The sequence below is a fragment of the Phalangium opilio genome, unplaced genomic scaffold (genome assembly GCF_054372755.1).
Source record: "Phalangium opilio isolate 3A_F unplaced genomic scaffold, DU_Popi_V2 ptg000352l_1, whole genome shotgun sequence".
Taxonomy (NCBI): Eukaryota; Metazoa; Arthropoda; class Arachnida; order Opiliones; family Phalangiidae; genus Phalangium; species Phalangium opilio.
In genome coordinates this window covers 679050-751138 of record NW_028324228.1, presented here as the reverse complement: position 1 = coordinate 751138, position 72089 = coordinate 679050, and the positions used below count along the sequence as shown (strand labels likewise).

The 72089-nt window shown below is 35.7% G+C and overlaps 3 protein-coding genes and 1 long non-coding RNA gene across 5 annotated transcripts; 3 read left to right on the top strand and 1 right to left on the bottom strand.

Moving 5' to 3' along the window:
- The first annotated feature begins 17218 nt into the window (after positions 1 to 17218).
- On the top strand, positions 17219 to 29467 carry LOC149602734 (uncharacterized). The gene is made up of 2 exons (XM_089860294.1): positions 17219 to 17444; positions 29277 to 29467. Exons 1-2 carry the CDS (start codon positions 17222 to 17224, stop codon positions 29450 to 29452), a joined length of 399 nt encoding a protein of 132 aa, XP_089716420.1. The 5' UTR covers positions 17219 to 17221; the 3' UTR covers positions 29453 to 29467.
- A 317-nt stretch (positions 29468 to 29784) lies between these two features.
- LOC149602733 (monocarboxylate transporter 12-like) lies at positions 29785 to 34877 on the top strand. The gene is made up of 4 exons (XM_089860233.1): positions 29785 to 29842; positions 29959 to 30719; positions 32418 to 32532; positions 34822 to 34877. Exons 1-4 carry the CDS (start codon positions 29785 to 29787, stop codon positions 34875 to 34877), a joined length of 990 nt encoding a protein of 329 aa, XP_089716359.1.
- Positions 34878 to 43602: 8725 nt separating this feature from the next.
- On the bottom strand, positions 43603 to 44617 carry LOC149602732 (uncharacterized). Its single transcript, XR_016376956.1, has 2 exons — positions 44284 to 44617; positions 43603 to 44211 (listed from the first exon to the last, which is right to left on the bottom strand). It is a non-coding gene; the product is annotated as an uncharacterized LOC149602732 (long non-coding RNA).
- A 21939-nt stretch (positions 44618 to 66556) lies between these two features.
- LOC149602731 (uncharacterized) lies at positions 66557 to 70632 on the top strand. 2 transcript variants are annotated; one of them, XM_089860283.1, is made up of 10 exons: positions 66557 to 67041; positions 67120 to 67164; positions 67251 to 67327; positions 68136 to 68241; positions 68303 to 68374; positions 68437 to 68566; positions 68666 to 68878; positions 68986 to 69140; positions 69255 to 69686; positions 70275 to 70632. In XM_089860283.1, the coding sequence occupies exons 1-9, from the start codon at positions 66896 to 66898 to the stop codon at positions 69649 to 69651; spliced, it is 1341 nt and encodes a 446-aa protein (XP_089716409.1). In that variant the 5' UTR covers positions 66557 to 66895; the 3' UTR covers positions 69652 to 69686; positions 70275 to 70632. The 2 variants fall into 2 exon arrangements, with proteins under 2 accessions (XP_089716409.1, XP_089716410.1); XM_089860284.1 differs by lacking the exons at positions 67120 to 67164; positions 70275 to 70632 and having other exon boundaries at positions 69255 to 69965.
- The last annotated feature ends 1457 nt before the right edge of the window (positions 70633 to 72089 follow it).

The following is a 72089-nucleotide window of genomic DNA, read 5'->3' as shown; positions in this document are numbered from 1 at the left end:
CTGTTGGGTAAAAATCGAAACATCTTTGCACGCCAGTCGGCTATAAACTGTAGCAGAAGACAGTCAAAAATCATGGATTAAATCAATTTCAGGGCAGATGGTGCTGCAGTACGTGTTACAAGTTCCGGTTCAACCCGCTTTTCCCCTACTCGCTCACATAGGAGGCCTCACTGAAGAGACGAGCGGATTGTATACGCAAAGCTAGAGGTGAAATGTCCTCCTAGTTTAGTGGCCCGTGGAGTCCCAAACGAGTTTCTGACAAAAATTGGTTAGAAATTGCCCCAGACCAAATTTATAAGAATCAAAAATTGCAAAACTCATCGAAAGACGATTATAATCCCTAGCTTCTTTTTCTAAGACTACGGTTTGTTCATAATCTTGCCTTCAAGAATGTTTCGGCAAGCGTCCCTTTCAGTGAAGTCACCACATAATTTTCATACAAAACTGCGTCCAACATATTTTGAACGGTGTCTATTGGCTTTGTTACTGGAGCTATGCTTGCAGTGGAAGTAATCATGCTTTCATAGAGTTTGGCAGTCACTCCACACAAAAATTATTTTAATCAACATCAATTTGCTCAGATTCGACTTGTCAATCATATTCAAAGAAATATCTGAATGAAAAGATTTTTGTTAATCAATTTCAGTAAGTTTTAACAATAAGAATCCATTTGCCGTAGCCCTGGTAATTTCAATGTCAAAAAGAGGTTGGTCTTAAGGCCACAAGTTAATGTAAAATTCGCTCTCGAGTAAATGGCGGGATTTACGGTCCAAACTCTGTCTTGACACCGACGGTAGCAGTGCTAGAGCAGTTCGTTATCAATGGGTGTCAATGGGTTATCAATTCATGCATTATAACGACCTCCGCCCGTATAGAGTTACCTTGTCGGAGTGTTATGGCCAGAATTGTTTTCAACTTTGGAATCACTGCGTCCAACAACTTTAAACTCCTTAATAGTTTCCCAAGAAAATACGAAAATACGAGAAATTCAAACAAAGCTATCCAAGCCTGTTAAGAAAATATAGCAAAACATGGTTCGTGTTTCGTTCAAAACTTTTTACTACGTAGCTATGTTCTATCGAAGCTAACCAAAGATGAAACAAAGTATGAGATGGAATTGTTGTTCATTTCAACTCACATGGACACATAAAGGATCAATAATAAAAAATGCATTGGCCAATTTTTGAGAATCCGGTGCTTTGGTAATTAAACATATACTATCCTGAGTGTAAGGATATGAAAAATCAACGTATTGAGCACGAGATGGTGATATAGACAATGTTGAAACACCAAGATCACATTCCTGAAAAAAAACACCAAAACCTTTGTTTGAAAGTGTTTCAGGAGCAGAACTGCATGCACTCGAAAAATCCTTGAAACCTATGCCTATCGATTGCTAAGCCTAATGTTTATGAGCAGCTTGAATTTTGTCAGTCTCATACGTTCAAGGATGACCAACATAGTGAGACCATTTTTCCCATTACTCCTCAGTACGTAGGAAAATGAACCTAACGAAACCAATCTAAAGCCGTCAACTTTGAAGCTAACAACTGCTGTTAATGAATCTGTGCTTATGATTATTTACCATTTCAAGATACAAATGGCTATTGACTGGAGAATTATTAAGTAATGCGTACATTTCGGGCGACCATTCCTACAAGTCCATTGCATTTCCCATGATCGTCGCAATTGCCCCATCTCCCAAATTTCGGCCTTAAAATCGTGAAACTGTAGATAAGAAGAGATTAGAAATAAAACTCCATTTTATTCGTAAATAAAATGACTTCGTTACTTGAATTTCACCTTTGTGGCTAATGCTTTCAATATTTCGAAATCACTGCCTTGGTATCGCAATTTATTTTCACCATCGTTTATAGTACGAAATAATTGATGCTACGAAACAGGTAAATATTAAAAATTTCCACTTTCCAAAGATAAATAAGAAATTGACGCTCACGTTCACGGCCAATGACAAGTTTCGGTAAATATTCATTTTCTGAATACTCTAAGCTCTTATTTGAAAGATTTGATTCGAATGAACATTGCGATACGGAAATCCCATAAAGAACACTGCCGTTACAAAGCGCCTCGTAAAACACATTTTTATTTTCGGAATATGCATAAAATAAGCGTTTCTAGGGTACTCGCATACCTGTAAAGATTTTCTCTGATTGAAAATTAAATAAAACCACTAGTCGGAGTTTCCAGGCGTGGTTCAGTAGCAGTTGGATCAACAACAAAAATGTGCTGATCTCTGATTCGTGAGCTACGTATTAAAACTAGTGCTGGCTTTTATTTCACGCTCCAGTTACACATTTAAAAGCCTTTCCAATTATCAGGCGAGTTTAAAGCTATTATTTTAGGTTGAATTCCAATTGCGTACAGTAATCTTTCTCAACTAATATCATAAACTTATGATCTACTATTAAGTTCCTATATCTGAATAGGATCTAAAGAAATCTAGTCTGTCCCCTGCAGCTCATAATCTGTCTCACAATAACATTGTATTATATGAGACACTAACGCAATGAAAGCCATACCTTTAGTGCACTCTCAATATGACACTCGAGACTTGAATATAAAAACTACTCGATTGACGGCGAGGTATACATTAGGTACTTTTCTCCCCGAAAATGTCTATACAAGAGCATGCTCTTTGTAAAAAACATGCTAAAAACGTGTTCCTCTTAGCCCTGTTTTAATTTTCAAACGTAAAACCATCAGTAGCGTAAGGAGTAAAAAAGTACCGCTTGATCCGCGTAATAAACACAGGTCGAAGATAGCGGAGGAATACTCAGTGAAGAAACTTAAAATTACCCCAAGAGAGTCAGGCTACACCATATATTCTTCTCATTAGCCGCTTGTGACTTTGCTGCGCCACTAAGGAAATAAAAATATCTCTGTTATTTTTGGGTCCCGATCTTTATTAGGCGCTGACGTAAAAGAATGGGGCAGGAAACGTTTCACCAAAGATCTAATGATGGATACTTAAAGGGGATTATTAGCTTACGCGAATATCAAGTAACTAGCTCAATTAAAGTCCAAGAACCGGAACAAAACTCGCATTAGGCGAGCTTTAATAACTTTTGTAAAGTAATACGGCGGTATTAACGGACCTTTTCCGTTCTTGTGTGTGTTTAAAGAGCTTATTAAATGTACGGTCGACTCAAATACAATTTTATCGAGCTTGACTCGTTGAAACCAAATTTTGTTAATTAAACTCATCTTTTAACAGCAAGAGAGGTTAAGTTTGCTACAATCTTAAATTATCAAATCCAGATACCTTTTGGGCTAGCCTAGAATTATTCGGTTGATAACTAATTGTTCGAAATTTGCCTAAATTTCATGTAACGTTCCATAACAATATGAAAGATGTTTTCCAACAACACCAAAATGATGCAAAGTAGCCATCCTCTTAAAACACTGAAAAGGCAAACGAAAGATCGTCGAATCTCAAGTAACCGACCCGACCATTAAGTAACCATTATTGCTTTTATGGCGAAAACTCATATCATATAGGCTCCATTTTGAGCCGAACTAAACTTAAACTTAACTAATACTCTTTTATAGAGTCTAACATGTGCTCCGTTAGGGAGCGTACCTATTTTGACTCCTCTCCATTACCGTCCGATTTTAGGAAATTAGGAGTGAACTTTACTTTTCAAAGTGAGAATCTCTTAAAATTCTCCCCGAACGGCAATTAACACAGAAAAAAAAACTTTTCATATTTTTGGGGATTTACAAACTGTCCATTTTGATTTATTGTTATGGTACCAGTCCGCGCATTTTACCTATTCATTTCTATCTTTTCAAAACTATTTTTCGTGGCATTTCTTGCTTTTACTATAGTTAAAAATTTTAATTTTAATTTTCTGTATTATATTTTCGTTTTTAATTCGTACTCAAATTCAACAGAGATTCATTTGTTTTTCAGCAGACATTGCTTGTTTAGTATTTTACCACCTTAAAACGTTTATTTTTTTTAAATTAACTGTAACACTTTCTATCAAATACTTCGTTATCAGGTTGAGATTTGTTGAAAACAAGTTGGAAAAACCAAAATTTTACCTCTCCGAGTCAAGAAGACGACTTTACTACAAACTTATAAACCTAGATATAGAATTATTTCTCTTTTTTCGAAGTAAAACTTTACTTAATATTAAAGCAGAATTCCAAGCATAACGAATATACAGTAAAGCAGACGACATTTTACATTCAATAAAGATATGTCTTGGACACATGGAAATCAGTCAATGAAAAAAAAATGAAATGAAGTGTATAAATTTTGGAGAGATATAATCTTTATGTGTTTCAAAAGGCCCAATTGTATACGCCTCAACTGTTAAATCCTGTATTCTCATAGCTACATTCACAACTGGTTTGCAGTATAAATCCTATATTCTCACAGCTACATTAACAACTGGTTTAAAGTATAAACACCATGGTCTCGTTTCACCTCAATGATATTCTTAGTTTGCCAACATGAGCGTTAACTTAAATATCACCAAAGCTCACTTGAGGTTAGACGCAATGAAAGTCAATGCGCACCATAACAAGAATGAAAACTCCGAAGCTATAACCCGATAACGATTAGTCCTTTCATTGATCTGATTGCCACCATGATGCTTTCTTCTATTATAAAATCTAAACCTGATTATTTTAACGTGTATTTAACTTTCGGCTCACTCTGAGCCGTTAAAGTCCCTTCATTACAGACACGAAAATCAAAACCCAAAGTTTACATCACCTCTGGTCTCAATTATATACTCTTTGGTTCACTAAGCCTATTGCGGACACTGCTTGATTTACCAGACAGAGTCCACGCCTTACCTTTCTTCATGAAATTACTAAATCAAGGATTATTCTATATACAGATGTAGTATAGCTTAAGTAATATATAAACAGCCATTTCAAAAAAAATCTTGGAATATCAAAATGAAACAGCTTTAAAGCTAAAAAAAAAATACTAAATGCATCGTAATTACGAAAAATATTTCCACATATTCACTTTATATTATGGAAAAAGTGAATATTAAGATTCTGTAGGATTTCTTTACACATCAAAATAAAGGGAACTGCTAACGCAGCGAACTAGTGTAACAACGGACGGACACACACAGACAAAAACAGACTGCTTTTCAACTATTTCCGTATTAATTTTGAATTGAGAAACAAGATTATCTTAAATATAAAAATAAATATAATTAATATTTAATATTTTCTTCGTTAGTTGTTCGCCTTATTCACTGTTAGAAAAAAAGGTGTTTCATGGGTGTTCGGAAATACCTTGAGGTGTTTATACACTCTTTTTGGAGTGTTTTTTAACTGACATGGTGTTTTCTCCGTAAAACGGTGCTAGTTGACTCTTTTAAGGTATTTTTTAAGGAAATGATGATTCACTGGTACGTAGACACACCTTTAGGTGTTAATTGACCCTTATTAAATTGTTTTTTAAACGGAAATAGTGTTTTTAATATAAATCTGTTCGAATGGTGCGAATAAACACCTTTGGGCTTTACTTTACACATTTTTAGCTGATATGGTGTTTTTTTTTAAGTGAAAGGTTATTGATATGAGCTTAGAGGGAAATAATCTACTAATTCTACCTGCATAGTGAAGCATCCTTAAAATAACCCAAAGATTTTAAAAATCTAAATTATTTAACATTTCTTAGGACTAGCTTATTCTAATATTTGAAGGAATTTATACTTATTTTGATTTTTCAATCATTGGAAAATAATTCTCGAAGAGTTCAATATGCTGGAATGTCTTGGAATTAGAGTAATTAATAAAATTATCACTTGAATTTCCCCTTGACACAGGTTTTAATCTCTCCGAGTGACGATGACATCACGGAGAGGTATAACACTGGACGTATCTGTGTGTCTGAGATAATCAAAGCTTTATAGCTACACAACTACTAAAAGAATCGTAATGCCGAAAAATATTTAAAATATTTCCATTTAATATTCTGCAAAAAGAAAATGTTATCGTTTTGTAAGAGATCTTATCATCCTACTCGCTTTATATTTACTTTGATATGCGTGTTGTGTCTCGATTCAGATGCAATCTTCATTACTCGTTCTATATAAACTCTCACTTGTGTCATTACATAGAAAGAAGTTTATCTTAAATAATTAAATAAATATAAGTGCTATGAATTATTATAATTGTCAGTATTTTACGTTAATTATAGTTAGGTCGGTTTAAGAAATTTAATCCTAAAATAATTTTAAACATAGCTATCTATAAAGTTATACTTCTAGGAAGCACTATATCAGAACTTTTGTAAATTTTGGGTATATAAGGTGATTGATTCATACTAAGAGATAAGAAATGCGCAATTGCGTGAACCTTTGGTGGAAGCTCTGCCATTAGGAGGCTAGACGTTTCTCATGTCTCACGTGTGGCGTATGTGGTGTACACGAAAGACTAGTGCATGGTTTTGTTGTTAGAAACCATTAAATACCGGTTAGCATTGGGTGAAACAATTGGTTGTTAGACAGCAGATGAAGGTTTAACGAATAGTTAGTGATTGACGTTAAATAAAATGGATATAGCAACGAAGTAACATTTTCCGAATTTCTGTATACTGCGAACGCGTTCCGGAAATTACGAACACGTTTGCTTCGATTTGCCAACTGCGAACGCGGTGACAGATAGACACACAGAAACGTCCAGTGCAATACCTCTCCGTGTCGTCATCGTCACTACTACTTCATTACGCTATCGCCACACTTGTTTTTCTAAAGGTATATACCACATACACGCTAATCTGTACTTATTGTCTTCTGACAACGCCATCATATAGTCTTCTGTGTATAACACATTCACGCCAATCTGAAACATTGGCTTCTACTCCATTATCATCGTTGGGATTAAGATGTACGCGCTATCGGCTTAAGTTACGAGAAACGACCAGCCTCCCAATGGCAGGGCTTCGACCAAAGGTTCACGCAATAGCGCTTATTCCTACCATTTGTGATTCAATCGCCTTATATACCCTAAATTTCCAAAAATTGTGAAAACGGTTTACGCTAGAAGTCAATCGTCAACAATAGGTATGTTTAAAATCATTTTAAGAATAACGGTTCTTAAAACCACTTAACTAGAATTAAGGTAAAATACTGACGATTAAAAAAATTAATATCATTTATTTTTATTTAAATATTTAAGATAATTTTCCTTCTTCGGAACAACACAAGTGAAAGTTTATATAGAACGAGGAATGAAGATTGCATCTGAGTCGAAACACTACATGCATATCACGAGTAGGATAAAATTATCTCTTACAAAACCATAACATTTTCTTATTGTAGAATATTAAATGAAAATATGTTAAGTATGTTTCGGCATTACGATTCTTTAAGTAGTTTTGTAGCTATAAAGCTCTTTTTCATTTCAATATTCTAAGAAGATCTTTTATATTAATATATCAAATTTGGTGTTTACTTTTTAATCCAGCTTTACTACATTTATATACAGTGTAAACATGAATTGTAACATTCCTAGTTTCACTAAATGTTACTTCTAAATATTTTGGTAAGCGTTGTTCGGATTGGTTCCTTGAATTCGTGTGTCTTTGAGGAGGTCTTGACGGTTCACAGTGAGCCGAAAATTAAATACACATTTGAATGATGTAAATCAGGTCCTTCAATAGAACTATTGAGGATATACAGTAAAGGTTAAACGTAACCATTTCACACGCATATCAATTCTTACACGGTTGAATAAGGCTTACAGCAGAAAAAACGTTTACCCTTAATCCACTGGATTTGAGCAGCAGATTTTGAGCAGCTATTTTGAAAAACTAATCTATGGTCTCTCATGTGTTTTGAAAAAAATAATTTCAAAAAACACCTTTTACAGAGTTGATAGACACCTTTCTGGTATAATTATAATCCTCTATTAAGGGTGATGGTTTAAACCTAACAAGAATTAAAAAGCACCAACGTCAATGGAATTTAAAAACACCAAATTGGTCTCAAAAAGACCTTTTTTTAAAGGGTTTATTAACACTTTTTCTGGTATTAATATACACCTCAATTCAAAGTGATTAAAACACCTGACAGGATATAAAAAGCACCTTCAGAGAAGGTATTATTTCGCACCGTTTTGAAAGGTGCGTATTGACATCCTCTCGAATGGTGCTTTTAAACACCAATAGGGGTGCTGCTGGGGATGCATTAGGAAACACCTCTAAAGGTGTCAAACAGTTCCATTTTTTTTAACAGTGTTGAGCGTTACATCGTTTTAAAAAAGAACAATTAAACATTCTTGAGAGACTTGACTAATATCGACGTTTGAAATGAAGCATACTCCTGTTGCTTTGCCTTACTCAAATAGGTAGTATATAAAGGATTCGAATCGCAGCTGTAGATAAAAACAGCGCAATTGCGTGAACCTTTGGTGGAAGCCCCGCCATTGGGAGGCCGGACGTTTCTCGTAACCCTGGCCGATCGCCGCGTATGTCTTAACCTTAAGGATGATGATGGAGTAGAAGCCAGGTGTGCAGACTGGTGACCATGTGGGATGGACAAAAACAGTAACCAGAAGATGGTGGTGTAGAAGCCAGGTGTACAGACTGGTGTCCATGTGGGATAGGCAATGATCAGAAGATGGTGGTGATTAGAAGCTAGTGTGTACAGGCTGGTGTCCATGTGGGATGGACAAAGACCAGAGGCTGGTGGTGTTAGACAGGCAATGGAGTGGAATACAATTTTCGAAATTTCCGGGAAATGCGGTCCGCAAATTGAGAACACGTTTTTTAAGATTTGCAAACTGCGAACGCGGTCACGAGGGTGTAACAACAGACAGACAGACACACACACACACAGACAGACACGTCGAAATTAGAACCTCTCCTTGACACACGTAACTCGGAGATATAACAAGTTGGGAAACCAAAATAAACCTCTCCGAGTCGAGACGAATTTACTCTCCAAACACAGGTCCACCATGGACGAAAAAAATACTGAAGGACGGATGGCAGAGGCAAAAATTTTAAAAATACTTGTTAATTCGCCTTTTAGAGGCAGATAGTAGCAAACCAGATAGTGGGGGAATCAACGTTCTAACGAGGAAAGCAGCTAAAGTCTTATTTTGTCTAGATGGCGCTAGCGTTTTCCGGGATTTGACTCCGCATTTTCATAACCCCCTCCAGGCTGAAAAGGGGGAAGTAAGCTTTACATTGGTTGTTTCGTCGCTTAGTAATGGGGGCAGTAATGGGCTGCCATTGGTTCTTCAGTATTACTTCGTCTATGGGTCCACCAGCCAATGAAAAAAACCGGAAATACGTAGCTCAAATTGGCGAGATATTGCGATAGGTTTAATCGTTTAACAATTCCCTGTGTATTCTCATAATTCTAATGAGCACCTTAGATCTATCACTTAAGTGTGTATTTAACTTTCGGCTCACTCCGAACCGTTAACACCTCTTGTAAGAGGACACGAAACAAGGTCAATTCTGGCTTAAATCTAGGGTATCTTATTTTATAGACCCAATCTCTTCAACACTTATAGAGAGACGAAGTATTAAAAGCCATATTATGTAGTGAAATTAGAAGTTGCGTTTACACTATATATAAATGTAGTAAAGCTAAAATAAAAAGTAAACACCAAATTTGAAATGTTAATATCAAAAGATGTTCTTGGAATATTGAGATGAAACAGAGCTTTATAGCTACACAACTACTAAAAGAATCGTAATGCCGAAAAATATTTAAAATATTTCCATTTAATATTCTGCAAAAAGGAAATGTTATCGTTTTGTAAGAGATCTTATCATCCTACTCGCTTTATATTAACTTTGATATGCGTGTAGTGTTTCGATTCGGATGCAATCTTCATTAATCGTTCTATATAAACTCTCACTTGTGTCATTACATAGAAATAAGTTTATCTTAAATAATTAATTAAATATAAATGATATTAATTATTTTAATCGCCAGTAAATAACTTTAAAAATAGTTAAATCGTTTAAAATAAAGTTGTTCCTATTATCTTTCGAAACTTTGCTAATATTGACGTTTAAAGTGAAGGGTACCCCTCTTGCCCGCTTTCTTCAAATTTTGGGGTATATATACAATTCGTTTCCATTTTTATAATAGATAAAAACGCATTCGCGTGAACCCCCGTTGGGAGGCTAGACGTTTCTCGTAACCCTAGCCGCTCGCCGCGTATATCTTAAAACCAAACGATAAAAACGCATTCGCGTGAACCGATGGTGGAAGCCCTGCCATTGGGAGGCTAGACGTTTCTCGTAACCCTAGCCGATCGCCGCGTATATCTTAAAACCAAACGATAAAAACGCATTCGCGTGAACCGATGGTGGAAGCCCTGCCATTGGGAGGCTAGACGTTTCTCGTAACCCTAGCCGATCGCCGCGTATATCTTAAAACCAAACGATAAAAACTCATTCGCGTGAACCGATGGTGGAAGCCCTGCCATTGGGAGGCTAGACGTTTCTCGTAACCCTAGCCGATCGCCGCCAACCAAACGATGACGAAGGAAAAGAAGCCAGAATGTACTGACTGCCGTCCATGTGGAATGGACAAAGAACAGAAGATGGTGTTGCTTGGAAGCCAGCAAGTACAGACTAGTGTCCATGTGGAGTGGACGAAAACTAAAACTCATGGTGTGGGAACTCAAGTAAAATAGCCTGCGGAGACAAACACAATTTTCCAAATTTCCGTGAACTGTCAATGCAGTCCGGAAATTGGGAACACGTTTGCTCCGATACGCAAACTGCGAACGCGGTCACGTGGGGTGTGACAGACACACACACACACACCCACAGACACACACACACACCCACACGTCCAGTGCAATACCTCTCCGTGACGTCATCGTCACTCGGAGAGGTAAAAAGCCAAAAAGCTATTTTTACCTCTCCCAGTGACGTATGTCACGGAAAGGTTCTAATTTCGACGTGTCTGTGTGTCTGTCTGTTGTTACACCCACGTGACCGCGTTCGCAGTTTGCAAATCGGAGCAAAGGTGTTTTCAATTTCCGGACCGCATGTACAGTTCCCGGAAATTGTATTCCACTTCTTTACCTGTCTAACACCACAAGCCTCTGGTTTTTGTCCATCCCACATGGACACCAGTCTGTACACACTGGTTTCTAAACACCTCTATCTTCTGGTCATTGTCCATCCCACATGGACACCAGTCTGTACATACTGGCTTCTAAACACCACCATCTTCTGGTCTTTTGTCCATCCCACATGGACACCAGTCTACTCCATCTTCATTAAGGTTAAGACGTACGCGGCGATCAGCTAGGGTTACGAGAAACGTCTAGCCTTCCAATGGCGGGGTCTTCCTCCATGGTTCACGCACTTGCGATGTTCTTATCTACAGCTGCGATTCGAATCCTTTTTATACTACCTATTTGAGTAAGGCGAAGCAACAGGAGTATGCTTCATTTCAAACGTCAATATTAGTCAAGTCACTCAAGAATGTTTAATTGTCCTTTTTTTAAAACGATGTAACGCTCAATAAGGCGAACAAATAACGAAGAATATATTAAATATTAATTATATCATAAGCATATCAAACCACGCGTAAGCGTGAATCGGCGGTAAATTAGCCACAGGCATTATCTAGGTAAAACTGGGGAGACAAGTCTTCCTGGTGGCACAAAAGGGAAACTTGATTCAAATCGCGCAAGGGATGCTACCGGAAGCTTGGGAATAAATACAAGGATTAATATATATCTTATTCTTACCTATTATAAGATCTACCTCTATTTACACTTGTAATCATAACAAACATTGTCGTCTGCTAGTGGGGCTAAAACGTGGATTTTGAAGTTCGCGTAATAAAGGCATGCGGCAACCTACTCTCTTTAGTAGTTATCCTATTCATATGAAACCAGTTGTACTGTGTACACTTATCACTAAGAGTTTTTCCCATTTTCTTTTAAAATTCGAGATAATTTGCTGTTCCTAATCTTAAACAAACAACTTGAGTCTTAAAAGCCCGTACTAAACCGATTACCGCTGCCATTTATTGCAGAAGCAGACGACTGCTTAGATTTCCGGGTTATAAGGTGGTAGGGGGAATCGGGAATTAGAGAAATGCTTCGTTTTCCCTCTAGGTGGCGTAGAACCTCAAATTTCTCTCTGGCTCCCTTGTACAATGGTGATTACCCGTGGTCTTATTGTGAATTCACGCTTACGGGTGGTTTGATATGCTTATGATTATATTTATTTTAATATTTAAAATAAACTTGTTTCTCAATTCAAAATTAATACTGAAAGCAGCCTATGTTTTAGTCTGTGTGTGTCCGTCCGTTGTTACTCTAGTGCGCTGCGTTAGCAGTTCGCTTTGTTTTGATGTGTAAAGAAATCCTACCGAACCTTAATATTCACTTTTTCCATAATATCAGGAGTTCATAATAACCCGAAGTACGAAACTAGTTAAAAAGCCCGTAACAACAAAGTTTCACCGTAAAGCTCAGCGGATTCATACACCGCTTAACTCCCAAAGAAATAGTTACCCCATTTTTTAGCGCCCACGCGCATTAACTTACACACTTCCGGTATAGCACTATTTTTATCTTGTGATTTTGGGAGCGAAAATGGCTCACGTCTGCTTCTGTCGGGACGGTGTAAATTAAGCCTTGGCTAAGAAGTTGGCTTTTAGTCGGGGTTTCTAGTTTTCTACAAAACATTAAAACGATCGTCAATAATGTTTTGTTTTGATATGTGTGAGTGAGAATTCCGTGGTTAAATTAAAACGGTTGGGACAAATTTATTCGCAGTATTTTTAATATAAGAATTGCAACGTGTTTCTACGTCCACCATATCGCCATTTTTCTTTTCGACGGAGATCCCAGCCAACGGAAGTTTTGGAACGAAAACCAAGGAGCATAGATACCACTAGTATGATATACTGTAAGGTTGTATGTCCATAAACAGGCTAATCCTTTCTATGCGCAACGACAGAATCTTGTTGTTCGCGATTTTTACCATTAGCTCTATGGCCAGTTTCATACTTCCCCCCCCATGGTGGCAATTAGATCAGTGAAAGGGTTAATCGTTATCGGGTTATAGCTTCGAAGTTTTATTCTTCTTATGGTGCGCATTGACTTTCAGTGCGTTTAACCACAAGTCAGCTTTGGTGATATTTAACGTTAACACTCATGTTGGCAAATTAAGAAAATCGTTGAAGTCAAATGAGACAGTAGTGTCTATACTGCTAACCAGTTGTGAATGTAGCTATAAGAATATAGGGTTAACAGTTGAGGCGTAGACAATTGGGCCTTTTCAAACACATAAAGGTTATATCTCTCCAAAATGTATACACTTCATTTCCTGTTTTTTCCACACTTATTTAAATGTGTCCAAGACATATCTTTATTGGATGTAAATCTCGTCTGCTTTACTGTATATTCGCAAATTTTTATTCAAAAAAGAGAAATAATTCTATATCTAGGTTAATAAGTTTGTAGTGGTAGTCCTCCTCTTGACTCGGAGAGGTAATATTTTGGTTTTTCCAACTTTTTTGCTTCTAATATCCACATATTCCATAATTTTAGAATCCACTACCCGTTTTTCATACGTCAACTAAACCTCTAACGCCTTATTGCAGAATTAAACAAGATGGTCTAGCCCATAATTAAGCCACATCGTTTACGTATTCTCGCTGGTATCAGGTCAAAATATCGAAAATAAAATGTCGAATGCTAAAATAGCGGGTTGATTTCGTCGAAACAAACAATAGCGAAATGCAATAATAGCGAAAACAACAACAGTGAAATGCAATAATAGCGATAGCAAGGTTAGCGAAGTGCAACAATATCGAGAACAAAAACAACGAAATGAAATATTGGAGAGAACAACAATAGCGAATTTCTTACGGTACCTTAAAATATTTTTAACAATGCATACGTACTCCATACTAAAAGATAAAACACCGAATAATCCCCCGTAACAGGAAATGCAAAAAAGATGGTATACGGACTAAATACCCCCAAGACAAAAGAACCCCGGTCATAATCCCCCATCCATTTTTGAAAACTTACAAAATCGCCGCTCTCTCATGACAAAATCCCCCTATCCGAGGAAAGAGTACAAAATTCCCCCACGCTCTAGACAAAATCCTCCGGTCATAATCCTCCGACAGTGTTTAATAAAAAGGTCGTAAAAAATACAATATCAAAATTATCTAAAACACTAGCAGAGTCAGCGTTCTGGTGGCATAGTGGATAAGGCGTTGAACAGCGGAGTGAAGGATGGTGGGTTCGTTTCCCCGAAGGTAAATAAATATTATTAAAATAAAATTTGACTTATTTCCAATTAATTTGTGACTTTCATTCAGTTCTAGGGCAAAAATAGGTGTACGTAAAAGTTATTAGCGTAAATATGGTGAAAATTTGCAAATACGAAACATTTTTTGCTTTGGATTGGTTAATTGGTGGTGTCAATGACATGAAATATTTACGTTCAGTTTGTCAATATTTTAATTTTATTCGGGTTGGGTTGGGTTTGTTTAGTTTAGGTTGGGTTAGGTTAGGTTCGATTGGATTAGGTTAGGTTTGGTTAGGTTAGGTTAGGTTAGGTTCGGTTAGGTTAGGTTTTGTTCGGTTAGGTTAGGTTAGGTTAGGTTTGGTTAGGTTAGGTTAGGTTAGGTTGGGTTGGGTTGGGTTGGGTTTGGTTGGTTAGGTTAGTAGTATTTTACAAATAACTTTAATATTTTACGCCTTTTCCAAAATGTTGTATTTTATTTTCATTGACTTCCCAAAATAGTATGCCTTTTCCAAAACATTTTTGTTTATCTCCAATGACTTTCCAAAATAATATGCCATTTCCAATATATTGTTGTTTATCTTCATTGACTTCCCAAAATAATATGCTTTTTCCAATATATTGTTGTTTATCTTCATTGACTTCCCAAAATAATATGCTTTTTCCAAAATATTCTTGATTATCTTCATACACTTTCCAAAATAATATGCCTTTCCAAAATATTGTTCTTTATCTTCATTCACTTCCCAAAATAATATGCTTTTTTCAAAATATTGTTGATTATTTTCATTCACTTCCCAAAATATTATGCTTATTCCAAAATATTGTTGTGAATCTTCATTGACTTCCCAAAATACTATGCCTTTTCCAAAATATTGTTGTTTATCTTCATTCACTTCCCAAAATAATATGCTTTTTCCAAAATATTGCTGATTATTTTCATTCACATCCCAAAATATTAAGCCTTTTCCAAAATATTGTTGATTATTTTCATTCACTTCCCAAAATATTATGCTTATTCCAAAATATTGTTGTGAATCTTCATTGACTTCCCAAAATAATATGCCTTTTCCAAAATATTGTTGTTTATCTTCATTCACTTCCCAAAATAATATGCTTTTTCCAAAATATTGCTGATTAATTTCATTCACATCCCAAAATATTAAGCCTTTTCCAAAATATTGTTGATTATTTTCATTCACTTCCTAAAATATTATGCCTATTCCAAAATATTGTTTTTTATCTTCATTGACTTCCAAAAAATTGCATTTTATATTTCCTTGCGATATAACATTACTCCTTTTTGCATAATAATGTTCTTTATTTTATATACTTAATATAATAGAGATTTCCCTCCCTGTCAATCACAGTTTGGTGGGAATTTGTCCTGGGGCTGGGGGGAATTTGAAGTGGGGCCTGGGGGGGGGAATTGTCCAGGGGATTTTGTCGCCTACGAGAGGGGATTATGTCCATTTTTTCTCTGATGGTGGGATTTATCTCTGAAGTAGCTTTCGACAGTCTTTAAGCTATGATTTCAAAAGGTTCTCGAAACAGTCTAGACCTTTAATGGCGGGCTGCATTATAGTTTGAGGATTACTCGACCAATGCTTTGATTATGTTATAATAACGATGCTATCTTCATCGCATGTGCATTCAATTTGGTAGTTTTCGAATCTTTACTACTTTATATTAGGTTTCGTTGTAAAGGTATTTAGCTGTTATTAATTTCGCTAATAATGTATTTAGCGTTTAATGATTTCGAGGTAATTGTAATTCGCTAACTTTGCTATCGCTATAAAGATATTTCGCTATTATTGCATTTCGCTGTTTTTGTTTTCACTATTTTGACCGTCGATATTGTTCCTTCGACATTTTGGATTTCGCTATTTTGACCTACAAGCATTCTCGCTATCCCTACTACAATAAATATACTTCTAGTGAAATACCCCTAGTTTACCGGTAAGTGGGAATAATTTTTCTATAGCTGTTTGGCAACGTGAGCCAAATGTCGCCAACGCCCGTTACTAATTTAATTACTACCACTTCTACTCGAGTAAAACTATTAGTCCCATCGATACCTTGTAGCTAAGAAGAAACCAAAAGATCTACCGGACCGCTCGTAGCACTTCTATATCCTATACCTCTCTCTCTCTCTCTCTCTGCAATCTCTGCAACCCTTTATCAACAAGCAATTGTGGACGAAGCGGGCTAGCTAACCGATGGTCCCGGGTTCGATTCCCGGTGGTGGTGGAGAATAAATCAAATATTATAAATTTAAAAGTCGTTTATAAAAGAATTATGGAGCCAGCGCCACCTAGAAGTGGTTCCGCGAAGTACTATTTAAAAATAACAAACGAAACATCTACATCTTCTTCTACAAACCAGGTCAAACTAATACCCCATATACGATCTGGCTAAAAAACCGTAGTTTATAGGAATTGGTTTCAATGCTGCTGAAAAATAAACTTTTCATAGAATGAAAGACTAACAATAGCTTAACGGCCTTCTGTTGGTTTCAGGAATCATTTTCAAGAATTACGGGATATTTCCTTAAGCAGTTCCTCCCAAACTTCACTTTTGTGAATGCGATCTGAACAAACAAATACCAAAGGACCTTTCAAAATTTTGTTCTTATAAGCTTCGTGTTATATAATAAAACGTTGCTAATATCTATGAAGTTTTAAATTTATAGCGTTTTAGTGCTATTTATTTGCTGTTTCAACTCTGTCAAATAACCTATCTTACTTGTCGTACTCGTTTCTTTGATAAAGCATTCGATAAAGTTCAACGGGATTTTTTGTGGCCCCTAAATCCCCCTATCTCAATTCGAGACGCAGATCGAAGTTCTGCGGCTACAATATTTAATTAATTAGGTTGTGTGGGAGGTTCCATCGCTATCATAGCTTCCTCTAAGTTAATTACTAGCCACAGTGTACATTCTTCTTAGCGCGCTATAACAGTTTGAAAATGAATATTTTGCGAGAGCTTGAAATGCTTTGGAACAACCCTGGTTATGACAGTGGCTGGAGCTGGATTATTTGCTTTAGTTTCTTTGTTTATAACTTTTCATATTATGGATTTTTACGTTCTTCCGGAGTCATTTACAATACCCTGCTACAGACATACAGTTTCACACCTGCGGACGCTTCGTGGCCATTCAGCGTCAGTCAAGGAGTATCTCTTTTCGCTGGTATTTAAAAATATTTATAATATATCCGTAGTTTATATTTTTATGCACGCATTAAGTATTATTAAATTGGTCGGTTTCAAACACCGTGCATTTTTCAAGAGTCTGGTGTTTTGTTTTTAAACGAACGGTATACTGTATGGGATAAATGTTACGACCTCACATTTAAAATCAGTTGCTCACAGGGTTGTTGATTTTTTTTTTTTATTTTTTCAAAAAATCTAATTTTTTGATTTTTATTGAACTACTAGTTAATAAATTACCAACATGAAAACTTTTGAGTCAAAACTAACAAAAAGCAAAATAATCAGGACATTTAAGCAGCTATTGGATATTTTCTACAAAGTTATTCTTATTGTTACTATTCAAATGCTAGCTTGACCACTATTTCGAATCTTACTCCAGTTAAAATTGACCACGAGTGGCAAGTCAAACTGGAGTTCTTGGAAAAACGAAACTGAAAAATGCCAAAACCATGATTGTTTTTAATTATAGGTCTTTTCTAGTTAAGTTTCTTAAACTATTTCTTGGAAACTTAGAAAAGATTTTTTTTTAAATAAATAATAAATGATTTTTTAAAAAATCGCTTGATTTAAATCCGTGATTTAAATCCAACTGATTTTAATCAAACAACCCTGGTTCCTCACAAATGTAATATTATAACCATTTCTAGAATAAAATAGGCATTTTAAACCCAGAGAAATAAAAGATTTTTACTAGCCCTATCTCGCTTTCTTCTCGCCCATGTAAACTAGTTTATACCAAGAACTGTATTATTTTAAAAATATTATCTATAAATATAAAATCAAGTCGTTCTCCTTCCAATGCTTTTTTTCCTAGTGAGGTAGAAAGCTGGAATTCGTTAAATGGAGGGTGAAGAGGAAAATCAATTTATTTTTTATCGATTCTTCCACTAATTATAAGACCAGTCTGCATAGTGAAATATCCAGGAAATAGCTTCGAATGATTTTAAAAGGATAATTTGAAATAAGGACCTCTGACCAATCGCATATCGCGCTGCCTTCCTGTTACCAAAAAATTCCAGTTGAACGCTCTACATCTCACGCCACGATCACACGCAATCAAATCTCGCAATAAATTTCATTTGGCGTGGAGCGTGCCACGAGAATTTTGTTAACAAGAAGGCATGGCGTTATACGATTGGTCAGAGGTCCTTATTTCAAATTATCCATAAAATCTGAACCTAATTTGAATTTTAAAATCATTCAGAGATATTTCCTGGATGTTTTACTACGCAGACTGGTCTTAAAATATGTAGAAGAATCGATAAAATATCACTTGATTTTCCACTTTACAATCCCTTTAAGCGGTTTCCTGACACCCTGACAATGATGTGAAAAATCCTAAAGCCCCAAACCTTTTCCTATAACTTTCTCTGGCCTGTAAGAAGGAAATACGTCAACTAAAAAAAGTCCCAAAATATTTCTTCCGTCGTGATTCTTGCCTTTCCTTCACTACAACCCTTATCTGCCGAAGTTAGGCCGTGGAAACATATTCTATACCAAAAGTACTGCGAAAGTGATATTAAAATACTTTGAAGTAGAATAACGTTTGGTTAAATTGTGTGCTAGAGGTTTTTACTTCAATTATATACATAGTTTGTGCTCAAACGAATTATAAGTGCATCTTTATTAGTTTGCTTTGTAATTATTACACTAGAGATTAAAGTTGGTTTAAGTGCTTATATTTATTAAGTACGTCGAAAAAGAGATTTTATTGAAACTTATTGAATTATTTTAGTTTTGTGATTACCATAACTAATTTGAATTTTAGGCCCCACTTCCACTGAATATTATTATTAGTTAAAAGTTATTTCAGAAACCATTGAAAATTCCAAAAATGATGACGTTACCCTTGACTCCATTAAAAGAGGCCAAATTATATCATTCATTTGCATTTCTATCGTCGGATCTATGGCTAAATACTCCGTATTCATCCTTGATTAAATGGAATATACGACCATCTCTGATTGCGCTTGCAAAAAACAGGAACTTTTAAATAATAATCTCAAATAAAACCCTTATACCAAGGTTGAAGATACGTCTTTTAAATATCCATCCATTTGTAATTAGCCTATTATCAAATCATATCAGACACAGCTGTAACGCGCTGACTTTCGTGTGGCCATAAAGAACTAATTTATTTACTTAATTACTCGGGTTACAATCATGATATTTATTACGATAACAAAAAGGTTAAGTAACGCTTCAATTTTTTACTAATAAACTTAGGAAATGACAGGTTAATAAAAACTTATAAAAACAAATAATTAATGAGAGACTATATTATGGGACAAATAGCTCCAGCTAACTACTGCATCTCGATGTAGGAGAGTTACTGACTGAATTATAGTAGCAGTCAGCCATTTCATAGTGAATGCGGGGTCTAAGAAAATACTGCGTGAATCAGGTGACCGTGACTTAATGGTCTTAGTGGTGACTAACACTAAACTACCATGGATGAAAGCTCGGAAAAGACTAATAAAAATGGTTGAGGATTACATCCACTCGGACTTGGATTTCATCTCATCATGGCATAAGAAAATGATTATACAAGTTCTAGATTGAAATGATTACTAATATTTACTATGAATTTATATATTTAAATTATTATATAAGATCATCACGAGGGCTTAGCCACTCAAGAACTCGGGTGTATATTTTCCCTACAATCAATAATTATAATCAAAAAGAAAATTAAATAATCATAAAATTAATATATCTTGTAAAATCATTTAAACAATTACGAAATGATTTTACGAGATTTTTTATTAGGTCTCTTGATTATTCGATTTTAAATTAACATTTTTTTTTATAATCACGAAAATCATTCTTACCGAGGTGAAAATGATAATCAAATAAAACTGAAGAAAAATAAACACAAGATCTTGAAAGATAATGAAAATTTAAAAATTAAAAATCAAGTAAATGTAAAAAAAAAAGAAAAAACAACTTTAACTCTGCCGCAGCCGTATTCTGCAGGCTTAGCCTTCCTCGCCCATCTTGATTATACTCTCTCATTCGTCCGTAGAGAAATGGATTATGGTTTCTGAGTGGCAATGACGCTTTAGTGCCTGTATTTGATTATGGGCTGTAATTAGATGTTTGCGCGAGCAACGAAAGATAGTGGTTAAGTTTGCTTTTCAATTGACACTGAACATTGGTTGTAACGTCAGTAAAATCATCTTCAAAGGTTAGTGCGCTCTCAGACCACTTAACCCATGGACAGGCAAAGCCATATTAAACCCGCGTTAACAAATGGCAGTGCGTAGCACGCACCTTCACGCGTCTACCGACCGCAATTTATCGCCAGATATCCCGTAAAGAAAAGTTCGTCTGTAATGGTTCGCGATATATTTAAACCATTGCTTAATGTTAAACAGACTTAATAAACAATACCAGAGTGATATTTACAAAAACTAACTTGACAGATCGTTTATGAATCTTTGATGAGAGAGAGGCTAAAATAAATTATGAAATTCATCTCACTTTAAAAATTTAGTAAGATTTTTTCCCCATATCGGTGACTGTAGACCTCTACTTCTCAAAAATACCAAATGGCGCGAATTTTACTAGTGTTTGGTGAACAACTTCCAACATTCGCCGCCATAGCGCTAGTGTCAGGCGTTACTCTAAGCAAACTAGCTCTCTATTCAGTTGCCTGTCCATGGATTAGGTGGCCTGAGGTGCACTAAGCGTTAACCTTTATTTTAAAGAACTTTACGCCATCTATCTCGAGAACCTTCAATTAGACTATTTTCCCACATGGTTAGGGTCAGTGTACTGTATCACGGGATCCTGACCTTGGAATGGAAGTTTTTAAGTTATTTAATATGTAACATTGTGTATATTATAGTAGCCATATTTAAATAATGTATTCGACACTTTACAGTGTATACTAATATATAGCGCTGTAACGGGCGTTAATTCTGGTCATCAATACATTTCGTAGCAGAGGTGGTGCGTAGCCGCTCTTGACCATAGCCATAGTATGCACTGCTACTAGAGGGATATTGTGCACAAGACTAGTTAGGCTTTCAAAAGCCTAGGTGCCTCTATGAAACAGAGATTCGAAAAGATTGATGACGTAAATGCCCGTACAAAAATTTTAAGCTGTAATTCATCTGCATACGCGCTTTTTTATCGCTACCACGGTGTAATATGTATACATTCAGGCTACATTTTCTGCAGCTCGAAAAACGCGAAAATTTCACAGAAATTCCAGAACTGCAAATTGTCTGCCGTTTCTACATTTTCTGTTTATTAACTGTTAATTGTCTGTACTGGCAGAAATATGCAGCGCGATTCTGCAAACGCGATGCAAAAGTACCCGTACAAAAACTTTAAGCTGTAATTCATCTGCATACGCGCTTTTTTATCGCTACCACGCTGTAATATGTATACATTAAGGCTACATTTTCTGCAGCTCGAAAAACGCGAAAATTTCACAGCAATTCCAGAACTGCAAATTGTCTGCCGTTTCTACATTTTCTGTTTATTAACTGTTAATTGTCTGTACTGGCAGAAATATGCAGCGCGATTCTGCAAACGCGATGCAAAAGTAGAAAAAACAGCAGCTAGTTTAAAACTGAAATTTGACCACAGTTATAGAGGTTGTACCTCGTATGAGCAGTTCCCGGTAGAGCAGTTCTCGAAATAGCAGCCGCGATTCCAAAAAAACAGCAGCGTTGTTCAAAACTGCTGTTTTAGAAATAGCGGCTGTTGTATTAGAAATAGCGGCCGCTGTTTTAGAAATAGCGGCCGCTATTTTGGGAAATAGCAGTGTTTGTCTTCAGTTTCGAGTATTTCTTAACAATACAGTTATATTCGTTGTTTTCGAAAACTACCTTTTTCTGTGATAATTTAGTCAGTAATGTGACCTACTAACGGATCGTGTTATTAAAGTACACTTAAATATTGCACTATTCTTCAGGCTGTATCAGTTTACAATTCTAATACCAGGATAGAAAATATTTCAAGATAGCTTATTTTATTTCGGAAGTAAATGAAGATAAACAACAATACTTTGGAAAAGGCGTAACATTGTTACACCATTTCCAAAATATTACTTACCTAAGTCTAACCAATGAAAACAAAACCTAAAAAACCCAACCCAACCCCACCCAACCCAACCTAACCTGACCTAACCTAATACAATTTAATTGAAATAATCAACTTTAACCTAACCTAACCAAACCTAACCTAACCTAACCTAACCTGACCTGACATAATACTATTTAATTGAAATAATCAACTTTAACCTAACCAAACCAAACCCAACCTAACCTAACCTTACCTAATACTATTTAATTGAAATAATCAACTTTAACCTTACCTAACCTAATACTATTTAATTGAAATAATCAACTTTAACCTAACCTAACCTAATACTATTTAATTGAAATAATCAACTTTAACCTAACCTAACCTAACCTAACACTATTGGGGGTTTAAATAATCAACTTGAAGCTAACCATATCTGACCTAGTTCTATTTAAGTTCTTATAACACAGCGTACACCATAACAAACAAGTCGTTTTTCGCATTCCTGTTTTTCTGCTCTTTAGAGAACTGCTGTAATGGTACGCCGCGTTTACGAGAACCGCTGTATCGGTAACTGTTGTAACGGGTAAACTGCCATTTCGGCAAACAGCTATTTAGGGAACTGCTGATATGAGGACCGCTATTATGGAATCCGCTCATACGGGAACCGCTCATCTAAGGGCTTCCCGTTATAGACATGCTACAGATCTGCAAAAGTGATGGAAAAGTAGAAATGCAGCTGCCAATTTAAAACTGTAATTTGACCATATTTATAGACATGTAACAGGTCTGCAAAAGTGATGGAAAAGTAAAAATCCAGCTGCCAATTTAAAACTGTAATTTGACCATATTTATAGACATGTAACAGGTCTGCAAAACTTATGGAAAAGTAGAAATACCAGATGCTAGCTTAAAACTGTAAATGGACTACATTTATAGACATGTTACAAGTCTGAAAAAGTGATGGAAAAGTAGAAATCCAGCTGCCAATTTAAAACTGTAATTTGAACATTTTTATAGACATGTTACAAGTCTGAAAAAGTGATGGAAAAGTAGAAATCCAGCTGCCAATTTAAAACTGTAATTTGACCATTTTTATAGACATGTTACAAGTCTGAATAAGTGATGCAAAAGTAGAATTCCAGCTGCCAATTTAAAACTGTAATTTGACCATTTTTATAGACATGTTACAAGTCTGAAAAAGTAGAAATCCAGCTGCCAATTTAAAACTATAATTTGACCATTTTTATAGACATGTTACTAGTCTGAAAAAGTGGTGGAAAAGTAGAAATCCAGCTGCCAATTTTAAACTGTAATTTGACCATTTTTATAGACATGTTACAGGTCTGCAAAAGTGATGGAAAAGTTGAAATCTAGCTTAGAATTTAAAACTGTAATTTGACCAATTTTATAGACATATTGCAGGTATTCAATTCAAGTAAATTGTCCCACTTTTGAATACCTGCAATATGGCTCTAAATATGGTCAAATTACAGTTTTAAATTGGCAGCTGAATTTCTACTTTTCCATCACTTTTGCTGACCTGTAAATTATCTATAAATGTAGTCAAATTGCTTTTAAATTAGCAGCTGCATTTCTACTTTTCCATCACTTTTGCAGACCTGTAACATGTCTTTAAATGTTGTCAAATTGCAGTTTTGAATTAGCAGCTGGATTTCTACTTTTCCATCACTCTTTCAGACCTGTAACATGTCTATAAATGTGGTCAATTTTCAGTTTTAAATTAGCAGCTGGATTTCTACTGTTCCATCACTCTTTCAGACCTATAACATGTCTATAAATGTGGTCAAATTGCAGTTTTTAATTAGCAGCTGGATTTCTACTTTTCTATCACTTTTGCAGACTTGTAACATGTCTATATAAATGGTCAAATTGCAGTTTTTAATTAGCAGCTGGATTTCTACTTTTCTATCACTTTTGCAGACCTGTAACATGTCTATAAAAATGGTCAAATTGCAGTTTTAAATTAGCAGCTGGATTTCTACTTTTCTATCACGTTTGCAGACCTGTAACATGTCTATTAAAATGGTCCAATTACAGTTCTAAATTAGCAGCTGGATTTCTACATTTCCATCACTTTTGCAGACCTGTAACATGTCTATAAAAACGGACAAATTACAGTTTTAAACTAGCAGCTGGTATTTCTACTTTTGCATAGCGTTTGCAGAATTGCGCGGCATATTTCTGCCAGGCTACACAGTTAACAGTTAACAAACAGAAAATTTAAAAACGGCAGTCAATTTGCAGTTCTAGAAATGCTGTGAATTTTTCCCATTTTTTGAGCTGCAGAAAATCTAGCCTTAATGTATACACGGGCCACTAAACTAAGAGGACATTTCAGCTCTAGCTTTGCCTATACGAACGGTTTGCCTCTTCAAAGAAACGGAAACCTATGTGAGGTAGGAGGGAAAAAGGGGGTCGAACCGGAACGTGTAACACGTACCGCAACGCCATCTACCATACAATAGACTGATTACATGAACTTTGACTCTGCCAGTCTGTCTTCTGCTACTATTATAATAGCTTTAGGCCTCTCTCGCTTTTTTTAGTTTTGACGTTTACTTCTTAATTTAACTCTATTACTTATAATGGGTGTAAAGCATTGTGTATTCTCTAACTGCAACAGCGATAGTCGCTACAGCACTAAGCCTCATATGCAAGGAGTTTGGTTTATACCCTTTCCCAAATATATAACTAAACAAGTATATTGCATTCAATGGGTAAACTGGCTAGCAAAGTATAAGAACGGATTTACAGTAGATGACATTGGACCTAATACGTTTCTGTGTTCTAAACATTTAAAAGACGATTTTTTTCAAAGTCAGGTATAGCTTTAAAAGACAGATGGTAAGCTTTACTCAATACTACTTAGTCTAAAAATACTGTTTTCCAGCCTCACTCGCCTTGTTACCGAAATGACGTAGTTCCGCTTTTTAAAAACTACCGCTAGAGGCGACACTAGTAAAAACCGTTTAGCTTGAGCGCCGCCCGATAGCAGAGCTGAAATGTCCTCTTAGTTTAGTGGCCCGTGATGTATAACAGCGTGGTAGCGATAAAAAAGCGTGTATGCAGATGAATTACAGCTTAAAGGGAGACTCTCAGCTGAAAATCTTAGTGCCGTATTTTATTTTTTCCTGGTTCTTTACAATTAAATATGAACTCTCAAATTTTTTCTGATTTTTCAAACAATTTTTTCAATGAAAATTCAATTTTTTAAAATTTGTTATGCTTAGCAATGGGTCTCGATTTTAGCGCACTTACCTACCGGCCAATAAAAACATATTTAGGGATAGCGCCAAATCAGCCAATCCCGTGAAGGTTAGAAAATATTAAGTCGTATCATAAGGAAATTATCTCTCTCTCTAAGGGCCCAAGATTCTATGTTACGGTTGATATGTATGTATGTCCGATTTGGTCAGCCATCCGTCTCATCTCAAGTGGTATAATAATTGTATAGCCTAAACAGAGGCCGAGCGCATTCGCTGCAGAGTAACCCGGCATTGAACATTTTCCCCTCCTTCAAATATTTCTCACGACAGCTCTTCGTGATTTTTACTAAGCGCGAATTTACCTCTTGTGTCTGAGAGAGCTGGGGAAATTCTCTTACTTATTTTTTCCCCTCAGTCCTTCCTCTCTCGCGTCTCGCCACTCGCCTCCCCGCCTGTTTTAGTTTGATTCCCAACCGCTTGGGAGCGTTATCTCAGAGCTCGCGTCTAGACCACGACCGGCTTAGGATATCGGTCGTGGCTGATTTTGAAAATTATTTTTCTCTCCCGCGGATTTCACGAAAAATTCGGAAGGAGCCCCTATACAAAATCTACGTCACATCTAGCAGAACTAGATGTTTTTGCTAATAGATGCGCTTGGGCCCTTAGAGAGAGAGATAATTTCCTTATGGTCGTATGTTGTCTGCTTCAAACAGTAAAAGCCGAGTTCCCAAGGGCGGGAAATAAGTATTTTTTAGAGAGGGCTCGTTACCAGTGACTCCGCGGGGCACGTCGTCTGCTGAAGTTTGAGGAGGATAGTAATTGTGTTGCAACTTGACTCTGCTGAGGTGTAAAAGATGGGTTTTTAATTTTTTTCTGTCTCGAAAATCACAAAAAAAAAATAGAAACAATAATCTAAGATTACAGATCTTCCCATTCCAAAGGCTAATAACTAGACACTCAAGATATACAAAAATACGACCGGCCACATTTTAACATAATAAAATTACGAGAGTAATGTGAGTTTAAGTGAAACGTAATAGCATAAACTTGCTAATTACTAAAGTTCCTAAACCGCTTATCGTTAGACGATCGAACAGGCGTCTTTCTTTCGAGTACTAAAAAGTAGAATAGATATTTCTGAACCTAATGCAGACGACGCAAATGAGACTCGCGCGAGAAAACCTTTGGGGATTGCCTCTTATAAATCGCGGGCGCTCATTGGCCGGTAGGTCGCTTAACCAAAATTCAAATGCATGTTTTGGATACAAAACTTCAATTACTGTTTAATACTATAAATAGCGTTTCAAAAAAACAGAAAAAATTCAAGGCGGCATATTTTAACATAAGGAATCAGAATAAAAATACTTAATTTTTGCCAATAGTATCCCTTTAATATTTTTGTAAGGGATGAGTACAAGTTGGGAATCCAAAATAAACCTCTCCAAGTCGAGACGCAATTTAGAGGCTTTTTTTAAATATTTATATAAATATAATTGATATTTATTAATTTAATCGTCATTAATTTACATTAATTCTAGTTAAATCGTTTTAAGAAACTATATTCCTAAAATCATTTTAAACATAGCTATTGTTGACGTTTGAACTCAAGCGTAAGCCTCTTTAACAATTTTTGGAAATTTAGGGTATATATGGCGACTGATTCACAATAATTGATAAGAAAACCCGCAATGACCCTGCAAAGCATCTGAAACTCGCCTGCAATGATCCTGCAAAGTATCTGAAACGCGCCTGCAATGATCCTGCAAAGTATCTGAAACGCAACTGCAATGACCCTACAAAGTATCTGAAACGCACCTGCAATGATCCTACAAAGTATCTCAAACGCACCTGCAATGATCCTGCGAAGTATCTGAAACACATCTGCAATTATCCTACAAAGTATCTAAATCGCGCCTGCAATTATCCTACAAAGTATCTGAAACGCGCCTGCAATTATCCTACAAAGTATCTCAAACGCACCTGCAATGATCCTGCGAAGTATGTGAAACACATCTGCAATTATCCTACAAAATATCTGAAACGCGCCTGCAATGATCCTGCAAAGTATCTGAAACGCGCCTGCTATGATCCTGCAAAGTATCTGAAACGCGCCTGCAACTACCCTACAAAGTATCTGAAACGCGTCTGCAATTATCGTACAAAGTATCAGAAACGTGCCTGCAATTATCCTACAAAAAATCTGAAACGCGCCTGCAATGACCATACAAAAAATCTGAAACGCACCTGCAATTATCCTACAAACTTACCTCTTTCTGACTGTAACATGCATATAAAAAATCTGAAAGGTACCTGTAATGAGCCTTCAAACAACCTGATTTCATACGGGAATTACTGTTTCCCCTCTGTTTTCTAGCTGTAAGATAGCTATTTTATGACTGTAGAGTAGCTTAATTAGGTATGTATATCTGCTCTACTGAGTTTTCCAGCGACAAGTATTTTTTTTCTGCAAAACTTTTAAAATGTTCTGCAGTGCTCTCTGGAATGCATCCAAATTTTGTCTGAAGTTGAACCTTTTTCAGGTTTATTTCAGTATTATTCCAGAATATTCCAGTACATTTGCAATTTATTGCAGATCGAACAAAATCTATTTAAAAGCAAAATGCAGCCATAAATTTTTGTACGGGTAACCATTTCAACCGAATAATTGTGGTTTAATTCCTGAAATTGAAAAGTTAGTGGACCACCTCATTATTTAAAACGGTTTTTCTCACATTAAATAGGTCTTTCTGCGATATTACGCTATCATTTTTAATATATTCGATACACACAGCGAATTGTTCATCTCATAAAAATGAGCAGTGGGGCTGGTTAATACTGCCTTGAACTATAATTAATTTATGGCTAAAAACGTTTCGGATAATGGAAATATTCTTAAAAAAGCGGAGTATTTTTTTTTCAAATAATTGTGAGGGAATTAATCGATTAGAAGTAAAAATCAGTTGATTTATTTAAATAAAGATCAAGTTTTAAGTTAATAAAAGTATTGATTGAAAATTTGCAATATATGAACTTCAGTAAATTGATAAACCTCACCCTTATCATTTGGTTTTTTCGGCCTTGTTTCAAATCAAGACTTCCTATTTATAGCTCATAAATGACCACAAATCAACATAACAATAGTTAACGTGCTTTATCCCTTTCGATACCGACGCTTTATCCCTTTCGATACCGACCTAAACATGAATGAATCTTTGTGAAACAATAAGCCAATACTAAAAATGGCATATTTCATTTATTTTTCCACATAATTCTGTACTCTCAAGCAACTTAGCAAGATAGATACAAACATAAGCTTATGATACAAATTATCAGGCTATAGGGATACCCCTACATTTTTTGGTCTTGGAATAGCAAAAATAGTTAAGAAATAAAATATAATTCTGGTACTATTTAACTTTAGAAATACGTTAAAAATTAGTAGCGTGACACAATAGCAAATGGAGGCAAAAAAAGAGAAACTCCACGCAATATTTTCACTGTACAACTATTTTCCTTTAATAAACAATTCAAAACTTTTTCAGGTCTTGCCTCTGGACACTTGGCATGTTTTCTGTCTTGTCGGTGGGTTACTTTTCTCTGCGCTTTGGCGTCGATGTCAAGTTTTGTTGCTTTGTACATAGGAGACATTGAATTCTACACCCTTATAATATGGTTGGGGGCATTACATGGTAAGTTTAAAATACTACAATACAGTTAAGTATATGAAAAGCAGATAAAAGCACCGTTCATACGGCCTAAACTAGCTTTGATATTCTCCTAATCGTTTTATATATTTGTAACCAACAATGAAACTGAGTTGCCAGTTACTGGAAATGGGAGTATTTTTGATATAATTAAAATTTAGCTTTAGGGATGTCCACGCTATGTCTGTAGTTTATATCGCAGCTACGTTACGCCGCTCTAAACAAACTGTTACCGTTAACTTCAGCAAGTTTAGGTAGAAACTAAAAACAGGGTCGAGGAAAACTCCTTTATTAGTTGAAGTAAACTTACGAGAAAACTGATTTAATTTAAATACACGAAAACCGTATGCAAGGTGCCAATCGACATAACAATAGACGGTGTCTAAATCATGTGGTTCACTCAGGTACGACCTAGAAAGTGTTTAACCCTCGTACTATATATAGTTTTTATCTGCTTTTCGTAAAATGTTGAATTAAAAAAATGTAATTTTTCATTAACACCTATTAAAATTTCATGCAGGTTTCGCGCTAGGAATTTCATCACCAGCAATGTTCCAAATTGTCGTTGAATATTTTAAAGAATACCGTACCACGGCACTTTTCATTTCACAGGCCGGAGCTGCGATTTCCGGGTTTATACTACCGCCCGTTATTAAGATTTTAATTGAAGAATATGGTTTACGTGGCGCGTTTTTACTAATAGGTTGCTTATTTGCCCAAATACTGGTTATCGCTCTTCTTCTCAGACCGAGAAACGTTACGCAATTTCCCGCAAAGTATTTTATGAACTCAGAAATGCAGCGTCTAGATCCGAAATCGCACAAAAAGAACTCGACCATTGAAAACAATGAAACTAAGCAGAATAATTGTTTAGAAATTATCTTTCCAGAGATCGTAGTTAATATGATCTCCCAACCAGCGTTCTGGCTCTTGGGAGCATCATCCGTATTTATTTTCATTTCGTTTGTGACTAACCAAACATTATTCGTGGCTCACGTTGCTGTCCAAGGATACGACAACGGAGCTGTGATGCTGTCAGTTTCAAACGCTGGTGATTTTGCGGGGATTTTCTTGTTGAGTTACTTGTCGGATAAGCGTGTATTCTCTCCGAGAAACCTTTATTCATTGTGCATGATCATTTACGGATTGACTTTGATCGTCATTGGTTTTAGTAGCAATGAGTATCTGCTCTTCGCATGCACCTTCTTGTTTGGCATTTCGTTTTGTGGGTTTTTCCCGTTAAGAACTGTACTTTTAGCTACGTATTTTGGAGTGGAAAGCGTTAGTTTTGCTATAGGAATATATAACATTTTCACTGGTGTGGCGTCGTTAACAATACCAACGATAATAGGTTTGTAATTGTTAACTAAGCGTGAATTCGCCTTATAACCGACCAAATCTACCTAAGAAGGGTTTTCCTGTAGGCATCTCTGAAATAGAACCATTCTAATTACTTAAGAAATGTAAATTATTTTTTTCATTCTTTACGCCCCAAAAAACCGTAGAGTGCAAATAGGTGATTTCGCAAAGTCACATGCAACTGTTTCTTGAGACGTCACTTAAAGTCCTACTACTGTAAAAATTAGTTTTAATCGGCCGTATTTCTAGAGGGTGATGGTTATGTGTCTTCTCCTACAATACGCTATTCTGCTTTCCATTCTGCTAGTTACAAAATAAATATTAATATTATCAAAAGCGGGTTATGCTTCACACATAAAGTACGTAAGTCCCACTTTTCCATAGCTTTGGCCATGGATTTCATGACATTCCCGAAGTAAAAACTAAGCAGACGAAAAAAAAAGCTTTTAACCAATCATAAGCCCCTAACCGTAGATAACCGCCTTAATGACAGACCAATCGGCGACGGCTATTACTATTTTCTTGCATGGGACCTCGACTCGACCTCGCCGTCGACATAACCGGAAAGCTCGGAAGGCAAAATACCGTAATCGTTCGTTAGTCGTTACGTTATACTCAACGTTTTAAAGCTCAAGTTTCGAAAATTTTCGAGCCATTTAATAAGTCTTCAACTAAATATTATAAGATTTTTTAAATTTCAACAGAAAAATAGCTCTGCGAATAATAGTAGACTAGAAAACTACACTAAGCCTTGGCTAGGTAACAGCGGTATTCTGATTCCCGAGCCGCCGGCGGCTGAGCTCGCCGTAACCGCGAGAACAGAAAACGTTACTTGTAAAAAAACAGATTTACGGCGTCTTAAATAGTCCAAGCAAAAGCTACCCAGATTGATAAGATCTTTGTTCCTTACTCCCAAATAATCTTTGGTATTGTGAATAGTTTTATCTAAAGAATATTTTAGACACCCTACTCAGTCTTTATAGTAGTTCCCTAATTTACGTACCTGGTAAATTGGTTCTAAAGGCGGAAGGATAGCAAGGATCCGAATTTTGTTCCTCCGCGTAAGGGGAGGTTCTTTCCGAGGAGCTTAGAGAATATCGTGTAGCTCTCCCAGGCACCTGTTACATACTTCATGTGTAAAGCCTAATCGGCTTCTGATATTATTACTCGTAAAATTATTATTATTAGTTGCTAAATCCATATTCACTAACCCAACTGTAACATTTGAAAAAGCAGACAGCTTAATCCTTTGACCCTAGTTTTGAAAATATCGATTTTTCACCCTGAATGATGTTTTTCCTGTAATAAACTTATGACATAGAAGCAGTCTGGGAAGTAAGAATATATTTTTAACTAGTCCTTGGGACCAGTGTCTGAAATAAACTGGTTTCCGGACTGGTCCCCGCCTTTCTTCTCTTTTAGATTCGCAATTAATAAACTGGTCCCGAGGACCAGTAACTCGCATTTCTTGAATGTAAAAACTAGTCCAAGCAATTAATAAACTGCTTTTGGACCAAAGGAAGTGTGCTATTTCCCAGACTGCATAGAAGTGCCGTGGCAGAAACGCTAAAACAAGCTGAAGGGTGCTGACGTAGTTTGCGAAATAACCTATTTACACAGTGTCGGGTCATTGAAGCGCTCTGTCAGATGAGTGCTGGTCATTTAGGCACCAGGTCATTTAGTTACCGGTATATTTTGGTGCCAGTACATTTTTGCTCTGGAACGTTAGACGTCGGTACATTTTGACGCTCAGATGTTTTAAAACTACGGGGCATTTAGGCGCCATGACTGTTCTAGTGCTGAGATATTTGCTTATTGGAACAAATCATACTTAATATTGCACTTCTGACGAAAACATTACGATGAAGCAAGACAATTATACTACACAGAAGTCCAATAACGTAGAATTTAGAGTTAGGACTACCCCGTTTGGAGCAGAGTTCGAAAAAAACCCAGCCCAGCCCACCGGGTTTTATTTGGTTTTAGGGTTTATTTTGCTAGCAGTTTCGCTCAATGTAAAAATTATCATTCAAAAGTCACTGCTTAAAAAATGAAAAAAAAAAAAAATTAAATGCTTCATAAAAAATAATAAATATTTTTAAATAATACTTTTGATGTTTAAACACTAAATATCTTAAACTATTTTTAAAATGAAATTATACTAGCATTCAAATTCATAAAAATTGATCTTAGTGATGGGTTTTATTATTGGGTTTTTACGTTAGGTAAAACCAGAAGTAATATAAGAAACCTCCCCTTACTTTGACGAGGTATATACGCCTAACCCTAAAGCTAGATTTAAAACGGTGATCTGGATATTTTATTCTTGGATTCATAATTTTCATCTTCTTGGCTTCACAAAAAAAATTTATTTTCTTCTGCATTTGTGTTTATTTATTAGCAAAATTTGCAATCCTCTAGGCCTATACTTCAGACCGCTTAAAAGGCTACACGAGTTTGAAGCTCTTTTTCCTCTTTCCCTATCCAACGGCCATATCAAAGGACTAAGATCTACCATGCGCAATAGTGTCTGAATATGGTTTTTGGTGGATCGATTGTGTCTCGCATGATTTAACATTACCTCTAAAGCGTCTTGTATATTTCGCTCCCTCAGGAAGGTTTTTAATTACTTCTGGTAAAACCTAATAAAACCGTGGGTTTTTGGGCTGGGTTTTTAATTTCAACCCTGCTTTGGAATTGTACTCTGGAATTTTTTTAAATCCGCAGAAAGATTACTAATTTGGTTCGGTTAGGTTTTCTTATTTGAGGTAAGGTTAGGTCATAGCAGAGAGAGTTATTGAAAAATAAATTTATAAGTTTCATGCTTATAATTTTTGTTATCTTTTATCATAAGTAATCAGACAAGGATTTGTTATTAAATGTAATACTGCATTAAGAACATTTAGAACAGCAGGAATTGTCATAATAGCCTTTTATTTTTATGTAATAAAAAACAATTTAACTGAAAAATCGGAATTCGCAAAACTACCAACTGTAGGTTTTTCAAAAAATGCATTAGTATATTCCAAAATGCGTGCTAGAGTAAAGCACATGAAATGAATTGGCGCCCAAATGACCAGCGTCCAAATGTCGCTGACCTATTTTTATATCTAAATTTATAAGGCGAACAAGCACGAATTCTCACATGATTCAAAATGTCTTATGGCTCACACTTTTAATCCCCAGACTTCACAGTTGCGGACCACCAGAGTTTCTGCAATGTTTACTACCTATTGGGATCATCGGTTATTCTTGGAATTGTGTTGTGGTGCTTCGAAAGATTGAAAACCAAAGCAGATTTATTAAATAGTGACATTTAAGTAGATATACATTTAACTCAAAATAAAAATAAGAAATTCCAACATTTGTAAGAGATAGAGCAGGTGAGGCTGATTTCTTGAGCCAATAAACATGCAAAGGTTCAGATGCGAACCACTTTATTCACACATCGTTAAAACACGTTCTTCAATAATTATTAGACGTATTGAAATAACATTGTTCACATTATTAGAGCTAATCAGATGAAGTGCTGTGATGGAGACGGATTTTTTTATTTCCGCATACAACAAAAACATTGGACTTAATTTAAAAATTAGGCTTACATTATTAATTTCGGGTAATGGAGGGGCAAGTGTGTTGAAGTTCAACTTAGGAACCCTTACAAATTATTTATTTCTCACGTATTCAAATAATATTGTTCACATTAATAAAGCTGATCAGCTAAAGTGTAGTGAAGGAGCTGGGTTCTTCACTTTCGCATACAACAAGATGGCCATGGAAAGATTATGCGGACTCTAGTGGCTAGTATTAGTATTACTATATAATTTTGTTTCATTTTCCATGTTTATCAAATAAAGTTCAGTTAAATCAATGTATTAAGATTTTGTTTTTTAGTCTAATTTCAAATTTCTCTCTTAGGAAATTTGAGCGTTTCTAAAAAGATAACGTATTTAAGTTAGCTTCATATTTATTCAATCATGGTCGAATTTGGGGCCATTATATTACTATTCCATTTTGTCTATAGACACATTGATCGATATCGATAAAAACCTGAGAATGTTACTAGATTTTGTAGAGTGAAGTCGCACGAATTTTTGCTCCGCTAGCATTCGGGTTAACCGATAAATCCGCGATAACGTTACTTAAAAGTACATCTCTTTTTTTTACTATCGGACTCCCGCTAAGCCGGAGTTTTGATAATGGGAAAAGCGAAAACACAGGTAGCAAGCGTGAATTGCCTTATCTGCCAGAAAAGAATAGCTGCGAAACAAAACGCTATTCCTTGCAAAACATGTAAAATAAAAACGCATAACCAATGCCTAAAGATTACGATAGAAGATGCGAAATTACTATACAATGGGAAAACCAGCAAATACGAATGCAAAGAATGCAAGAAATTGAAACTCGCTGCCACTACAGCTCAAACGGATGAATCAACCGACGACGACGGCGAATCAGAATATGAGGACAAAGATAAGCCTGACAAACTCAATACCAGCCGAGGTAATAACTGGTCCACTATGGAAGATTATATCGAAAATTTAAATGAATACTTTAGAATGGGGAGCTTAACCCGGGATAAGGACAGTGCCATAGACCAATTATTCTCCTCACTATCGGAAATATTAACATTTACTAACGTGTTACAAAATGAAATAACTAGTCTACGCCAGGAAGTGACCCTGTTAAAAAACCAAAGTACCCATAAGAATGACTTAAGAATCCAAAATCAGCCGTTCGACCTAAATAGGCCAATGAATATTAATCCATTGAACATTGGGGGCAGCTGGCTTAACCGCCCTAAAGAACTACCATTAGCTAACCCAAAAAACAATTCATTTCCAAAAAACTCTCAAAACACCAATGGCAAACCCACGGCCCGACCCAAAGTAGCTCCCTTGGCAGGAGCTAAAAAACTCGAAACAATTGTAGCGATTGCCAAACCACCTAAACAACCCAGAGAAAAAGCACTCTTTATCTCACGCTTACCGCCGAATCTCACCGCGGATGAGTTGAAACAATACATAGAGACCGACTCTGAACTTAAGACTACACAATGCACACGATTAAGAACTAAAGCCACAAGTTACTCATCCTTTCACGTAACCTCGACTGATAAGAATGAATTTACCTCCTTAAATAATCCACATAATTTCCCGCTTGATTGCGTTGTGATGGAATTTAAGGGTTACCTGAGCGAGTATCGCAAATACATACAGCCTTCAATTGAGCCAGCCGCTAGCGGCGAGGGTGTAGAGCCGATTGGAGATGAAGTCTAATACCACTCCTTTAACCATATACTATCAAAACGCAAGAAGTCTGCGTAACAAATCGGACGAATTATTTACAAATCTATTACTAAATGACTATCCTATTATATGTATAACGGAGACATGGCTCAAAAACTCGGATTTTAATGAGGATTATTTCCCCCCCAAGTACAATGTCTACCGGAATGATAGAAATGATGGACGCCGTGCAGGCGGTGTCCTCATAGCCCTAAACAATAACCTAAATATAACACGTAGGCCAGACTTAGAAAAACACTTCGAAGCCGTTTGGTTGGAGCTAAAACTGAGTACTACTGAAAAACTTATATTGGGCACAATTTACATACCTCCAGACACCTCATTAGAATCCTACGATCTCCTAAAAACACAGCTTAATAACACGCTCCCATCCTATAATGGAGACATTATCCTTTTGGGAGACTTCAACCTACCCGGCATAACCTGGGAAACATGGGATGTGAGTAATTGCAACTACTATGTCAAACTGAAAAGCGAAAATATATTCCAAATTTGTCAACAATCCGCCCTGACACAAATAAGTATGATAAGAAACCACCAAAACAAGCAACTTGACCTTTGCTTCACCAATACACATACATGCAAAGTCATAACTCCCGGTGAAGACCTAGTACCCAGAGACCGATTCCATCCACCCATTGCATTAAGCTATCACAAGCAACCCTCCATAGCTAGAACCAGCGATGCCAAGTATAATTATCAGAAGGCCAACTTCCTCGGAATCTATTGCTATCTCAGGGACCAGGACTGGAGTATGATATTAGACTCTAAAGACGTAAACAACTGTGTAAACTGTCTCACAAATGAGATTAACAAAGCACTACATCAATTCATCCCAAAAAAAGTAAAAACAAACAAGCGGAACTATATGTCATATCCACACTGGGCATCGGATGAACTTATCAAATCAATCAAAAGAAAAAAGTACTTTCATAAAAAGTACAAAACTCTATTAAACCCAAAGGATCAGGAAACATACAAAAAACTGCGCGCACAAATAAAGAAACTAATAAACAGGGACAAGTTAAACTATTCCAATCACATAGGGACGTCAGTAAATAAGAATCCGAAACTATTTTGGTCTTACGTAAACATGAGAACCAAGGCAAAAAAGCAGCATATAGTACTTACAAAAGATGGCACACTCGTAACAGACAATAATCAAATTGCAAGCGAGTTTGCGAACACTTTCGCAAAAATCGCCGACGACAACGCAGACCCAAATATCCTCCTCACCAATCACAACAATATGACAGACTCATTTTCCAAATTAACAATCTCAAGAGCAGACACTATATCAGCAATAAAGAAACTAAAGATGCGCCTCTCCACTGGAAAAGACGAGATCCCCAACATAATAGTAAAGGGTTGCCAGGACATCATTGAACCACTCTTAACACATATATTCAATCTCTCGGTTGAAAAAGGTATTTTTCCGGACACTTGGAAGGTGGCCATAGTTTCACCGATTTTTAAAAAGGGTTTCAGCGGTGATTCTAAAAACTACAGACCAATCTCACTGCTAAGCTCCCTCAGCATGATTTTCGAAACCATCATGTATAAATATATATACTCATGGTTCAGCAACAATTTACCGGAATCACAACATGGCTTCGTACAAGGCAGATCAGTTGAAACTAATCACGTATCATTCATGGAAGAGGCGAAACCGATTGTACTACAAAGAGGGCAAATGGATGTAATATATGTAGACCTCTCAAAAGCATTTGATCGTGTCTCACATCCCCTACTCTTGAAAAAACTACGGGCATACGGACTCGATGGAAGTCTATTAAAATGGGTCACCAACTATCTAACAGGAAGACACAATATCATAAAATGCAATGAAACCTTAACAAACGTAACTTATCAAGTTAACTGTGGCATTCCGCAAGGCTCATCCCTCGGTCCACTGCTTTTCAATATATACATTGCAGACTTACCCGCAACGATAAAACATTCAACTATCCTCCAATTCGCTGATGATCACAAACTAATAAAAAGAATTAATAATCTAGACGACTGCGAAGAATTGCAAAATGATTTAAACCACTTATCCGTTTGGTGCAAAAAGAACAATCTACCAATTAATGAAGAAAAAACAGTCATAGTCACGTACACCAGGAAAATAAATAAGATCAACTTTAACTACACACTAAACAACAAATCGTTAAAGCAAGAAAAACTAATAAAGGACTTAGGGATATACTTTGACTCTAAACTGTATTTTAAAGATCACCGACAATACGTAATTGCGAAATGCCGTCGTACCCTTGGATGTATACTCAAAGTAGCCAAACCATTGAACTCCCCCAAAGTATTCATAAGACTCTATATGACCCTAGTAAAACCATGTCTGCTCTATGGCGCAGTCACATACAATGACAACATAAAATCCAATATAAACTCACTCGAGAGAATACAAAGAAAGTTCATCGAATACTATCACACTCTTTATATTAGAGATGCATCGTATAACTACGAATCATTAATAAAATCCCTAAATATGGATACGATATCAGCCGCATTACAAAAACTGGACATCATATTCCTCCAAAAACTAATTAACTATAAAATTCACTCAAGTTCACTTTTGCGGACAATAAGCTTCAACACTTCAACTCGACTGACACGTAAAAGACACCTCTTCTACGAAAGACAAGAAAATCTATCTCCTCTCGCTAGAATGATTAAGACTTTTAACCGCCATAGTGCTTGCACAAACATAGACTTGTTTAAAACCCAAAAATTAAAACAATTATGTTTCCACTAGTTTTTAGACTTAACTGCATTTTACCTCAAAGTGTATATTCTAATTTAATTAATTTAACCCCATCACTTTTAACGCAATGTGCGCTGACTTGTTGGTATCTTGTATACTGTTTCAACGCACAATAAACATCATTATTATTATTATTATTATTATTATTATTATTAATAATCGGTTTGAATAATATAGGGATTAATCGGATGGGTATATGGGGCTCAGAGAGGTATACTCCTATTGGATAGAATCCCGTTGGACCGAATTCAGATTTGTACAAATGTAGCCAAATTTAAAACAATTTATAGCCCAAAGAGCGATTTTCTGCTGAATGGGAATATTTATATGGAAGAGATTTCGACTGAATGGGATGGGTTTACACATATAAAATCATAGCGTTTTCCAGAAGTTGCCGAGCTCCAGTAGCGCAATGAATAGAGTGAGTTGGATGATCGAAGAAGTTATGCAGCATCGAGCGCCGTCAGTATTTGGGAGGGAGATCTCTTAAAGGTAAGGTTGGGCTAGAGTTAGGTTAGTACAATTTCATAAGAAAAACTAAAATGTTACGCCTTTCCAAAGTATTGAAGTTTATCTTCATTGACTATCCAAATTAATATGCCTTTTCCAAAGGTTAGGTTAGTAATATTTTATAAAAAAACTAAAATGTTACGCCTTTTCCAAAACATTGATGTTTATCTCCAATGACTATCCAAATTAATATGCCTTTTCCAAAGATTAAGTTAGGTTAGTAATATTTTATAAAAAAAAAAAACTAAAATGTTACGCCTTTTCCAAAAGTTTATCTTCATTGACTTTCCAAATTAATATGCCTTTTCCAAAGATTAGGTTAGGTTACTAATATTTCATAAGAAAAACTAAAATGTTACGCCTTTTCCAAAATATTGATGTTTATCTCCAATGACTATCCCAATTAATATGCCTTTTCCAAAGATTAGGTTAGGTTACTAATACTTTATACAAAAACTAAAATGTTACGCCTTTTCAAAATATTGAAGTTTATCTTCATTGACTTTCCAAATTAATAAGCCTTTTCCAAAGATTAGGTTAGGTTAGTAATATTTTTTAAAAAAGAACTAAAATGTTACGCCTTTTCCAAAATATTGAAGTTTATCTTCATTGACCATCCAAATTAATATGCCTTTTCCAAAGGTTAGGTTAGAAATATTTTATAAAAAAATCAAAAATGTTACGCCTTTTCCAAAATATTGATGTTTATCATCATTGACTTTCCAAATTAATTTGAATTTCCAAATTAATATGCCTTTTCCAAAAAATTACATTTTATATTCACTTCCGATATAACGTTTTTCTTTTTGAATACTATTGTTCATTATTTTTGTACTAATATATACTAATTACAAATGAAACCATTAGCTCTGATAATACGAATAAATACTAACTTAAAAAAACAACAATTTGAAAAAAAAAACCAGAAACTAAAGGAAAATTCATGATTGGAAATCCGCCCAAATTGCGGTATTCGGTCCATGGGGATTCGGTCGAACAAGACATTCGATCCAATGGGATTCGACCCAATGGTACACAATCATTGGATGTTATGTTAGGTACTGAATAAAATATGACTACTCAACAAATTATTAAACATTTTGACTCAGGTATTGTTTTGAACAATATTATCTTATTTTTACTTATCCAATCTGCGTAAACTTTCATCTAGGTGCATGAATTTAGGTCCTACGTTTGGGACCCGTATTCAATATTTAGGCCTTAAGAAAGGACGCCTTTACGGTATGTTCTCTTTCAACCGAATTCCGAATGAACTGAAATTCCATTAGACCGAATATCCCGAAATTTCATTAGACCGAATATCCCGAAATTCCATTAGACCGTATATTCCGCAATGATTTTTAGATGTCTAGCCGAGGGGTCGGACGTTCGGCATTTTAGTGTACGGGATTTTGAGATTTCAAGATTTTGACCAAGATTTTGAGATTTTGACCAAGATTTTGAGATTTTCCCCAGATTTTGAGATTCTGACTGAGATTTTAGAAATCTTGAAATCTTCTCCAAGATTTTAAGATTTCGGGATTTTCAGATTTTGAACGAGATTTCCAGATTTTGAAGGAGATTTCAGGATTTTGTTCAGGATTTTCAGATTTTGAAGGAGATTTCGGGATTTGGAACAAGATTTTCAGATTTTAAAGGAGATTTTCAGATTTCGAGGAGATTTTCGGATTTTTTCGGATTTTTGATGAAATTTTGGGTATTTGCAGGGCATATCAAGATTTACTATAGACCAATACGAATATTACATGAAGAGAAACAAACTTCCAGGGCACGCCTCTATAGTGGATAATTTCAATCATGTCAGGAGACACTGCTAGAGGCATGACCGAGTTGGCTACCCTCTCAGATGCAGTGAGCTTGGGCTGCCTCTAGTGTTGTCTTGTGGCGACAGGCAAATTATCCAGTATGTAGGCGTGCCCCTGGAAGTTTGTTTCACTGTAGGTAATCGTATTGGTCTATTAACTTCCGGTGTTCATAGGATATTTTGAAATATAGGTTTAGGTTTTAGACTATAAATTAGTTTTAATTTACCGTAATGAATACCGGAGAAAAATCGACAAAAATAGTCTAATTTGTAATACAGTACTCTTATATAGCGCAGGCGCAAAAAATCGGAAGGCAGAGTTTTACCCTCGTGTCTTTCCCTCTTAAATAGATGCAAAACGTGTATTGTAAGCATGGGAATTTTCAGATTTTGATATTTTAGGGTGAGACTTCGGGATTTTACGTTAAGATTTCGGGATTTCTAGATTTTAATGTGAGATTTCGGGATTTTAGGTGAAGATTTCGGGATTTTCAGATTTTAAGGTAGGGATTTCGGGATTTTCAGATTTTGAGGTAGGGATTTTGGGATTTTCGGATTTTGACGTGAGATTTTGGGATTTTCAGATTTTGACGTGAGATTTCGGGATTTTGAGATTTTCGAGAGAGATTTTCATAGATTTCAAACGAACTGTACGGGATTTTGACAAACGTCCGACCCCTCGTGTCTAGCCCGATGACTATATTCCCAATGGACAGAAATCCCAATCGTCCGAATATGCCCTTAAAAAATACATCAATATAACTTGAAACACTAAAGCCGTCAGCCATTCGGTGGGGTAGTGGATTAGATTAGGTTTGGTTAGGTTTGGTTAGGTTGGGTTAGGTTAGGTTTGGTGTGGTTTGGTTTGGTTAGGTTGGGTTAGGTTTGGTTTGGTGAGGTTTGGTTAGGTTTGGTTAGGTTAGGTTCGGTTTGGTTAAGTTTGGTTTGGTTTGGTTAGCTTAGGTTAGGTTTGGTTTTGTTAGGTTTGGTTAGGTTTGGTTAGGTTAGGTTTGGTTTGGTTTGGTTTGGTTAGGTTAGGTTAGGTTTGGCTTGGTTTGTTTAGGTTAGGTTAGGTTAGGTTTGGTTTGGTTAGGTTTGGTTAGGTTAGGTTAGGTTAGGTTTGGTTAAGTTTGGTTAGGTTAGGTTAGGTTAGGTTTGGTTTGGTTAGGTTTGGTTAGGTTAGGTTAGGTTAGGTTTGGTTTGGTTTGGTTAAGATAGGTTAGACAATTTCTAACAATGAAAATTATTTACTGAATTTCATTGAAGAATGTTATTGGTGAACATACATATTACTTGCTGCAATATCAAGAAGTTTAATAAGAAAATCAATAGAAAAATAGGAATGAAAGGAAAATTCATGATTGGAAAACCGCCCAAATTGCGGTATTCGGTCTAATGGGATTCGGTCGAACAAGACATTCGATCCAATGGGATTCGACCCAATGGTAGACAATCTTCAAAATTGAACGAAAGAGTGTGGTCCCAGTGTGTTGTGTAGAGGCTTTGCATATTTTTTTTGTTTAGTTTTTTTAGAGTGTGGATCACTTTCTCTTATAATTACGTTTGCTGAAAGGTTAACTCAAGAACTATCTACACTCACGGTTCGGGCTCCAAGAAAAAAAATGATGCTCTGAAACATGTTTCTTTCACAATTCTTAAAAAACATGGAAGTTGATTTTACGTGGCGCAAGTTATATCCTTCAACTTCGATGTATTAAGGCTCTTTCAGACGATCCAACTTTTTGACTCAGCTTGATGGGTGAACTCGAGTTGAATCAAGTAGTTGGATCGTGTGAATAGACGCTGGATGAGTTGAGTCACCAAAAGAGAGACTGAACTTTTTCATTAAATTTCTTAAGCCAATCAAAATGAATTACAAGAAAAGCCTTTTTCGCGAGTTATTTCATAAGTGCCAAGGTGGGTGGCGCTTAAAAAGTTCCATTTGGCGGTAAAAGTTTAGTCGTGTCAAAGGTTGGGCAAGTTGATACAACTTTTTGACCCATCGAGCTGAGTCATAAGTTGGATCGTCTGAATGAGCCTCAAGAGTAAATTACTAGAGCGAAAGTCAAATACACTTTATGGAATAACGTTGGTATATTTACTATTTATAAAAGGAAATTTCTCAATCTAAAATACGTAACTATAAAAATTGAGATTTGTGATTTTCTCTCTGAAAAACCAACAACTTTTGTCATCATCTTTTGAAGTTTTTTTATCAATCAGTTTATATTTAGGGGGATAAAATGGCCAGATAATAATTTTAAATTTACTTAAGAGTGATAAAACCATCAAATCATTAACGAAAGTTAATTTAATAAAAATGGCGTTATGGTTATATAAATTTTCAAAGTTTCATAAGTTAAAGTGCTTTTTATCAAATGGTACCTTATCCTCAACATAATGTTGTGGATCATAATTTGATCAATTGAAACAGATCGCAAATTTACTGAAATTTTGATTAGTTACATATTCGATACTTCGAGGATATAGTTTGATAAATCTTGCATCAAACCTCCAAAATTTTACCAAACTGTATTGCAAGAGAGACGGTAAAACAATTTTTTTTCGCGACAGAACAAGCTATACAGCTTTATATAAATTAAGAGGTTTCTATTGTAAATTATTATTGACTCACTATCAAAATTAATCTTTGACTTTTAATACAGACAGACTAAAGTTTACGAAGCACGCAAATTCATTTCATGTACCAAGTACACGGAAACCTTTTAACGTGTGCATAGAAGATGGTGTTTTATCCTATTCTGCAAGTTGGTCACGCCTTTCAAGATAAGCTCCAAAAGGAGAGCGATGGTAGCGACGCATATTCCCATTGAATATATAAAAGCGTATGGCATGACCTGATTCTTTGAACTTCTCTCTCCGTCTTGAAAATCTGTTTTCTTCTCCGTAATGCACCGGTCTTCCAACATCCAATATTCCTTTTCGATAGCTTTGTCGACAATCCCTGAGGCGTAGTAATACCGAATCCTAGTTAAGAATGATTCAATATTTCATGAAAAGAAATTGTATATATATATTTGGTTTTATCATATTACACACATTGTATTTATTTTTTCCAACATTGTTTTGTTTATTTTTTCTCCGGTTATTCTAAGAGCGTTACTTTGCAAATGAACCTCCTTAGAAGTTCGGTAAAAAATAGGCAAATCCTTTCCATGAAATTTGCAATATTTTTTAAAGTTTTCCAAAGAGTCGTGGAAATTTAAAAAAACACCGTTTCCCTTCTCGACGCTATTTAGTAAAAACTCATAATCGTAAGTTAGGATTCTTCGTTTCCAAATTTCATCTCTTATTTGATCCGGCAGGTTCTAATTAAAAAAAATGTCGCGGTTTAGAGTGTGACAAAACATTTAAAATAATATTTCAAATTTTTGATGAAGACGCGCAGATGCAACTTAAGATAAAGAAGCAAAGAAACCATTTAAGATAAAGAAGCAAAGATACCATTTAAGATAAGGAAGCAAAGATACCATTTAAGGTAAGGAAGCAAAGATACCATTTAAGATAAGGAAGCAAAGATACCATTTAAGATAAAGAAGCAAAGATACCATTTAGGATAAAGAAGCAAAGATACTATTTAGGAAAAAGAAGCAAAGATACCATTTAGGATAAAGAAGCAAAGATAGCATTTAAGATAAACAAGCAAAGATACCATTTAAGATAAAGAAGCAAAGATACCATTTAAGATAAACAAGCAAAGATACCATTTAAGATAAGGAAGCAAAGATACCATTTAAGATAAGGAAGCAAAGATTCCATTTTAGTGGGGTTCCAATTGTATTGCCGCTTGCATTGTTTGTAAAAAGCAATTTTTGACTTGGAACATATAAAATGGACCTTGCTCAGCAAGAAATTAATTGTTGACAAGTTTCTTGGACCGTATTAAGGGAGCGAGAGGGGGAGGGATTTTACCCTCCCCAAAGTGTGGTTTTTATTTTCTATTTAAATAACTATTTAAGATAGAATCAAAAATTCAACGGCAATATGATTTGAATGATTACAGAAAATGCCTGAAATTTTTTCAAGAATGCAGTGGCGTTAGTTGGGGGAAGGCAGCAATTTGTTTCCACCCCCACGTCTTACCATATTCATAAATAGTCAATTATTGCTAATTTTTTCATTTGTTTTCCCTTTTGCAAATTAAAATAATATAGATTAGACCTGGATTATATTAGAAATATTTATTTTTACCCGCTTGTTACAATAATAAACGTTTGACGCCAGGTTTTGTGTACCCACACCTAACCATAAGTAATTGCCATAGTAAAAGAAATTACTTTGTAGGTGAAATGTTTAGTTTAAAAATTGTATGAAAAAACGTTAAAAAGCTAAAAAATAGATGAAAATTAGCAAAACGTAATATTAATTATTGTTCGAATCAGTGTCCGACTCTATCACGAACGTTTTCGGGAGATTGGTGCACTCTTGGGCACAAATACAGGCGTTGGTGCACGCTAATCCATTTTTGCGGCAAGAACAATTTCCCTTGCATCCGCTCTTACAGCCACATTTTACTAAATCCAGGATGGCTTCTGGGGCTGGAAGTTCAAAGTATGGATTTCCTTTGAAGGTGTTAGTTATTGTGTCTTTTTGCCACCCGAACTCTTGCGGGCACGGAATTTCAGGTGTGGGGTTTCGTTGCACCTCTTGTGAGAGGAAAGGTCTTCCCCTTGCAATCCGCGCAATGAGTAGAGTTTCCAACGGACATCTTCAAGACTCTTCTCTCCCTTCTTAGAATTTTGACTTTTCATGACGTCATAATTCTCAGTTTCGTCATTCTTCAATATTTCACGTTTTGCTTTTTTTAAGGCAAGATAAGTAATATTTTAACTCAAATGCAACTGCTGCAAGAGGGTCCTCTGAAGACGTAAGGCAACTAATTCTGGATCTAATTCCATCATTTGTGATGTTTATCGCGATAAGCTTCGATTGCGAGCCCATGTTGGCTGTAGTTACTTCATGTACTAGTTCCTTTTTCTTTTTGACATAAAATACAAAGTTCTTCATTAAATCCTTCGATTCTATTTGTAAGTTTTGTTGTCGATTTTGATGGACCAGGTTGCCCTAGAAAATAACTCCGCTTGTACCACATGAACCCGAGAAATACGAAGTCATTCTGAAACTTTAGATAACTGCTGAATCGTTGATCGCTTTGGCATCATCGTATTTCTTTTGAACTCTTAGTATCTTCTGTTTGCTAGTTAGCTCTTGATAACAATTCCTATGATAAGTATTACCCATTTCTAACAACTAAGCAGTTTCTATCTTTTTGTATAGATCAATAAGTGAACTAAAATTTTCTCCATATTCTGATAGCACTTTCTATTATTTTACGTAAATAAGCTACACTCGCGCAACTTAATTTGGATTTACTTAGTTTTTGGCAAATTATACATGCAGAAAAATCCGTCTCTTTAGCTTGTTCCGCCATGTTATTGCATAAACCCTAAGAAACATCGGTTCCACTAAACTTTCCCAATTTTTGGTTATAGTTTTAGTTTTTATTTCTATTTCTGTGCCATTTTAAATATTGGGTTCCCACGCCAAAAGAGTGTTTTTCGACTTTTAACTCTTAGCCCCTAGCTGTAATTTTTACGACAATGATGCCCGAGGAAGCTATAGCCGGGATAGGGATTTATGATTAGGTCGGGAGTTCGAATTTCAATGCCTATCCAAGAAGTAATGCTCGCCTTTATTTTATATTGCTTATTTTCGTATTTTTCGTTATTCTCTTTTTTGGATTAGTAAAGTGATATTAAATATGTCGCAGGACTTTCATATATGACCCTTGCTATACGAGTGTCGCCTACGTAAAGGCTATTACGAAGGCGAAATTTATTGTAATAAAATTTAAAATCTATATCTATATAAATCAAAGTCCTGACTGACTTACTGACAGACTGACTGATAATCAACGCCCAGCCCAAACCGCTTGCCCTAGAAGGCTGAAAATTTGCAGGAACGTTACTCATGAGTAGTAGGCGCATACTAAGAAAGATTTTTCCAATCCGCCGCCATCTTAAAAAATGGCGCCCAGAAATGTAAAATATCTTCTCTATGCAACTAAGTCCGCGCGTTTCAACCGATTTCACAAATATTTTGTACACGGGTTTCCTTTAACCTATAGACGGGATGAATGGTCTTTTGGGTTCGAATTGTTGCCATCTTTTTAAATGGCGGCCAAAAACATAAAAACCCTTCTTTATGGAATAATGTCCGCGTGAAAAGTAATAAAGAAATGTTCCGACGGGCTGACGGGCAACGCCGAATGCCTTCGCTCCTAGGGTGCTACAAAATTATTAGTCGTCAGTAAAATCTATCCATTCCGTGTATCATTTTGATGGAAGTTCTTATTACAAGCGAGCGACGCCGCGGGTAACAGCTAGTGGATTATAAACTCTGAATTAACTGGAAAAAGCGATGGTTAAGTTGGGCTACCAAAACTTTCACCTACAAAGTGATTTCTTCTACTATGGCAATTACTTATGGTTAGGTCGGGGTACACAAAACCTGGCGTCAAACGTTTATTATTGTTACAAGCGGGTAAAAATAAATATTTCTAAAATAATCCAGGTCTAATCTACATTATTTTAATTTGCAAACGGGAAAGGAAAAAGAAAAAATTAGCTATAATTTACTATTTATGAATATGGTAAGACGTGGGGGTGGAAACAAATTGCTGCCTTCCCCAACTAACGCCACTGCATTCTTGAAAAAAACTTTCAGGCATTTTCTGTAATCGTTCAAATCATATTGACGTTGAGTTTTTGTTTCTATCTTAATTAGTTATTTAAATAGAAAATAAAAACCACACTTTGGGGAGGGTAAAATCCCTCCCCCTCTCGCTCCCTTAATACGGCCTAAGAAACTTGTCAACAATTAATTTCTTGCTGAGCAAGGTCCATTTTATATGTTCCAAGTCAAAAATTGCTTTTTACAAACAATGCAAGCGGGAACATATTTTTTGACAATTGAAACCGTACTATAATATTTTACTTGCATTTAAGACCAATTTTAGTCCCGCAGAATTGCCATTTGGGAATAAACTAAGGTTGTCGTACTCTAGAATATCACGCATTTTATCAATAAACTTGCAGCTTCCAGTGACTAGGTTCGCGAGGATGACCGAATTCAGAACGTTATGAAACACAATCATTGAAATCCACCAAACCAGGAGTAATACGCTTTTCGATGTTTCAGGATTCTTGAATGAACTAGCTAGAATGTTAAATCTGTTTCAATAAAACTGTCTCTTTGTGGGTCCACGTTAAAGCTTTTTTCTGCTAAACACTGGTGAAGATTATATTTAGTCCGTAGAATTAAAACGTGTGCAATTGATTTCAAAATATTATAACGTGACTATGTCGGGCTATAAGGTTGACTTTCTAGACACCTGGAAAGCATCTTTCCTTACCAAAGCTCAATAGGGTAAATAAGATAAACGCCATAATTTCAGGTGAAAAACTTATGAATCAAAAGGTATTGCTAAGGCTTAAAAAAAACAGTTGCGTGCATGGTAGAAATTGTCATTTAAAAGTAACCGGTTTGTAAAAAAGTCTAAAATGTTTTATAAAAAAGAATAAATACTATTAAATAATCCTTTTAATGTTGAAACAACGAATATCTTAAACTATCTTTAAAATGAAGTTTTTCAACCATTCAAATTCATCAAATATTCAAATTTGAAGATATAAATGATGGGTTTTATTAAGTGGGTTTTTTATGGTGGGTAAAACCCAATAAAACCATGGGATTTTATTTGGGCTGGGATTTTTTTTAATTTGAACCCTGGTATTGCTGAAATTCTTTATTCTCGATGGTTTTCCAAAGTTAGTCGAACCACCTTACCGACACATCTCATATAAGGAAAAATAAATATTTTATTCAAGTGGCAATGTGGATCACTAATCGATTGTCAACGTGACGAGGACTAAATGTTGTTTTAATATGAAAAATCTTACATTGTTTGAGAATTGCTTCGAAAAAATTCCAAAAGTATTCAAAACCGTGATTTTTTGTCTCATGGCGAAGACGCTCCATCCAGAAAGATAGCAATGACAACACCAAGTACAACAGAAAAATAGACAATGGGAACTGGTAAAAAATATTGAATTTTTCAATTTATATACTGCAACTAAATGATCGATTAGTGATTTCTTGAATAAGTGAGGTTCGTGATTATTACATTTTTAATATACTATTATCCTCAAATAAATAAGATATAACTTACAGAAGCTGGAATGTTAGAAATACTTTTCAAAGGAGAATTAGTTTTATAACTCGATCGCTTTGAAAACAAAACAATTCGCGAATAATAAAGTTCAGAGGTGAATTTCCATTCGTCATGTCTTGACTTCGTAAGAGCGTAAGGATAGAGGCTCATATCATAATACTCATCCTAATCATATAGTAATAAAATGTATTTAAATGCTTATATCATATTGTTAAACAACAAGCATATTAAGTTCCGTCAAAATACAGAAATACTTGCCTTTCCATGATCAGTTAGATTCCAACTTCATAAAAGAGAGACAAATTATTAACACCATGATAGTAAAAACTAACAGTTTTTGTCCTTACTTTAGGCTGAGTGCGATGGCTACAGCTAGTTCTATTATGGGACCTGTTGAATTTTCGAAGTAAGTGCCGGGATTAGCACCCACATCTTTGTAGAAAAGAGGCCTGTACTGAAATGGAAAAACGTGAAATTAAAGATATTATTTGATAATTTAAAGGAATGCTTAAAATTTTTTTGTTCTATGTTGCTGACAATCTCGACACTCAAAGTATCAAAATCAAATCTATCTTGGATATAGTTTTTGGTCTGTTTTGACTAAATTTATGTAATAAGAATAATAATCTAAGCTTAGTGTATGAAGGGATTTCCACACTAAACCTGTGGTTTGTTTACAATATATGACTTCATTTAGAGTCAGTTATTATGACAATAGGTCAATGATGGCTAAATACTACCACAGATATTTAGTGTCGTAAATCAGGGTAAGTTTTAATTAACTAAACGTTATTCTCTATAAAGATCAGATCAGTGATTTTTTGGAGGGGGGTCAAAGGTTTATGAAAACCGCTTTGTAATGTTTAACTTCAATTGTAAATATTTTGATGAAATATCGAAACGAATATTAGAAGAAAAATCACCGATGGTAATTTAATTTATACTTTTTATTTTTTGACTTACCGGATCTGAATGATCAATGCTTATTTCCATTTTTTAAAGCTATTTTCTAGTCCGCATCGTTACAGTAGAATGTTATTCTGAAGAAACCGTCACTGTTCTGGTTTTCAAATATTGATTTTACACTGTTGTTGCAATCCAAGTCCATATATATATTCTTGAAACTATTATTTATGAGCGAGATAATGTATTTTATTAAGTATCACGCAAGAACAATTTTTATGAAACCTATTACCAAGGTTCAAAGGAAAACAAGAATAACCGAAAGTTTGGTAGTAGGAACAGCGCGTGACACCGAGGTGCGACTCATGACATATTGTCTCTCAACAAAAGAAACCCCACATACTATTCAAAGAAAAGTATTTTCCGGCCCAGTACCTACTTACTTTCAGTATTTTCTATTTGAAATTTACCTTCGCTATTACTCAAGTCATAATTATAGAATTGTTTTGGAATGGATATTATCCTCTTTGCTAGCGTATATTGCATTCATTTTCTTATTGATTATATAAATGAGGTGCCAGGGGGACTTAATTAGAAACTTTCCAATAAACCATCAAAGGAAACATTGCTATTGAGTAAATAATTCTACCCGAAATCAAAACACCAGTTGACCATTAAATTGTTTATACCTTCAATAAGCAGTGATACACACAGAATAAAAATGCTGTAAAATAAACACTATGGTAATGGCAATAGCGTATGCCATCAAGATGATGTTAATTTAATTGCGCATCCTCCCTGTTTTTAATACCGTCAACAATACTGTTTTTCTAAACAGTGGAACTAACAGTTTTAAGTATTAATTGTTCGTGTATTCGGGGGCATTTGTAGCTTTTAAAATAACCGCTTCAGAGGTTGTTTCAAAGACAGTCTTAACCGTTGATTATATTGTAGAGGTCAATGAAAAAACCAGCACTATATGCTGTTTTACTACCAATAAATCACAGTTACATAAAATGTCTGCTGCTGTAAAACTAACAGCAAAATATGTGGTTTTAAACTCACTAAGCACTGTGGATTAAAACGTGGTTTGCTGTGAAAATAAAAACACATCATGCTGTTTCAAACCGCTTATGGTACACTAAAAAATAGGGTTGCTGTAAAAATAACAGCTCTTAGAACAGTTTTAAATCCCGGACCTTATTTTGATAAAGACGCTTTTTGCTGTTAAACTAAAAGCACTCAAACCTTTTTTTAAAAACATTAAGCTCTGTTGGTTAAGACGACTAGCTATTTTTAACAGACTGTCCATTTGGGTAAATTTATACTGGTTGCTGTTATACACTCTAAGAAAATCTGGTGTGCTTTAACATCTTTAAAAGTAGTTTATATGGGTCCAAATTTGACACCATTACAGGTGTTCATTTACACCCCAGAGAGGGTTTAATAAAACTTATTTGAGCAATTAGTGTCAAAATAAGAATAAAATGGTGCAACAGAGGTTCAGTTTAACACTTTTTTAACTCTTATACCGAACTAAAAGTTAATTTCTACTCCCATATGAGTGTTGCGCAATTCCTTAAAGGGTGCAGCATAACACCTTTCCGAGTTTAAATAACGCTTTCTGAGTGTCGTATGACACCTTCCTGAGTGGTTGATTTATCAACAAATAGCGCTATGTGCTTAGCAAGGTTCAACCTTGAGAGAACTTAAGAGGACAGTTCTAACAAGCAAGGGTAGTTCTCGCATCAATGTGAAAGCACATAAAAAGTTGGCCACTTGATCGACTTAAAATCCAGCGTGAAACTGCATGGTAAGTTGGTAATTTTCACCGACTTATTAACTTCTGAAAAAGGCAGAAAGTTATAAATTAGTATAAATGCATCGGGTATTAAATTGGTTTTGGAGGCCCTAATATCCCAGCAGTAGATACAGACGTATTCGTCAAATTTAATAATCTCTTTTCACGAAGAGTTTTTCGAGCACCAGAAACGCGTTTGACCTAATATACTCTACAATATTTAAAAAAAGAAAATCCATGGAAGTGCGAGAACTTGGAACAGTTTGACACTAACGGCGTTTTTGAGGCGGAAATTTCTCTAACTGTAACTAAAGTCGACGATTTAGAAGTTAGTGTTCGGATTATTTTGATGGGGCTAACTTTGAAATTTGGGGGCGCTATAGCCCTCATAAAAGGCCTAGCGACGCCACTCCAAGAGTGTCGCATAACGCTTTTAAGAGTGTCGCATAACGCTTTTAAGAGTGTCGCATAACGCTTTTAAGAGTGTCGCATAACGCTTTTAAGAATGTCGCCTAACACGTTTCAGAGTGTCGCCTAACACGTTTTGTACATTTTCGGTCAATTTTAGAAATAAGGTTGAAATTATAATGAAGAAGAGAAATTGCAAAGTTAAAAAATTGGTTTTAAAATTAACAATTCACTGACTTTCGAAAATATTTTTATTTTCATTTGGGTCCTTTCATAATAAACGCGTACCTTTTCCAAAAGGCTTAGCATGGTTAGGTAAGATTAGGTTATATTGCTTCAAGGTTTAAATTAAAGTGCTTCAAGGTTTAAAATAAAGTGCTTCAAGGTTTAAAATAAAGTGCTTCAAGGTTTAAAATATAGTGCTTCAAGGTTTAAAGTAAAGTACTTAATGTTCAAATTATAGTATGCAAAACTTTAATTTACGGTGGATTATACAGTAAAATATACGTTAAATTTATACTTAATAGTGTAACTATCTGTGTTTTTAATTATACACTACTGTATTCTTCACGGCAGAATCCTTTTTTTCCGGAAAACAGCAACGTTCTATTAATAATAACATATCCTGCACTTCCGTTTGAGAAATAAAAACTAGCTGTTTTTTCCACAGTCGTTAACATAAAAAAAACAATGTTTTGCTGTATATTTAAAATTAAGGTAATGTAATTTCAAAAAACAGCGACTACCTGTATATATTAAGGCTTGTAGGAGGTTTTTCTGGATAACATCATTAAACAATCAAAACATGGTGAAAACTATTGTTTCTTTGACATTAGTTTCTCAGTGTGTAAGGAAAACTCCAAGATACAACTTTACTGAATTTCTCTTGGTACGACAAATTATTCGATTTTTACATTAAATTGACCTTTAATAAATTTCATTTGGAAGCCAACAATTATTTTGTTAAGTCGATCGTTTACAGAGCAGCCGATCATTAACAAATCTGGCCTGCAAAGCAACCATTTATAGGCCATATAGCCGACTATTAACAGATCACCAAGACGACCATTTACAGATCTTCAAGTCGACCATTATCAAGTCGACCATATCGGGTTGCAGGTATAGAAAACCCAAATAATTACAAGATTTATTCTGAACTAAAATTGCATGATTTTGCTGCCGTAAATTTGTGCTACAACAAAACTTTCATTAAAAATCCAACAATATCTCAACAATTTACTGTAACATGCCTATTTACCCTGATTGAAATTTAAATTTTAAGCATCATTTTACAATAATATCAAAGGAAATGTTACGGATTAAGCTAGATTTCCACTCGACCGAAAACACGACGGAACCCGGCGGAAAGCTGTTCGAACGAAAACTCTTTACGCCGAGCCTGAAGGAATTTCCGTTCGGCCGGGCGTAAGTTGTGTTCTATTTTTTCGGTCATGTTCGGCGTGACGCCGGTGTCTCAGCCAATGAAATTTTCCCACTGACCACGTCATAAATTTCAAGAGAGCAAGCACACGTGATATCGATTGATAGCCGCCATTTTTTGACAGCCATTTTAACTAGGGGTTAACAAGGCTTATCGGAAACATCGTATGCCAACAAGAAAGAAAAACGAAAGTATAACTATTTGGAAATAAATAGAGATAGATGTTAATAAAGAAGACTTTCTTGGGGAGGTTAGAAAATTCCCCTTCTTGTACGATCTAGGGGTACAAAGATACCAATTCAGAGTGCGAATTAGATATTGTGGAAACCACTCTAATCTGTTACGTGACCCAAAAATATCTACCGTCAAACTCAAAATTCAGTCGTATAGTGTGAACGTGTCTGCGTTTGTGTGTCTGTCACAACGGTCGCAGTTCACAGAAAGCAATATCGGTTTCTACTTCATTATCATCGTTAGGGTTAAGATGTACGAGCGATCAGTTAAGGTTACGAGAAACGTCTAGCCTCCCAATGGCAGGACCTCAACCAAAGGTTTATCTAATTGTGGCTTTTTTCGTCATTTACTGTGAATAAATCGCCTTATATACCCTAAATTTACAAAAATTGTTTAAGAGGCATACTCTAGAATTCAAACGTCAACAATAGCTGTTTAAAATGATTTTAGGAATAACTTCTCTTAAAACGGCTTATCTAGAATTGAGTTAAATTCCTGACTATTAAAATAATTAATATCAATTATATATGAACAACGATAGCAAAACACATAAACAACATTATTCATAGTAAAATTCATTAAAATGGAAAACCTGGAAATTGGGCTAGGTAACATTACATTTGAAATTTAAATGTTAAAAACTTACTTCATTAAATTACTATTTTCAACTTTTACGTGCATTGTGTCATTGTTTGTTATTGAGTCAGTAACACTCTGTCGCAAACTGCGAAAGGTTAAAGCTAGATTTCCACTCGACCGAAAAAACCCGACGGAAATCACGCAGCCGACAGTAGAAATTTTAACTTACGCCGGCGTCCGGCGGTAGACCGTTCACACTACGACTGAATTTTGATTTTGACGGTAGATATTTTTGTGTTATGTGACAGTTGGGTGTGGTTTCCATGGCATCTATTTCGCACTCTGAATTGGTATATTTGAACCACTTGTTGCTTAAATTGTAAAAAAAGGGATTTTTTCCATCCTCCTGCATAAAGTCTTCCTTATTAACATCTAATATCTTTTTACTTCCATTAATTAAACTTTAATTTTTCTTACTTGGTGGCATGTTTCCGTTAACCCTTGGTCAACCACTACTTGTAATAGCGCTCAAAAAATGGCGGCTACAAATCTATCTCGCGTATGCGTGCGCTCTTTAAATTTATGACGTAGTCGGTGGGATAATTCCATTGACTGAGACACCGGCGTAACGCCGAACACGACCGAAAATATAGAACACAGCTTACGTCGGGCCGAACGGTGATTCCGTCGGGCTCGGCGTAAAGATTTTGCGGTCGAACCTCTTTCTGCCGGGTTTCCGTCGTGTTTTCCGTCGAGTGGGAATCTAGCTTTAATGTTTTTCCGCGTATTTAGGTATTTGCATCTTTTCTTAAGTTTGTACGTGAAGCAAGGCAAATAATTTAGAATACAGCCAGAGAAAACTCTGCGTGATAGGAGTCCTTTTCTGAACTTTCGCTTTGTAATTTAACTTTATATTTCCTGCAACAGTGAACATTGCAGTCACTAAGCGTGTCGAAACCATTAAATATCGTTAGCTGTTTTCCAAAGTTCCAGATAAAACCGAAGAGATAATGGTTCTACCTTTCTGCCGAGGAAAACTTCAATTGGGGTTCTGGGCACGTTAGTCTTTCGTTGCTTAGTTAACTTTGTTTAATGTCATAAGTTTAGTTTGCTATACCATCGAAGAATGTAACACCAGCGCCTCTATGACCGTGCATTGGCGTGTGGGACTTCAGAGCATGTTAAAAAACCGGAATATTTATGGGTAATCCAAAAATGTTCGAGTACTTATGTCGAAAAGTGTTAACGTAAATCTTAGTATCATATGGATGTCAATACTTTATCTTTCCATAAGTGTTGTTACGATTGGGTCTATGAATTAAGATACCTTAGACCTAAATAAAAAAATAGAAGTTTTTCGTGTCCTCCTTTAGGAGGTCATAATGGTTCTGAGTGGGCCGAACCTTAAATATACATTTAAGTGATAGATATTAGGTCCTTTAGTAGAACGTTTGAGAATATGTAGTATAAGATTAGACACTGTAACCTTAACAAATGCTCTTGGCAATATCTTGCCAAATTTGTGTTATTTATTTCCGGTTTTTCTCATTGGCTGATTGAACTTTGTTTAAAAAGTAAATTTTTGATTGAAAATGTTAGCTCTCGTCTCGACTCGGAGAGGTTTATTTTGGTTTCCCAACTTGTTAAACAATACTCCTACTTGTTCTCAGACTACACGTGTGAGAGAACGTAAATGGATCTTTAATAATAAGAGCTTCAAATGAAAGAAATATTTACCTTCTAGCTTCGCCTGTGAAAATGGAATTAGCCTAAAAATTTGTTGCGTAACTTGAATGTCGATATTAAATTAATTGTGGTAACATACCAATTTAAATTGTCAGTGCTCAGAGAACATTCGTAAATAGATCCACCTTAAAGTGTATTCTGTGAATTTGCGTCTGTGTCACCGATTAAAAAAAATCATTAATATATGTTTTTACCGTGAACATGCGGGATTTTCATGTTATTAATGGACAGTCAATGGAGATATTCTAGGAGAGCAGTAGCTCTCTTAGGTAAGACTTCATACTTATACTTTAATGTATAAGAAAGGTTTTTTGATTGGATGTAACTTTTTTTGTATAGTATCAACTGTTTTGAAAACATTCCACAGAACTACGATTTGGGCCCTCATTATGTGGTTAAAATTTCAAAAAGATCCATCCATTAGTTTATTTTATAAAAAATAAAGTTGCTAAGGGTGGTTTTCATTTACATAAAATTAATCAGCCCTTTTGGCAAAAAAACTGGAAAATTCCCATAGAAATAACATGGGAATTTTTATAAAAAAGGCCAAATTGTGGAACGTATACTACAAAAACTATACATTCCTTAAGATTGAAAACGGTTTTTAATGAACATATGATCTTTATCGAGAATCCACTACCCGTTTTTCATACGTCAACTAAACCTCTAACGCCTTATTGCAGAAGTAAACAAGATGGTCTAACCCATAATTAAGCCACATCGTTTACGTACTCTCGCTATCAATACTACAATAAATATACTTCTAGTGCAATAACCCTAGTTTACCGGTAGGTGGGAATAATTTTTCAATAGCTGTTTGGCAACGTGAATCACATGTCGCAAACGCCCGTTACTAATTAAATTACTACCACTTCTACACGAGTAAAACTATTAGTCCCATCGATACCTTGTAGCTAAGAAAAAACCAAAAGATCTATCGAACCGCTCGTAGCACTTTTATATCCTATACCTCTCTCTCTCTCTCTCTCTTAGAGCTCACTACAATCTCTGCAACACTTTATCAACAAGCAATTGTAGACGAAGCAGGTTAGCTAGCCGATGGTCCCGGGTTCGATTCCCGGTGGTGGTGGAGAAGGAACTAAATATTATAAATTTAAAAGTCGTTAATAAATGAATTATGGAGCCAGCGCCACCTAGAAGTAATTCCGCGAAGTACTATTTAAAAATAACAAACGAAACATCTACATCTTCTTCTACACACCAGGTCAAACTAATAGCCCATATACGATCTGGCTAAAAAACCGTATTTTATAGGAATTGGTTTCAATGCTGCTGAAAAATAAAACTTTTCATAGAATGAAAGACTAACAATAGCTTAACGGCCTTCTGTTGGTTTCAGGAAACGTCAAGAATTACGGGATATTTCCTTAATAAATTCCTCCCAAACTTCACTTTTGTGAATGCGATTGAACAAACAAATACCCCAGGATCATTCAAAACTTTGTTCTTATAAGCTTCGTGTTATATAAAAACACGTTGCTAATATCTATGAAGTTTTAAATTTATAGCGTTTTTGTGCTATTTATTTGCTGTTCCAACTCTGTCAAATAGCCTATCTTACTTGTCGTACTCGTTGCTTTGATAAAGCATCCGATAAATATCAACGGGATTTTTTGTGGCCCCTAAATCCCCCTATCTCAATTCGAGACGCAGATCGAAGTTCTGCGGTTACAATATTTTATTAATTAGGTTGTGTGGGAGTTTCCATCGCTATTATAGCTTCCTCTAAGTTAATTACTAGCCACAGTGTACTTTCTTCTTAGCGCGCTATAACAGTTTGAAAATGAATATTTTGCGAGAGCTTGAAATGCTTTGGAACAACCCTGGTTATGACAGTGGCTGGAGCTGGATTATTTGCTTTAGTTTCTTTGTTTATAACTTTTCATATTATGGATTTTTACGTTCTTCCGGAGTCATTTACAATACCCTGCTACAGACGTACAGTTTCACTCCTGCGGACGCTTCGTGGCCATTCAGCGTCAGTCAAGGAGTATCTCTTTTCGCTGGTATTTAAAAATATTTATTATATATCCTTAGTTCATATTTTTATACACGCGTTAAGTATTATTAAATTGGTCGGTTTCAAACACCGTGCATTTTCAAAAGTCTGGGGTTTCGTTTTTAAACGAACGGTATGGGATAAATGTAAATGTTGATTTTTTTTTTATTTGAATCGGGTTTTTCGTATTTTTATTGAACTACTAGTTAGTAAATTACCAACATGAAAACTTTTGAGTCAAAATTAACAAAAAGCAAAATAATCAGGACATTTAAGCAGCTATTGGACATTTTCTACAAAGTTATTCTTATTGTTACTATTCAAAATGCTTGTACAGAAGCGCATGACATACGAAGTGATTTTCTATTATGCATAACATAGCGGCCGTCTTATACGGAAAGCTTTTACCATCAAGGGGGGGGGGAATGTCAGCCCCCTTTCCAACTTTATTTTTCCTCTCGCGCCGAGAAATCCAAGCGGGTGGGGTTCGGGTGGATTTTGTAGGTGCGTACGCATATATCACCGTCTAGAAATAGTTCCCCTTATTCTCGCCAGACGGCAACCCTAATAAATCGATGCAGTTCTTGTCAGTATCCCCCTTAGGTGGCTAGTGCCGACTCAAATAAAAATCTTTCCGTATGAGACGGGTCTACCAAAGAGTCTAGAAAATCACTTCGTATGTCATGCGCTTCTGCTTGTACAAAAGACTAGCTTGACCACTATTTCATTTCCCTAACCTATTTCGAATCTTACTCCAGTTAAAATTGACCACGAGTGGCAAGACAAACTGGATTTCTTGGAAAAACGAAACTGAAATATGCCAAAACCATGATTGTTTTTAATTATAGGTCTTTTCTAGTTAAGTTTCTTAAACTATTTCTTGGAATCTTAGAAAACAGTTTTTTTTAAATAAATAATAAATACTTGATTTTAATCAAATGATTTTTTAAAAAATCGCTTGATTTAAATCCAACTGATTTAAATCAAACAACCCTGGTTCCTCACAAATCTATATCTATATAAATCAAAGTCCTGACTGACTGACTGACTGACTGACTGACAGACTGACTGATAATCAACGCCCAGCCCAAACCGCTTGCCCTAGAAGGCTGAAAATTTGCAGGAGTGTTACTCATAAGTAGTAGGCGCGTACTAAGAAAGATTTTTCCAATCCGCCGTCATCTTAAAAAATGGCGCCCAGAAATGTAAAAAATCTTCTCTATGCAATTAAGTACGCGCGTTTCAACCGATTTCACAAATATTTAGTACACTGGTTTGCTTTAACCTTAAGACGGGCTGAATGGTCTTTCGGGTTCGACTTTTCGCCATCTTTTAAAATGGCGCCCAGAAATGTAAGAAAATATTCTCTATGCAATAAAGTCCGCGCGTTTCAACCTATTTCACAAATATTTAGTACAATGGTTTCCTTTAACCTATAGAGACGGGCTGAATGGTATTTTGGGTTCGATTTGTTGCCATCTTTTTAAATGGCGGCCAAAAACTTAAAAACCCTTCTTTATGGAATAATGTCCGCGTGAAAAGTAATAAAAAGTATCCCGACGGGCTGACGGACTGTGCCGAGTGCCTTCGCTCCTAGAGTGCTAAAAAAATATTAGTCATCAGTAAAATCTACACATTCTTTATATCATTTTAGATGGAAGTTCTTATTACACGCGAGCGACGCCGCGGGCAATAGCTAGTATATTATAACCATATCTAGAAGAAAATGGGCATTTTTAAATCTAGAGAAAGTCCAAATTTTTCACTAGCCCTATCTCGCTTTCTTCTCGCCCATGTAAACTAGTTTATACCAAGAACTGTATTATTTTAAAAATATTATCTATAAATATAAAATCAAGTCGTTGTCCTTCCAATGGTTTTTATCGAAGAGAGGTAGAAAGTTGGAATTCGTTAAATGGAGGGTGAAATGGAAAATCAATTGATTTTTATCGATTCTTCCACTAATTATAAAACCAGTCTGCATATCGAAACTTCCAGGAAATATCTCCGAATGATTTTAAAATTCAAATTAGGTTCAGATTTTATGGATAATTTGAAATAAGGACCTCTGACCAATCGCACAACGCCCTGCCTTCCTGTTACCAAAGCACGCTCTACATATCACGGAACGATTATCACATCACGCGCAATTATATCAAACCTCGCAATAAATTTCATTTGGCGCGTGCCACGAGAATTTTGTTAACAAGAAGGCATGGCGTTATGAGATTGGTCAGAGGTCCTTATTTCAAATTATCCATAAAATCTGAATCTAATTAGAATTTTAAAATCATTCAAAGATACTTCCTGGATGCTTCACTACGCAGACTGGTCTTGAAATATGTATAGAAGAATCGATAAAATATCACTTGATTTTCCACTTCACAATCCCTTTATGGGGTTTCCTGACACCCTGACAATGATGTGAAAAATCCAAAAGCCCCAAACGTTTTCCTATAACTTTCTCTGGCCTGTAAGAAGGAAATACGTCAACTAAAATATTCTAAAAGTCCCAAAATATTACTTCCGTCGTGATTCTTGCCTTACCTTCACTACAACCCTTCTCTGCCGAGGTCAGGCTTAAACCTAGCCGTGGAAACATATTCTATACAAAAAGTACTGCGAAAGTGATGTTAAAATACTTTGAAGTAGAATAAAGTTCGGTTAAATTGTGTGCGAGAGGTTTTTGCTTCAATTATGTAACGTATATTGACGTATTATACAGTTTGTGCTCAAACGAATTATAAGTGCATCTTTATTAGTTTGGTTTGTAATTATCACACTAGAGATTAAAGTTGGTTTAAGTGCTTATATTTATAAAGTACGTCGAAAAAGAGATTTCATTGAAACGTATTGAATTATTTTAGTTTTGTGATTACCATAACTAATTTAAATTATAGGCCCCACTTCCACTGAATATTATTATTAGATAAAAATTATTTCAGAAACCATAGAAATTTCCAAAAATGATGACGTTACCCTTGACTCCATAAAAGGAGGCCAAATTATATCATTCATTTGCATTTCTATCGTCGGATCTATGGCTAAATACTCCGTATTCATCCTTGATTAAATAGAGACCATCTCTGTTTGCGCTTGCAAAAAGAAGGAACTTTTAAATAATAATCTCAAATAAAACCCTGAGACCAAGGTTGAAGATACGTCTTTTAAATATCCATCCATTCGTAATTAGCCTGTTATCAAATCATATCAGACACAGCTGTAACGCGCTGACTTTCGTGTGGCCATAAAGAACTAATTCATTTACTTAATTACTCGGGTTACATTCATGATATTTATTACGATAACAAAAAGGTTAAGTAAGGCTTCGGTCTTTTCACAAATAAACTTACGGAATGACAGGTTAATAATAACTTATAGAAACAAATAATTAATGAGAGACTATATTATGGGACAAATAGCTCCAGGTAACTACTACATCTCAGGGTTGATTGATTTAAATCAGTTGGATTTAAATCACTGATTTAAAACATGATTTAAATCAAGCGATTTTTTAAAAAAATCATTTGATTATAATCAAGTATTTATTATTTATTTAAAAAAAATGTTTTCTTAGATTCCAAGAAAAAGTTTAAGAAACTTAACTAGAGATGACCTATAATTAAAAACAATCATGGTTTTGGCATATTTGAGTTTCGTTTTTCCAAGAACTTTAGTTTGTCTTGCCACTCGTGGTCAATTTCAACTGGAAATAGGTTGGGAAATGAAATAGTGGTCAAGCTAGTCTTTTTGTACAAGCATTTGAAGAGTAACAATAAGAATAACTTTGTAGAAAATACCCAATAGCTGCTTAAATGTCCTGATTATTTTGCGTTTTGTTAATTTTGACTCAAAAGTTTTCATGTTGGTAATGGTAATTTACTAACTAGTAGTTCAATAAAAGTCAAAATAATCAAATAAATCTATAAAAATCCGATTTAAATAAAAAAAAATCGATTTTTTTTGATTGTTTTGAAAAAACCAAAAAAAAAACAAGTTGGGAAAACCAAAATATTACCTCTCCGAGTCAAGACGACTACTTACAAACTTATTTACCCAGATATGGAAATGTTTCTTAAATTAAAATTTATGAAATATTAAAGCAGTATACAAAGCATAGCAAAAATACTGTAAATCAGACGACATTTTACATCCAATAATGATATACTTGTACACATTAAAATCATTCGATGGGGGAGAAACGGGAAATGAAGAGATAAAACTTTGGAGGGATACTACCTTTACGTGTTTGTAAAGGCCCAATTTTCTACTCCTCAACTGTATGCTCTCTATGCTCAAAGCCATATTCACAACAGGGTTGCCATATAAACACTATCCTCTCGTTTCACCTCAACGATTTTCTTAGTTTGTCAACATGACTGTTAACGTTACATAACACCAAAGCTTATTTGTGGCTACACACACTGAAAGTAAATGCGTACCATAAAAAGCATGAAAACACGAAGCTATTATCCGATTACGATCAGACCTTTCACTGGTCTGGGCTGCGTTCAGCAGAGCTCACCAAAAAAGACAGCGGATTTTGGAAATGTTTACAGGTGAGCTCTGTCGTCATAGCTTTTCTCCGGTCATCGGCGTTTTATAAATGACGCTAGCGCAATAAAGCGTGCAAGGTACCAAGGCTTAACAAAAATTGTATGATAACATATTTATAGAGATAGATAACAACTTTTATAATTAAAATTAGAAAATAGCATATCTCTCAAAATTGTAGCGTGATCAACTGGTTTCACGCCAATTAAATAGCTATAGTCCCATAGAGCTATTTGTATTAATTCATCCATGGTTTTTTTGGCCAAGCTGAGAACTACACGTTTTACGTCACGTTATCCAAAAAGCCGACTATTTTATTTGAAGACCGCGCTAGCTCAGCGCTAAGCACCGTGACGTCAAAATTCAAAAACAAAATCCCGTTATGTAGGACACTGCTAACAGCGCTGGGCTCTGCTGAACGCGGCCCAGATTTCCACCATGATTATAAAATCTAACGCTTAATTATTTAATAGTGTTTTCAACTTTCGGCTCACTCTGAACCGTTAATGTCTCTGCATTACAGAAACGAAAACCAAGCGTTTACATTTTGGTTCACTAGGCCTATTGACAAATAAAAGTTCATTGACCAACATGGTAGCGTTGGGCTTGTATTCACTTTAGGAAGGATTATGCTATAAACAGATGTAGTATAGCTTATGTAATATATAAACATCCATTTTAAATAATAATATTAAAAAAAATCTTTGGAATATCAAAATGAAATAGAGATTTAATGCTACAAAAGTACTAAATGCATCATAATTACGAAAAATATTTCCACATATTCATTTTATATTATGGAAAACGGGAATATTAAGTTCTGAAGGATTTCTTTCTTTACACATCAAAACAAAACGAACTTCTAACGCAGCGCACTAGTGTAACAACGGACGGACACATATAGACAAACACATAGACTGCTGTTTTACCCTTTCCGTATTAATTTTGAGTTTAGAGACATGATTATCTTAAATATTAAAATAAATATAATTAATATTAAATATTTTCTTCGATAGTTGTTCGCCTTATTGAGCGTTACATCGTTTTGAAAAAGAATAATTAAACATTCTTGAGAGACTTGACTAATATTGGCGTTTGAAATGAAGCATACGCCGGTTGCTTCGCCTTACTCAAATAGGTAGTATATAAGGGTGTCGAATCGCAGCTATGGATAACAACATCGCAATTGCGTGAACCTTTGGTGGAAGCCCCACCATTGGAAGGCCAGACGTTTCTCGTAACCCTGGCCGATCGCCGCGTATGTCTTAACCTTAACGATGATGATGGAGTAGAAGCCAGGTGTACAGACTGGTGTCCATGTGGGATGGACAAAAACAAAGACCAGAAGATGGTGGTGTTAGAAGCCAGGTGTACAGACTTGTGTCCATGTGGGATGGACAAAGAGCTGATGACGGTGGTGATTAGAAGCCAGTGTGTACAGACTGGTGTCCATGTGGGATGGACAAAGACCACAAGAGGGTGGGGATTAGAAGCCAGTGTGTACAGACTGGTGTCTATGTGGGATGGACAAAGAGCAGCAGATGACTGTAATTAGAAGCCAGTGTGTACAGACTGGTGTCCATGTGGGATGGACAAAGACCAGAGGCTGGTGATGTTAGACAGGCAATGGAGTAATAGCCTGTAAGTGTAATACAATTTTCGAAATTTCCGGAAATTGAGAACACGTTTGCTCCGATTTGCAAACTGCGAACGCGGTCACGTGGGTGTAACAACAGACAGACACACACACACAGACACGTCGAAATTAGAACCTCTCCGTGACATACGTCACTCGGAGATGTAAAAACAACAACCCTGCTACATCTCGATGTAGGAGAGTCACTGACTGAATTATAGTAGCAGTCAGCCATTTCATAGTGAATGCGGGGTCTAAGAAAATCCTGGGTGAGTCAGGTGACCGTGACTTAATGGTCTTAGGGGAGACTAACACTAAACCACCATGGAAAGAAAGCTCGGAAAAGACTCGTAAAAATGGTTGAGGGTTACATCCACTCGGACTTGGATTTCATCTCATCATGGCATAAGAAAATGATTATACAAGTTCTAAATTGAAATGATTACTGATATTTACTATGAATTTATATATTTAAATTATTATATAAGATCATCACGAGGGCTTAGCCACTCAAGAAGTCGGGTGTATATTTTCCCAACAATCAATAATTATAATCAAAAAAATATTAAATAATCATAAAATTTAAATATCTTGTAAAATCATTTAAACAATTATGAAATGCTTTTACGAGATTTTTTTATTAAGTCTCTTGATTATTCGATTTTAAATTAACATTGTTTTTGATAATCACGAAAATCATTCTTACCGAGATGAAAATGATAATCAAATAAAACTGAAGAAAAAATAAATACAAGATCTTGAAAGATAATGAAAATTTAAAAAATAAGAATCAAGTTAATGTAAAAAAATAAAGAAAAAACAACTTTAACTCTGCCGCAGCCGTATTCTGCAGGCTTAGTCTTCCTCGCCCATCTTGATTATACTCTCTCATTCGTTCGTAGAGAAATGGATTATGGTTTCTGAGTGGCAATGACGCTTTAGTTCCTGTATTTGATTATGGGCTGTAATTGGATGTTTGCGCGAGTGGTTAATAGCGTTTTCCTTTGGGTCCTCGCGGAGCGCTCCCAAGGAGCAATAAAAATGGTAGTAGTAGTTTCTAGCTTCGTTAAAGACTGTTTTTGAAGAATAGGATCTCCTAGTTTTATTCCTCCATGGGAGCGCTCCGCGAGGACCCAAAGGAAAACGCTATTAGCTTGCTTTTCAATTGACACTGAACATTGGTTGTAATGTCAGTAAAATCATCTTCAAAGGTTAGTGCCCTTTCAGACCACACATAATAAACAATACCAGAGTGATATTTACAAAAACTAATTTGACAGATCGTTTATGAATCTTTAATGAGAGAGAGGCTAAAATAAATAATGATATTCATCTCACTTTAAAAATTTAGCCAGATTTTTTGCCCATATCGGTGACTGTAGACAAATGGCGCGAATTTTACTAGGGTTTGGTGAACAACTTCCAACATCCGCCGCCACAGCACTAGTGTCAGGCGTTACTCTAAGCAAACCTAGCTCTCTATTCAGTTGCCTGTCCATGGATTAGGTGGTCTCAGGTGCACTAAGCTTTAACCTTTATTTTTAAGAACTTTACGCCATCTATCTCGTGAACCTTCAATTAGACTATTTGTATCAAGGGAATGGAGGTTTTTTAACTTATTTAATTTGTAACATTGTGTATATTATAGTAGCCATAGTATAGTTTTATATTTCAATAATGTATTTGACACTTCACAGTGAATACTAATATATAGCGCTGTAACGGGCGTTAAAGGCACAGTATCACACCCTATTTTTTCAAAAATAGAAAATTTAGTTCACTTTTTCAACACAGATGGTGCCATAATCTATATGGCCCTCTTTTTTAGCTAAGTTCGCACTTGCTAATAATCTTTGCTAGCTGGACTAGAAGGCGAGTCTATTCTGTATTTTGGGGGTGTTGGGCTAAAAGTCGTAGATAATATGAGGAGTTGAGAGGTGGAGCAAATCCGTCGCACGTGTTCTTTCAACTTCTTACCAAGTCGGTTTTCCCGCTCTCACTTCCTAAATTCTTTTTTTAATCAAACGTGTTGTGTATGTTCGTGCGGTTTTATTTCTAACGGTTCTTAGGCCGGTTGTTGTTTAATTTAATTTATTATGGAAATAATAGAAGAACCTATAGGATTTAAAAGTAAAACATATAAAGTGAATGTAGGAAAAGCTGTTTTTGAGAGGTGGTCAGCTGAAAGGAAGAAATTTTCTTTCACGAACGAGCAATTTGCTAATTTTCTATTTAAACAATGGTGAGTTATTAATGAAGATAAATAAGTAGTGTTGTGGTGAATGATTGTTGAGAATCCCTGCAAAAATTGTTAATATAGGCCTAGTGTGGAAATAATTTCATTATCACTCTATTTACAAAAGTGGTGAGTTTATTCGCAGGATTTCTCTAACACAACACTTTGGCATTGCATGATTTTCGTCAAAAAAAACCTTAAATACTTTTATTTAGGGACGAATACCAAACTGAAATTAAATCTACAAAAAAAATGAGAGAATCAATTCATAATTATCAGAATAAAAATAAAGGTAATCATTAAACTTTTGTATTATTATTATTATTAGGCCGCCCTGACACCGATTGGAACCATGGATAAAGAAAGCCGCGCGTGAGGAAATTTGTTTTGACGATATAGGATAGGCAACTCCCTATTTCGAATGACAGCTTATTCTTTATATACTGTTACAACATCGGTTGTCAGCACTCACAAAGCTAGGTTACATAGACACCTAGGATTGCGCGTGCTGGAAACCGATGTTGTAACAGAGTACATATAGAATAAGCTGTCGTTCGAGATAGGGAGTTGCCTATCCTGTAGAGTGAAAACAAATTTCCTCACGCACCGCATTCATTATTCATGATGGGACTATAATAAAGCCATAAACTAGCATACCATAATAGTTGATGTTAAAGCCGAGTATCACTCTGAGCTTCCTTGTACACCGATTATAGATTACGCGTAATCAATTTACGGAAGTATTGAATAATAGATCCTCACGGTCAAATCGAAAAAATACTTTCACCAATTGATTACTAGGCCCTATTTTCAACTAAGAAAAATAAAATTTTCGGCGCAAATATGTAACTGAACCTAACCTAACCTAGCTTTGCCAAGCCTAACATAATGCAACCTAACCTAAATTTAAATATCATTTGCGACGAGTAACTTTGTTTGATAAAGGTAAGGCTTTCAGTGATTTGCATAAACCATTTAGTACAGTCAAAGGTACGGGGTGTACACCTATTACGCTGAGTGACTGGCCCCTCGGCTAAAACCAGGAATTATGCTATTATCCTATAAATTTCTGGTAAATCGTAAAATGTTATTCTGGTTAGATGCATCAACCCAAACAGATGAAGATCCGACTGTGTATTATAATACTACACCCTCACGGAAAAGAATAGTACCTCGACTTAGATATAAACATTCCACTCCAATAACGTGAGTATTCTGGCAGTTGTGGTTAATATTCTGTCCTGGTGCTAATATAAGCTTTTTACAGCTCAAATTTTAATGCCAAAATTGCTGAATTAGAGAAAAATAACTTAACTTCGAATTTTTCCAAGTCACCTGGGTATGTTCATTATTTTACATTATTAAATCTTGAAATTTCACTCAAAAGGTATTTGTGTTTAGTGTTGTAAGAACACCTGAAACTTCCAGAATTGATGAAAGCAGTGTAGATTTTATCAGTGCAACAGGTGGGATAAGTTCGAAGTTTACATCACCATTATTGATGGATAACTGTGAACACATAACAAACCAGGTATGTCTAATACATAAAATTTCCATCTAAACTAAATAAGCTTAATTTATTTTTATTGTGGCAGTCCATAAAATCACGCGTTAATTAGTATTGTTATAGTTTCAGCCAGCAAATGAAGAGTTTACGTCCAAAGATGCTGTTGCAGAAGAACTAATTTTGGTTTTTTTCTCTAAAATCGATCAATTAGTAAAACAAGCATTCGGCTTGCGTTGTTTTTGCGGAGAACGTTTATGTTACAGTCATATCTACCGAGGATCGGCTATAATCTTCAAGTGGAAATGCCTTTCTGGCAATGGACTTAAACACAAAAAGGTAAGAACATTTTTAAAATCATTATTTTCTACAGTACGTTTCCGTAAGTATGGCACTTATATAAGATTGGAAATTGTAAATGTCCTAACGAACCATTATTCAATAAGGGATCATGGGAAAGCCAAGAATCATATCATGGCGTTTTTGCAGGCAATATAAAAATTGCTTCTGGAATTCTTTTGGCAGGAAATGAATTTAGTAGAATTGAGAAAATGGCCAAATTCTGCAAAATCCAGTTGATTTCTAAAGACACATTTTACAGGTATATGCATCTCAAAATTATCTTTTACTGTAGTAGAGATGCTCGGGATGAATGAATTAGGATATCATAATATTCCTACTATAACATAGACTAACTTTTTTTTGGTGTATTTAGATACCAAAGACATTTCATTCAACCTGCAGTACAGAAGCATTGGCAGTGTCTGCAAACTGAAGTTTTCCAAGAGCTGAATGGAAAGGAATTAATAATTGCAGGCGATGGCCGAATGGATTCTCCTGGTCATTCGGCCACTCTTTGCACTTACACTTTCGCGGATTGTCAAACTAAGAAGATAATTTCCGTTTGCAATGTTGATGTACGCGAAGCCAAAGGCAAGAGCTCCAATATGGAAATAATTGGATTTAAAAGAGCTGCCTCGGAAGTAATGGAAAAGGCTAAAGAGTATGGGGTCAAAATTGTAGAAGTGGTTAGCGATACTCTGCACATCTGGCACATTTCATTAAAATTTCAAGAAATTGTTAAACGGGCTTCTTTAGAGCGTGCAGCATAAACGTGATGGAATGGGCTGTGATCCACCAATTTAGTGTAAAAAAAATCGGAAGTCGCTCCCGTTACCAAAGTTTCTACATGGATAAAGAATGCGCGTGAGTAAATTTGTTTTCACTCTACAGGATAGGCAACTCCCTATCTCGAACGATAGCTTATTCTATTATGTACTCTGTTACAGCATCGGTTGTTAGCAATGCGCAATGCTAGATCTCTATGTAACCTAGTTTTGTAAGTGCTGACAAGAGACGAAAAACTTCAGGATCTTCAGGATTTAAAATATCCGCGAGTTTTTTAGCTCGAGTGCACGGACCTCTAGGCCTTAGTTTCAAATCGTGTTGGCAATTTCATACGTATTTGAAACTAAGGCCTAGAGGTGGGTGCACTCGAGCCAAAAAACTCGCGGATATTTTAAATCCTGAAAATCCTGAAGTTTATTGTCTCTTGATAACACGTACAAAGCTACGTTACATAGAGTCCTAGATTTACGCGTGCTGACAACCGATGTTGTAACAGGGTATATACAGAATAAGTCCGAGATAGAGTGAAAACAAATTTCCTCACGCGCATTCTTTATCCATGGTTTCTACCTTTCGCTAAGCCTAATAGAACTTTGGACTTTGACAGTAGGGGGTCATACAATTTCGAGTAATAGACGAATTGGTCTATTACAAACAGAGACACCAACACACGGGGGCGAGGCTGCCATTGGGATATCCTCCCTCTCGCCAAGAGGCTCCGCAACGCCAGACCAAGTCCGAGTTCACTACACGCGGCAGGCTAACTAACTCGCATCAAAATCCCTTCGATATGTTTTTTTTACACCAGATATCAGATTTAATTAGATATCAGATTTAAATTCAATTCTAACGAGATTACACGCATGGTTTTACCGAGTAAAGTTAAATTTGAAATAAAGGTCTATTAGTAATTAGTGTATGAATAGAAGACAAATAATAAAAATAATAATTAAATTAATAAATCAACTTACAGGACACTTCTCCTTTGAATCCTTTTCGGAACGTTTGTTTGAGCACGGTACCCTTCCTGGGGCACATTTACATGAACCACCGCATTCTTTCCCCAAAGCTCTACATGGGCACCCGCCACGTGGGCCTCTGTTTCCCAATTCTCCTATAATTGCTGCTCTCGTACAAGCATTTCTGCAATCACAACTATTGCGCTGTAAAATCGCTTTTACCACTTCAACAGGGATGTCTTCAATGTTATCCATTGATTACGATTAAAAACTCGCGAAAGGGTAATAAAAATATTTGGACAGAGTGACCCGAGTCTAGTGACTCAAAACCAGCGAATGAGATAACTCAAGAGTAAAAAATTCTTACTCTTTTTACCATTGAAAATTTGAACAATAAAAAATAAGGGAAAGTTTTTGGTTTTTATTTACTTAGACCGAACCTAAGCCCTCAAAATAGTCTAATAGGCGTGACCTTTGTGCATTTTACCACCAACATAGCATAAACCATAGAGAATGTATAGGAGTAGTAACGCCTAAACTTGGGACCTTTTGATGAATGTGTTTGGGAGTACTACCTACTATACTTCTGTTGATGAGAAGATGCCTATACAATCATAATTAGGGCTGGTGATGCTCTACAGAAAAACAAGTAGTCCGCTCATCTGCTCTTGAACACGACTATAGCAAGGCGGAACTGAAAGCTATGCTGTTTAGTCCTCCTTATATTTATTCTCAATGATTCGAAGTTCGAAGAAATGCCCTAGCCCCTAGGGAAGCTTTTTTTTTTCAAGTGCAGGGCTGTATGGAAAGTTTTGGAGGGCAATACCACCATGAAAACGGGATTAGGGGGTAGTGAAACTGCACGTGCCAAATAATGGAGTGGCGGAGGGGTAAATTCTTTCGGTTTTGGATGGGGGGACTAAAATAGAGATGATGAAGGGGTTCATGATGATTTTTCCCGTTTTTTTTCTGGGGGCGCTACTTGACGGCAGGGCAAAATTTCTAGTTTTTGAAACTACGTCCTGACTAGAAATTCGGTGATCCTGTGCCTTTAATTCTGGTCGTCAATACGTTTCGTAGCAGAGGTGGTGCGTAGCCGCTCTTGACCATAGCCACAGTATGCATTGCTACTAGAGTTATATTGTGCACAAGTCTGGTTAGGCTTTCAAAAGCCTAGGTGCCTCTATGAAACAGAGATTAAAAAAGATTGATGACGTAAATGTTCTGATATATCTTTCAGGAACATATCACCAAGTAAGATTGTACGTCAGAAACAATGTTAAAGCTGTGTAGAACCTCAAAAAGCTAGAAGCGTAAAAATGTTACTGGAGGAGGAGGAAGCTTAAAATAGACACTATATATTTACAGCTGTAATTCTCAGGATTCAAATTTACATTTGCCATTTAGAGGTGAACGGCTAACCATTTCAACCGAATAATTGTGGTTTAATTCCTGAAATTAAA

Coding starts and splice junctions, on each gene's coding strand:
- LOC149602733 (XM_089860233.1), top strand. CDS start 29,785: ATGCAAGGTGCCAATCGACATAACAATAGACGGTGTCTAAATCATGTG. Junction 29,843..29,958: donor AAATCATGTGGTTCACTCAG/GTACGACCTAGA, acceptor AATTTCATGCAG/GTTTCGCGCTAGGAATTTCA. Junction 30,720..32,417: donor CGTATTTTGGAGTGGAAAGC/GTTAGTTTTGCT, acceptor CTATTTACACAG/TGTCGGGTCATTGAAGCGCT.
- LOC149602731 (XM_089860283.1), top strand. CDS start 66,896: ATGGAAATAATAGAAGAACCTATAGGATTTAAAAGTAAAACATATAAA. Junction 68,375..68,436: donor AATTTTTCCAAGTCACCTGG/GTATGTTCATTA, acceptor ATTTGTGTTTAG/TGTTGTAAGAACACCTGAAA. Junction 69,141..69,254: donor TCTAAAGACACATTTTACAG/GTATATGCATCT, acceptor TGGTGTATTTAG/ATACCAAAGACATTTCATTC.
- LOC149602734 (XM_089860294.1), top strand. CDS start 17,222: ATGAATATTTTGCGAGAGCTTGAAATGCTTTGGAACAACCCTGGTTAT. Junction 17,445..29,276: donor AGGAGTATCTCTTTTCGCTG/GTATTTAAAAAT, acceptor AAACTTTTTCAG/GTCTTGCCTCTGGACACTTG.